This window comes from Gouania willdenowi, chromosome 9 (genome assembly GCF_900634775.1).
Source record: "Gouania willdenowi chromosome 9, fGouWil2.1, whole genome shotgun sequence".
In the NCBI taxonomy this organism is placed as follows: Eukaryota; Metazoa; Chordata; class Actinopteri; order Blenniiformes; family Gobiesocidae; genus Gouania; species Gouania willdenowi.
Window position 1 is genome coordinate 39,993,866 of NC_041052.1, and position 72,089 is coordinate 40,065,954.

Here is a 72,089-nt window from a genome sequence, read left to right on the forward strand (position 1 = left end):
CTTACTATAGTCTTATCTCGTTAAGAGAAATCCAACTTTTTTCATTTTTATGTCTTACTATAGCCTTATCTTTAAAAAAAATCCAACATTTTTCATTTTTATGCCTTACTATAGTCTTCTCTCATAAAAAAAATCAACAATAATCAATTTTTTGCCTTTTTATAGCCTTATCTTTAAAAAAAAATCCAACATTTTTTCATTTTTATGCCTTACTATAGTCTTATCTCGTGAAAAAAATTCCAATATTTTTCCATTTTTATGCCTTACTATAGTCTTATCTCAGAAAAAAATTCCAACTTTTTGTATTTTTATGCCTTACTGTAGTCTTATCTCATAAAAACAATCAACAATAATCAACTTTTATGATTACTATAGTCTTATCTCATTAAAAGAAATCCAACAATTTTTTATTTTTATGCCTGACTATAGCCTTATCTTTAAATAAATCCAACATTTTTCATTTTTGTGTCTTACTATAGCTCTATCTCATTCAAAAATTCAACATTTTTCTCATTTTTATGCCTTACTATAGCTTTATCTCATTAAAAATTCAACATTTTTCTCATTTTTATGCCTTACTATAGTCTTATCTCGTTAAAAAAATGCAACATTTTTTTTATTTTTATGCCTTACTATAGTCTTATCTCGTTAAAAAAATTAAAAAAAATTTTCTCTTTAATGCCTTACTATAGTCTTATTTCGTGAAAAATTCCAACATTTTTTCATTTTTATGCCTAATATAGTCTTATCTTGTTAAAAAAATCCAACATTTTTTCATTTTTGTGTCTTACTATAGCTCTATCTCATTAAAAAATTCAACATTTTTCTCATTTTTATGCCTTACTTTAGCTTTATCTCATTAAAAATTCAACAATTTTTTATTTTTATGCCTTACTATAGCCTTATCTCGTTAAAAAAATTTATTTTTTTTTCTCTTTAATGCCTTACTATAGTTTTATCTCATTAAAAATTCAACATTTTTCTCAATTTTATGCCCTACTATAGTCTTATCTTGTTAAAAAAAATCCAACATTTTTTCATTTTTGTGTCTTACTATAGCTCTTTCTCATTAAAAAAAATTCAACATTTTTCTCATTTTTATGCCTTACTATAGTTTTATCTCATTAAAAATTCAACATTTTTTCATTTTTAAGCCTTACTATAGCCTTATCTCGTTGAAAAAATTTAATTTTTTCATTTTTATGCCTTACTATAGTCTTCTCTCAAAAAAAAATCAACAATAATCAATTTTTATGATTACTATAGTCTTATCTCGTTAAAAGAAATCCAACATTTTTTCATTTTTATGCCTTGCTATAGTCCTGTCTTGTAAAAAAATCCAACATTATTCCATTTTTATGCCTTACTATAGTCTTATCTCAGAAAAATTTTCCAACTTTTTTTCATTTTTATGCCTTACTATAGCCTTATCTTTAAAAAAAAATCCAACATTTTTTTAATTTTTATGCCTTACTATTGTCTTTTCTCAGAAAAAATTCCAACTTTTTTCTATTTTTATGCCTTACTATAGTTTTATCTCATTAAAAATTCAACATTTTTGTCATCTTTATGCCTTACTATAGTCTTATCTTGTTAAAAAAAATCCAACATTTTTTCATTTTTATGCCTTACTATAGTCTTATCTCGTTATGAGAAATCCAACGTTTTAGCATTTTTATGCCTTACTATAGTCATATCTTGTAAAAAAAAATCCAACATTATTCCATTTTTATGCCTTACTATAGTCTTGTCTTAACTCAGAAAAAATGTCCAACTTTTTTTCATTTTTATCTCTTACTATAGTCTTATTTCGTAAAAAAAATACAAACATTTTTCCATTTTTATGCCTTACTATAGTCTTATCTCAGAAAAAATTTCCAACTCTTTTCTATTTTTATACCTTACTGTAGTCTTATTTCATTAAAACAAAATCATATTTTTTCCATTTTTATGCCTTACTATAGTCTTATCTTGTTAAAAAAATCCAAAATTTTTTCATTTTTATGCCTTACTATAGTCTTATCTCGTTAAGAGAAATCCAACGTTTTAGCATTTTTATGCCTTACTATAGTCATATCTTGTAAAAAAATCCAACATTATTCCATTTTTATGCCTTACTATAGTCTTGTCTTAACTCAGAAAAATGTCCAACTTTTTTTCATTTTTATCTCTTACTATAGTCTTATTTCGTAAAAAAATACAAACATTTTTCCATTTTTATGCCTTACTATAGTCTTATCTCAGAAAAAATTTCCAACTCTTTTCTATTTTTATACCTTACTGTAGTCTTATTTCATTAAAACAAAATCATATTTTTTCCATTTTAATGCCTTACCATAGCCTTATCTTGAAAGAAAAAAATCCAAAATTTTTCATTTTAATGCTTTACTTTAGTCATCTCTCATAAAAAACAATCAACAATAATCAATTTTTCTGATTACTATAGTCTTATCTCATTAAAAGAAATCCAACAATTTTTCATTTTTATGTCTTACTATAGCTTTATTTTTTTTTAAAAATCCAACATTTTTCATTTTAATGCCTTACTATAGTCTTATCTTAAAAATATCCAACATTTTTCCATTTTTATGCCTTACTATAGTCTCACTAAACCACTGTAACACCATGAATTCTCAGTGGTCTCCATCCTAGTTCTAACCAGGTCCAGCCCTGCTTAGCTTCTGAGTTCTGATGAGATCAGCCAATCACAGGGAGGTATGGACACATATAGATTAACCTCAGAAATGTGGGTGTTTTTCATTATTTTTAATTACCTTAATGCATTTTCACCCCAGTTTAAGTGTTCATCATATTTTAGTTTTTAGGGTCTTATGATAGCCTTATCTCAGAAAAACAAAAATCCCATTTGCCCCCCCCCCCCCCCCCCCCTCCATTTTGATGCCTTACTATTGTCTTATCTCATTAAAAAAAAAATCCCAATTTTTTCCATTTGTATGCCTTACTACAGTCTTATCTCGTTAAAAGAAATCCAACATTTTTTCATTTTTGTGTCTTATCCCATTAAAAAATTCTAAATTTTTCTCATTTTTATGCCTTACTATAGTCTTATCTCATTAAAAAATTCAATTTTTTTTCCATTTTTATGCCTTACTATAGTCTTATCTCATTTAAAAAAATCAACAATAATCCATTTTCATGCCTACTATAGTCTTATCTCGTTAAAAGAAATACAACATTTTTTCATTTTTGTGTCTTACTATAGCCTTATCTCATTAAAAAAATTCAACATTTTTCTCATTTTTATGCCTTACTATAGTTTATCTCATAAAAATTCAACATTTTTCTCATTTGTATGCCTTACTATAGTCTTATCTCGTTAAGAGAAATCCAACATTTTTTCATTTTTATGTCTTACTATAGCCTTATCTCATTAAAAAATTCAACATTTTTCTCATTTTTATGCCTTACTATAGCCTTATCTCGTTAAAAAAATGTCATTTTTTTTCATTTTTAAGCCTTACTATAGTCTTATCTCGTTAAGAGAAATCCAACTTTTTTCATTTTTTTGCCTTTTTATAGCCTTATCTTTAAAAAAAATCCAACATTTTTTCATTTTTATGCCTTACTATAGTCTTATCTCGTGAAAAAAATTCCAATATTTTTCCATTTTTATGCCTTACTATAGTCTTATCTCAGAAAAAAATTCCAACTTTTTTGTATTTTTATGCCTTACTGTAGTCTTATCTCATAAAAACAATCAACAATAATCAACTTTTATGATTACTATAGTCTTATCTCATTAAAAGAAATCCAACAATTTTTTATTTTTATGCCTGACTATAGCCTTATCTTTAAAATAAATCCAACATTTTTCATTTTTGTGTCTTACTATAGCTCTATCTCATTCAAAAATTCAACATTTTTCTCATTTTTATGCCTTACTATAGCTTTATCTCATTAAAAATTCAACATTTTTCTCATTTTTATGCCTTACTATAGTCTTATCTCGTTAAAAAAATGCAACATTTTTTTTATTTTTATGCCTTACTATAGTCTTATCTCGTTAAAAAAATTAAAAAAAATTTTCTCTTTAATGCCTTACTATAGTCTTATTTCGTGAAAAATTCCAACATTTTTATGCCTAATATAGTCTTATCTTGTTAAAAAAATCCAACATTTTTTCATTTTTGTGTCTTACTATAGCTCTATCTCATTAAAAAATTCAACATTTTTCTCATTTTTATGCCTTACTTTAGCTTTATCTCATTAAAAATTCAACAATTTTTTATTTTTATGCCTTACTATAGCCTTATCTCGTTAAAAAAAATTTATTTTTTTTTCTCTTTAATGCCTTACTATAGTTTTATCTCATTAAAAATTCAACATTTTTCTCAATTTTATGCCCTACTATAGTCTTATCTTGTTAAAAAAAATCCAACATTTTTCATTTTTGTGTCTTACTATAGATCTTTCTCATTAAAAAAATTCAACATTTTTCTCATTTTTATGCCTTACTATAGTTTTATCTCATTAAAATTCAACATTTTTTTCATTTTAAGCCTTACTATAGCCTTATCTCGTTGAAAAAATTTAATTTTTTTCATTTTTATGCCTTACTATAGTCTTCTCTCATAAAAAAAATCAACAATAATCAATTTTTATGATTACTATAGTCTTATCTCGTTAAAAGAAATCCAACATTTTTTCATTTTTATGCCTTGCTATAGTCCTATCTTGTAAAAAAATCCAACATTTTTTTAATTTTTATGCCTTACTATTGTCTTTTCTCAGAAAAAATTCCAACTTTTTTCTATTTTTATGCCTTACTATAGTTTTATCTCATTAAAAATTCAACATTTTTCTCATCTTTATGCCTAACTATAGTCTTATCTTTTAAAAAAATCCAACATTTTTCATTTTTATGCCTTACTATAGTCTTATCTCGTTATGAGAAATCCAACGTTTTAGCATTTTTATGCCTTACTATAGTCATATCTTGTAAAAAAAAATCCAACATTATTCCATTTTTATGCCTTACTATAGTCTTGTCTTAACTCAGAAAAAATGTCCAACTTTTTTCATTTTATCTCTTACTAGTCTTATTTCGTAAAAAATACAAACATTTTTCCATTTTTATGCCTTACTATAGTCTTATCTCAGAAAAAATTTCCAACATTTTCTATTTTTATACCTTACTGTAGTCTTATTTCATTAAAACAAAATCATATTTTTTCCATTTTTATGCCTTACTATAGTCTTATCTTGTTAAAAAAATCCAAAATTTTTTCATTTTTATGCCTTACTATAGTCTTATCTCGTTAAGAGAAATCCAACGTTTTAGCATTTTTATGCCTTACTATAGTCATATCTTGTAAAAAAAAATCCAACATTATTCCATTTTTATGCCTTACTATAGTCTTGTCTTAACTCAGAAAAAATGTCCAACTTTTTTTCATTTTTATCTCTTACTATAGTCTTATTTCGTAAAAAAATACAAACATTTTTCCATTTTTATGCCTTACTATAGTCTTATCTCAGAAAAAATTTCCAACTCTTTTCTATTTTTATACCTTACTGTAGTCTTATTTCATTAAAACAAAATCATATTTTTTCCATTTTAATGCCTTACCATAGCCTTATCTTGAAAGAAAAAAATCCAAAATTTTTCATTTTAATGCTTTACTTTAGTCATCTCTCATAAAAAACAATCAACAATAATCAATTTTTCTGATTACTATAGTCTTATCTCATTAAAAGAAATCCAACAATTTTTCATTTTTATGTCTTACTATAGCTTTATTTTTTTTAAAAATCCAACATTTTTCATTTTAATGCCTTACTATAGTCTTATCTTAAAAATATCCAACATTTTTCCATTTTTATGCCTTACTATAGTCTCACTAAACCACTGTAACACCATGAATTCTCAGTGGTCTCCATCCTAGTTCTAACCAGGTCCAGCCCTGCTTAGCTTCTGAGTTCTGATGAGATCAGCCAATCACAGGGAGGTATGGACACATATAGATTAACCTCAGAAATGTGGTGTTTTTCATTATTTTTAATTACCTTAATGCATTTTCACCCCAGTTTAAGAGTTCATCATATTTTAGTTTTTAGGGTCTTATGATAGCCTTATCTCAGAAAAACAAAAATCCCATTTGCCCCCCCCCCCCCTCCATTTTGATGCCTTACTATTTCTTATCTCATTAAAAAAAAAATCCCAATTTTTTCCATTTGTATGCCTTACTACAGTCTTATCTCGTTAAAAGAAATCCAACATTTTTTCATTTTTGTGTCTTATCCCATTAAAAAAATTCTAATTTTTTCTCATTTTTATGCCTTACTATAGTCTTATCTCATTAAAAAATTCAATTTTTTTCCATTTTTATGCCTTACTATAGTCTTATCTCATTTAAAAAAATCAACAATAATCCATTTTCATGCCTACTATAGTCTTATCTCGTTAAAAGAAATACAACATTTTTTCATTTTTGTGTCTTACTAAAGCCTTATCTCATTAAAAAAATTCAACATTTTTCTCATTTTTATGCCTTACTATAGTTTTATCTCATAAAAAAATTCAACATTTTTCTCATTTTTATGCCTTACTATAGTCTTATCTCGTTAAGAGAAATCCAACATTTTTCATTTTTATGTCTTACTATAGCCTTATCTTTAAAAAACAAATTCAACATTTTTCTCATTTTTATGCCTTACTATAGTTTAATCTTATTAAAATTCAACATTTTCTCATTTTTATGCCTTACTATAGTCTTATCTCGTTAAGAGAAATCCAACGTTTTAGCATTTTATGTCTTACTATAGCTTTATTTTTAAAAAAATCCAACATTTTCATTTATTAATGCCTTACTATAGTCTTATCTTGTAAAAAAAAATTCCAACATTTTTCCATTTTTATGCCTTACTATAGTCTTATCTTAAAAATATCCAACATTTTCCATTTTTAATATGCCTTACTATAGTCTCACTAAACCACTGTAACACCATGAATTCTCAGTGGTCTCCATCCTAGTTCTAACCAGGCGTCCAGCCCTGCTTAGCTTCTGAGTTCTGATGAGATCAGCCAATCACAGGCAGGTATGACACATATAGATTAACCTCAGAAATGTGGGTGTTTTTTCATTATTTGAATTACCTTAATGCTTTTCACCCCAGTTTAAGTGTTAATCAGAATTTAGGTTTTAGGGGCTCATGATAGCCTTAATCTCAGAAAAAACAAAAATCCCATTTCCCCCTCCATTTTTATGCCTTACTATAGTCTTATCTCATTAAAAAAAATCCACATTTTTCCATTTTTATGCCTACTATAGTTTTGTCTCGTTAAAAAAAAATCCAAAATTTTTCCAGTTTTATGCCTTAGTTAGGTCTAATCTTTAAAAAAAAATCCACATTTTTCCATTTTTATGCTTTACTATAGTTTTATCTCATTAAAAATTCAACATTTTTCTCATTTTTATTCCTTATTATAGTCTTATCTCGTTAAAAAAAATCAACATTTTTTCCATTTTTATGCCTTACTATAGTCTTATCTTTAAAAATCCAACATTTTTCCATTTTTATGCCTTATTATAGCCTTATCTAGTTAAAAAATGTATTTTTTTTTTCATTTTTATGCCTTACTATAGTCTTATCTCATTAAAAAATCTAAATTTTTCCATTTTTATGCCTTATTAATCTTCTCTCTTAAAAAGTTCAAACATATTTCCATTTTTATGCTTACTATTGTCTTATCTCATTAAAAAAATCCACATTTTTTCATTTTATGCCTTACTATAGTCTTATCTCGTTAAAAAAATCAAATATTTTTTTCATTTTTATGCCTTACTATAGTCTTATATCATTAAAAATTCAACATTTTTCCATTTGTATGCTTTACTTTAGTCTATCTGGTATTTTTTTAAGATAAGTCTATAATAAGGCATAAAAATTTAAAAAAAAAGGTATATATTTTTTTACTTTTAAATGTAGCAAAGTAAAAGTAAAAGTGCTGACAAACAAAAAAAAAAAAATTTAAAAAAAACTACCGTAGTGCAAATCATCAAAAAACAACAAAAAATGTAAGGACCCATGACTCAGCAAAACCCCTGTCAGATGAAACGGCATCAGGCTTCAAAATAAAAGTCGTCAGACTTAACGGCCTCAGTCCATAAAACACGATGTGGCGTTTTATTTTGAAGGAACATTTATCATAGTTAAATAAAACATGATATATTTTAACCTTTAAAAATAACTAAAAAATAACAGCTTTCAACTTTTCTCACATATCTGAAACAGCACACATTGATGACGTCATGTTTTTTTATGGTTTCTTCAAAATACAACATCATGTCGTGTTTTACGTCCTGAGGCTGCTCAGTCTGACGGACTTTTATTTTGAAACCTGATGCCATTTCATTCTGACGGGGGTTTTGCTGATTGTTTGACCAATGACAGAGGTTTTCCTGATACCTCACTCTGAGACCTGAGGATGTCCTAGAATCTACGTAATTAGGACTTGTTTCCTCTCAAACAGGATGTACAGTAGTTTTAAAAACAAAAGACAAAGAAATACAGACATTACGAGTCTCACTTCAACATTTATTTGGACATAGAAACTATTATTTTTTCCACATATATTCTTAAAAGAGTTTCACATGTAAAACACAGTTTTTCAAAATTTACGTACGCCAACGAACCTTGAGAATACAGATTGACCTTTACTTTTCAGTGCCTACAAACACTGACACAATAAACCACTTTCTGTTTCCTTTTGCCACGTAGCGTCAGCTCCTGTACGTAGAGTTCCACGTGTTACGTAACACCGTCGGGTGGAGGGAGAGAGGGTTCTGAACGTGAGGCGTCGTGCTGCAGTAATAGATTACTGTGAAAAGGATCCTTTCCATTGCAACATTAGACGGCTTTCCTCTACGAGTAGCGTAGCTTTCACAGAAAGCATTAACATAGGATTTCACTCACTGGTCAGTGGCCTGTTTATGGACTTCTATAAGTCAAGCTTAGTGCATTCTCCAAGACAGAAACCAATCTAGGTGTGATGGGGAGTCCTTACACTAATCTGAAAAGGTCTCAATCCCCTGTAACACAGCAGGGAAACAAAAGTCCACCGTAGTTTGGGAGAACTTGTTTGCAGAGTTCAGGGCATATGGGATTTTACATCATTTAATCTCCTCGTCAGCTTTCTCTTTCTCCTTTTTTCTCCCCGAGAACAAGACTTTGAAACAATGTGGACCAGAGCCAGTGTGTTTACACACTCACACACACACACCTAGAAGTTCTCTCTCTCTCTCTCTCTCTCACAGCTTGATATCCTGTGACTCTGACATTTTGGCAAGTGTTTTTTTAACCCTGAGGGCTGTGAGGCGGGAGGCAGGACTGTGGGCCCAGCATTCTGTCATCAGCTTCCCCATTTGTCTCAAACACTGGAGGAAGGGAAAAAAAGTGTTTCCAGAATCAGTCCAAAGTAGCGTACAGGTTTCTATCCAGTGAGTTAAAGATGGAGACACTAACGTACCTCATCGCTGGTCCAGCGGTTCGGAAAGGACGGCCGTAGTTTCTTGATGCAGACGAACCTCTCTCATGTCTTCATACGAAGGATCCGATGGAACCAACTCATGATAAGGAAGCTGGTACTCCTCAAGGATCCCTACATGGACACAACGTAAAGAGAAAACAGCTGCTTTTACATCCATTTATAAAGACTGGCTGTTAGAAGCTTTTTTCCTTCTTTTCTAGATTGAGTGAATATCTGACAGTAATGAAATAAAACATGTGCAGTAGGTGGCGATATGCACCTATTCATGGTTGCAACACACCAATAACCAAGGAGAAGAAGAAGAAGAAGAAGAAGAAGAAAAGAAGAAGAAGAAGAAGAAGAAGAAGAAGAATAAGAATAAGAAGAAGAAGACACTTGTAAATATAATTTAAATCTGTGAAAATGACAAAGTGCACTTTTAATTTGAAACGCCTTCATTGAAAAATACAATGTAACAGATTGAATTTGATCAGATTATTGATCAGATTATTGCAGTGTGACATTTTTCTGTCTGAACCACAGGTAAAATCTCTCTTTTCTCTCATATTAACGACAGATTAACGTTCGTTTGTGTGGAAAGTCTGATTTTATTAACTCATGTCATCAATGTTTCACTTATTTACTCTTGTAGTGGATCAACCTGTGGCTTTACGTTGTACACAGTGTTAACATAGTTGGTCATCTGACCAACGTGGACAGAGGTCTAACATCTGTCAGAGTTTCATTCACCGAACAGCAGCTGACATGCACACCTCGGGTGCACACAGCTGATCAGCTCCGTGACGCTACTCCCACCGCCTTCCAGGACATATAATTAAATGTAACACATTTTCTCCCGTTTAGGAATGTTAAATGTGAACATATTGGAAATGCTGATGGTCCATCCTTTGGCATGATTGTGTGACTCCTCCACACAGTGGGACAGTGTCAGTTTGAATAGAGTCTCTTATGCAATTATTATGAGTCCATGTGGCTAAAATTGTAACTAAGTCCAAACTTCTAGTGCAATATAATGTTTCACCTTATGGGGGCGCTGCACTTATTCCAGGGTTAGAAGAGCGTAAGAGGAAAAGAACTTAAGCAGATGGGAGAATACGTGTGAAGCCAGATTTGAATGGGAACGCCCACATTTCAGGGTCGCTCCACCCAGAGTGCGTAACTGGGATGAAGGCATGCAGTGACTGACATAAGTACAGGGGGAGAATAGCAGGTTTTTTGACATACGCGCATGGGAAAATAGAGCCCTAAATGTGTTAAAGCAGAACTAAGTCACTTTTTCACCTTAATAAATCCTGTTTATGGGGTGATTGGGGGTCTTTCATTCCCCCTACTGTCTCTGGACAGAAAACCGCACTTGCAACTTTTCCTGCCTTCGACCCAGTGACAAGACGTAGTGCTTTACAACAGCCCAATACAAACTAATGCTACATTATGCACACGGTTGTCTACACATTCACTTTTCTTAAACTTATGTCATGGCAGAGCCAGCAAAAAAAAAAACACAGAGAAGATCTTTGTCTGAGGAACGAAGCAACTCCATGTAGTGACAGCTCAGCAGCAACACATACACTGTCGTCACGGCAACAGGCACGCACACACACAACCCAGTGCTCCATCCGGCAGCACACACACAAATATCATCTATCCATCCATCCATCCATCCATCCATCTATTTTCAGAGCCGCTCTGTCAGCACACAAACAAACAAACACACACACGTATTACTCCCACATCATTCATTTATTTTACTTGTCTCTTTTCCTCATACTGGTCACATGGTCACATGGGACTGTATGTGTGAAAGCACCCTTAGTGTCACTGTTGGAGTAGGATTTTTCAGTGATCAGTTGCTACTCATGTAGCTGTGGGGTGGTGCAGGCAACGGGGGGGACATAACCAAAGGGACCTTTAGGGGGAGCGCGAAGCACCATTTACTTAGTTCTGCTTTAACACAGAGCTGGGCAGGAAGCTTAAATATAAGCTGACTTAATGGACACATTTAAAACCCACCAATTCCATTAAATTTTATAAAAAATAAAATGTTTTATTTGAAGTTTTTAAAAGCAGATTAGTCCTAAGCTCTTTTGCACTGCAGTGCATACATAAAGCACTAAAGTGGAGATAGTGTGTTTAGTGTTTACCTCCTCCTGACACACAGCGTCGAGCGATCTCCCATAGAATGAGCCCGAAGCTGTACATGTCTGCCATGATGTACGACTGGAAATGACTCCGGTTCAGAGTCTCATCCAGAACCTCTGGAGGCATGTAGCGCTTTGTACCTACTCGAGTGTTCGGAGGGATATCCACCTCATTAGTGTCACTGGTGGAAAGAATCAAAGCAAAAATCTACTTTAATGAAACTGAGGAAAAAGAAAAATAGAATTTCCCGGAGGAAAGCAGCGACTTTGGCCTCACCTGATGAATTTGACGGCGAGTCCTAGATCGGCTATGCAGCAGGTTCCGTTTCTCTTCACCAGGATGTTTTTACTCTTCAGGTCTCTGTGAGCGATGGCTGGTTTTCCCTGAGTGCCAAAGATCTCAGTGTGGAGGTGACAGAGTCCAGACACAGAGGAGTAGGCTAGTCGTAGCATGGCCTTGTTGTCCAGAGTGGTAGATTTGAGGTAGTCGTACAGTGATCCGTTTTCATGGTAGTCGGTGATTAAATAGAGCTGTGTCCATGAGCCGGTGCCTTTGATGTCTGCTGCTATGAAACCTGTGGGAATAAAAGCTCTTTAAACAACCTATGACTGCACTGCAAACCACTGATAATATTTTTTATTTTACTATCCACACGTGTCAAACTCGAAGTCACTTGGTAGCAATTGGTAAATTGGTATTCATTGAATTTTCAACTAAATTACAAAAAATGTATAATGTAGTTTGCTAAATGTTTCTGTGTTTTTGGGCTAAATTTGGCCCACGGACCTTGAGTTTGAGACATCATCCAATTCAGCCATTGTAAGAGAAAGAATGACAGAGTTAAATGTAACCATTGTGTAAATTACAAAATAATTCCGTTGTAGATATCTCAGCCCCTAAAAATACACATATAATAAAATGTACAAATTTCAAATGCCTATATTAGATGATGGTAGTATTTTTTTTTATCTCAAATTGTTGAAATATCTCTCAGTTTTAATCCCAGCAAGTTCTATTTGTTTTCTTTTAAAATAATATGTTGGTTTCATGTATTTTTGTATTTATTTTTAACACTTTACTTTGATCTCCTGACATGTTTCGACTGACAACTGTCAGTCTTCTTCAGAGGCATCTGAAAAAAACAATTGTCCGAATAAATAGAACCATAACTCTCGATTCTTCACAACAAATTGCAATTTTTATCAAAATATTTAACAGAACATCCCCTTATATATGTATATAAAAGCTAGAAATCTCTGTAAAAACCAACAGTTTTTTTTATTGTCGCTACAGCACATTAAATAAAATAATAAGATGTCACTTGACCATTGCATTACTAATTTATTCTTTAATAAAAACATTATATTTGAAAGTGCAGAGCTGTGCTAATGAGTGTGAAACATAACATGCAGTATTGATTGTGAATGGGAGTCTACCACCAAGTTTACAGCATCTGATCCTTTGCCCTCCTACTTAATTATAATGCATGGAGTGTTGCTTAATTACTCAGTGTTGGCTCTGCTGTCTGCCGTTGTCTACTTTATAATTTGTCGAGTCTGCGCTCTTTGCCTCCCTCTGATTGGCTGTGGCAGGTTGAATTAAGACTTCACATCAAATGTGTAATGCTACATTTTTAGTGAGTTTAATGTATTGACTAAATTAGATGCATGTCATTTGTCCTGGCTGTTCCATTAATGCAATGCAATAAAAAACATAAACATAAGTACATAACACAAGGAAAAATATACAAACAGGTGTGAATATATACATAAATACTGAATGTATAGTGGAATACATTAATTTTACATTTATAAAGATATATATCACTTAATTATGTTTCCTTTTATAGTGTAGATAGGTGTATATTATAAGAATATTAATGTATATAAATAAAGTACAGTACTTATCAGGGACCACAATAATGTGATTTTCTGATCCGAGAGTTATTATTTAGAATAATGACTGATCTGATTATTAATACAGGAAAAAACAAAGTGTTTTGTCTTTGTAGTCCTTTTGTGTGGGTTTTCTTTCTTTTTTTTAGTTTTTAGACATTTTGTGTTTTTTTTTAACTTATTTTGTGTATTTACTTATCAATAATAGTGAATTTGTGTTGCCTTTTTGTGTGTTTTTGTTATATTTTTATGTGTTACTGTTGTCTTTTGTGTATTTCTCTGAAATTTTGTGCAATTTCATCAGCATTTTGTGTGTCTTTGAATTCATTTTGTATACGTTGTTGTTGTATTTGTAGTCATTTTGTGTATACGTGGTTGTTTAGTGTATCTTTATTATCATTTTGTGTACTTTTGTAGACATTTTGTGCATTTTGCTGTCGTTTTTTGTGTTTCTGGAGTTTCATGTGTTATGTTGGGCTTCATACAACTTCATGAATTACAATTTTGTTTTGCAGCCCTCAATCTAATTCACCAGTTGCAATATGTATGATGTACAGGCTTCACGTGCAGGATTTAATAACCATTTATTATCTCTTTGCTTTGTTTAATCTTTAATTTCTTAATTATTATTATTATTGTATTTGGTCATTTTCAATTGCCAAGGTCAAAGACAAAAAATTTCCATATCTCTGCAAATATCTTTCATACAAGTTTGATGCTTACATTTATGAAAACCTCAAGTGGAATATTTTTTTCATTGGACCAAAGCTGTACGACCTACCAGTAAAAAGATCACAAAAAAATATTTTTTCCCTACAACTTGGACACTGGTACCATTGAACAACATTACCTTTCAATGTGTGACCTTGACCTTCACTCAAGGTCATACTTAAGGTCAAGAACTCCTCAGAAAAGTGAAGAAAGTGAGAGCCAAAACAAAAAATACATTTTTCCCTATAACTTGGCCACAACTTGAGATACAGTGCTCAGACTGGTACCATTGAACAACATTTCCTTTCAATGTGTGACCTTGACCTTCACTCAAGGTCATATTTAGGGTCAAGGTCAGTCTTCTGTTTTTCCTACATTATTACTTTCATGTTAATTAGTAAAAAGAACAAACTTGTCAACAAATCCAGATGCAGGTTGTTATTTTTTGCCAATTCTTTCCATTTTCAATTGCCAAATACATATTTGCCTTGCAACAACAGGTCTTGCCTAGTGATATATGCAGTATATATATATATATATATATATATATATATATGCATTCATTGTGGTAAATACACTGTTGTTTGTGTCCATGTTGGAAATAAAAAATAAATCAAATCAAAGCTAATGTAAATATAAGCTAAAAATCATTTATTTTGTAGCATTTCAATGACTTGTGTTGATAGTTAATCTGTTTAAAATCCTTTTGTGCCAATATTTTGGTCAACAGAAACATTGCACAGATGGAGAATTAAAGAAAACTTACCAAGTATGTTCTCGTGTCTCATCAGGACAGTCTGGTAAATTTCCGTCTCTCGAAACCAACTCGCTTCTTCCGTGGTGAAGAAAACTTTAACGGCCACTTTCTCTCCCCTCCATCGACCCATCCACACTTCTCCGTATCTGCCTTTCCCGATCTGCTTCACCATCTCTGAATCTGCTTGGCTATGGTTCTCTGAACCTGTGGAACATTAAAGAAGAATTCTGCTCGTCCACATATTCCACATATGCTGAGTCATCTGCTTTCATGAAACTCCATAAACAAAAACTCAAAACAACAACCGCTACATTTCCTTTAAGGCGGTGCTTCTCAAAGCTTCCCTCAGCAAAAAGTACTTTATTCAAGTGTCCTACAAGTATACTTGTTTCATACTAAAACTGAGGCAGTATACTTGAAGTGTACTTTTTATATACTATATTTGATAAACTTAAGAAAAGTATAGTGAAGTATACTTAGCTTAAATAATAGTCAAAGACTAAGTACATAATACTTAGACTTACACTAATACTTTAATACTAAAGCTTATATTTGTAAATGAGTATACTGTACTTTTTTACTTCTTTCTGCCACAAAGTATTAATATTTAGAACATATTGATCCAAGTACAGAATAAGGTGAAGTGATTGACTTGTGCTTACATTTACTTTAGCAGAATAAAAATGTTTTTCACTACGGACATTTGCTTTGAGGTATTACCTCTTTTAAAAACGTACATGTTTAAGACAATATAGTGCTGGAGTTTAAAAGTTTACAGTAAATAGTTTGTGTGCTCATCTGCATTAACTTTATGTATCTTAAATACATACTCAAAAACGGAGAAACATTTGACTTGACTTTATTGATCAAGTTTATTGCAGTCTAGTGTACGTACAGTATGAGTTAACTTTAATAATACTTTAAGATGTATATTTCTAGTGTATAGATAGTATGCAAAGCAAACATCTAAGTATGCTTAAAGTATTACAACAAATAAACTAGTAAAAATAAAATCTTAGTTCATAAAAGTGTACTGTACCTAGAATACTAGTATATACAGTATGTGTAAAAAATATGACAATAAATAAAGCCCTGATTCTTCTTCTTGTTGAATACTTGAAAGTGTACTTTTATAAACTTAAAATGTTCCAATTTAGTCCAAAGAAGTATTAAATAAGTATACTTTCTAGTATGCTACAAGTACATGGTCCATAGTATACTAGTACTTATACTCAAGCATACCTAATAAAATGATGTACTACTTTTTGCTAAGGTATGTGGCACATACCCACATGGAGGTATGACAGGTAGGACGTGCCAAACAGGAGGAAATATTCAGTTTCCTTGCCAATAATGATCAATAACGCTAAACAAAACACCTACACACAAAGACAGTAATAATGAGAAACCTAAACATGGAGCATAAATTAAAAGAGCTTTATTTCCTGTATGTTTGACTGCTGCACTTCTACATTTTGGCTTTGCAGGTGATTAGTTTGATTTAGTTTTTAATTTTCTGATTTATTATGAAATATGACGTTACTTGTTCCCTGTTAGCTCAATGGATTAAAAAAAGTTATTAATCAGGACTATTTGGGGGGTGGGGGCTTGAAAGTGGACAATACTGTACCCATAAAAAGTTAGAGAAGCACTGGTTTAATATGTGAAGTGTAGTTGCTGTGGCGGTATCTCACCAGTAGAGGGAGCCCTGAGCCTGATCCAGAACTCTGGGATTGTTCTATCAGGTCTTTCAGAGACTCTCCAGGAGGAATGTAAGTCTCATCCTGTTCCAGACCAATAGTGTAGCGTGGACGAGACTCCTGTCTCTTATACCTACAAAAAGAAAAACATTTATCACCGTGGTCACCAACACGGTGCCCGCGGGCCCCAGGTAGCCCACATGGACCATGAGAGGGGCCCTCAGGAGCTCTAGTCACCAATGAGCTCCATCTACAATCTGATTTACTTTCCATGATTCAAACTCACAAATATGAATACATGCAACAGATGCAATTAGTACTTAGTAAAGTTAACTAGTGCTGATTAAGTTTTAGTATTAAAATAACCATCTTTAAATGTTTATTTAAACATTGTGACAAATGTTTTTTAATGTTGCACATTTGGTGCATGGTTAGAGCTATGTTAAATATATATATAATATGATATATAAGATATATTTAAAAAAAAACAAAGTGGAGTTTCTATAAAATATAATGAAAATGAAACAATTGCATAAATTAGGAGAGAAAAAAAAATGTTTAATGTTGAAACCTCCACATTTCCGAACTTTATAATGTTAAGGTTTCATTTATTCACACAGCACTTTTTCAGGATATTTACTTTGATTTCCTGTCAACTGCCAGTCCTCTTCAGAGGTGTCTGCTGATGGCTTGGATGTGAATGAATGAAACCTTAACATTTTATTCAAAAAGAACTTGTTGGAATTATTACGTGCATGGAAGTCAAGGTAATATCAAAGCGATCGGCAGATGCCTCTGAAGATAACTGGCAGTTGACAGTCGAAATATGTCAGGAGATCAAAGTAAATTGCCTGAAAAAAGGTGTCTGATAAAACTATAATCATATTTATTATAAAAATAATGATTTCCTACCTTTTTAAATGACTGCTAGCATTCCTTATTAACTTACCTCTAATTAAAATGAAACCGTGAACATTTAGTATTTAAGAAGCTCTTTTCTAACTGGTAGGCCTTCACATTATTCACTACCTACACCGTTTGCTTGGTGATGACCTCTGATTTAGCACATGTTATTACAAAGCTTGATGTCATTAAATATGTCTGCACTAAAACAATAACTGCCATGGAACACAGAATTGTTAGTTGTTAAAAAGAATAATAAATAATCAATAAACCTAATGAAATATATCACTTTCTTTGTGGATTACCTGAAGTAACAGAACACAATGATGCCGACCAGGATAATGCTGCACACAGTGACTGAAATCAACAGAGCCATGTGGTGGATCTTCCCATCAACGTAAACTGGAGAAAAAACACAGAAAACAAACAAATAGAGGAAGATTAGAAATGTCAAGACTGGGTTATTTTACACAATAAATCAAAATGAAATGAGTTCTACAGATAACAGTTTCTTGTTTAAGAAATAGTTTTTACACCCTCTAGGAATCCTGAATGAGTAAATAATCAGTAGTTAAAGCTGCTAAACACCATCATTTTTTAAAAATCATATAAAGATATAATGTAGACCTTCTAGATTAGAAGTATGCAACTCTGCGTTAATACGATTTTAAAAGTGCTCAGAAACACGTTTGTAATTCTTCTCCAGTCTGCATTTACTTCCCCCACCCGAGCGTCATGTTTAAGGGGGGGGTAAATAGCTCCTTAATAGCTACAAAGAGGTTGACGCAGTTGACGTAGCACTCTTCTTCTCTACCGCCGAGAAGCCGCAGTGGTCACAGACTTTAGCACACCTGTTGGCTTCGGTGAAGGAAGCTGAAGCCCAAACAAAGTCTAAACGCTGGGCTCTGAGGAAGCCTCGGGGTTTAAATGGACTTGATTTTATATAGCGCTTTATCACCACACTGAAGCAGTCTCAAAGCGCTTTACACATCAGCTCATTCACCCAATCACTCTCACATTCACACACCAGTGGGACAGGACTGCCATGCAAGGCGCTAGTCGACCACTGGGAACAACTTAGGGTTCAGTGTCTTGCCCAAGGACACCTCGACACATAGTCAGGTACTGGGATCGAACCCCCAACCTCTTGATCAGAAGACGACCCACTACCACCTGAGCCACGGTCGCACGGTCGTTTAACAGTTACCGTAGACTCACGGTAGGTGAAGCAGCAGTGTTCATAGGTTTACTTAGTTTCTTTAGCATGTCCCGTGTTCCAGGGGCTGGTGGTGTTGTGCCAAAGTCTGTGACCCAAAAAAATCTAAAGAAGAGGAGTGCAAAACCTCTTCATAGCTATTAAGGAGCTGATTACTCCCCCTTAAACATGACGCTCTGGTGGGGGAAGTAAATGCAAACTGGAGAAGAATTACAAACGTGTTTAAGGGGGAGTACATGTCCGCTGAGAAGCCGCGGGGATTGGAACTGTCACCACCTGCAGTCACAGATTTTTTCAGGTCACAGATTTTGGCACAACACCGGCACTCGGCTCGGCTGTGGCTCTTGGTGACGTCATCGACTAGTCAACGTCGACTCGACTAGTATGCACATAAAGTTGACCTTTAAAATTATGAAGTCGTTCAACACCTACTACATATGTGTAAGACATAGAACTATAACATAGTTTTGTGTTTTAACTAAATTATAATTGACAGTTTTTGTATAATTTCCATGCCAAGTACAATTACAAAGTCAATTATCTGAACTCAATTACAATTAAATTAGGACTACAACTGCAACAGGTTTTTTTATATGTTGTCATAATTGTAATGAATTACCAATGTACGCAATTACAATTCTAGTTGAGCCCAACCCTTGTAGGTGTTTTGATTGTAAGTCACTTTAGGTCCCTATGTGCAGTGAATCGTGTATAAATGATATTTCTCTCATGATGTTTTTCATTTTCTTTTTGACACACTGTGTTTTCCTCAAGGCTCCAGTCAGAACAGAAAGATCAGACGTGGATAAATTCCCGTCCTGATCCCTGGTGATAGAGTTTCAGATTGATGACACTGAACTCTGAGGCTGAGAGGTTTGTGATCTCACTGCTAATCTTGGCTTTACTGTCTTTCAAAAACATCACAGGAGAATTATGCACTCACAAACACAGCATGGGGTCTCAATACACTCTTGGCATGCAATCGTCTTTACTTTGCAAACCTATGAACGCTCTGACAACAAGACAAAGATAAATCCATCTTCTAATTCCAAGAAATTGGAAGTAAAATGAAGCCCAACATAATACACAAAAACACACAAAACAACAGCAAAATACACAAAATGTCAACAAAAATACACAAAGCAACAAGACAAAAAAAGACTCATAATGCACACAAACACAACACACATACAGTATACAAAATGACTGCACCAAAAAGACACAAAATGCTAACAATTACACAAAATGACAGAAAAAAATACCAAAAACTACAAAAACACTGACTATTTAAAAAAAATGCAAACATTACTCACAAGAAATAACAAAAACACATATAATGACTCATAAAACACACCAAATGGGAGCAGAAACTCCCAAAATGACAGATAAATACACTCAATGACTCTGAAAACACACGGAATGAAACACGGAAAAACATACACAAAAAGACAACAAACAATAACAAAAATTAATTTTTCAAATTAAAAACCACACATTATCTCAAATAACTGTATTCGAAAAGTTCGCTTCCTCAAATAAACGAACAAATATTATGCTGGTGCATCTCGTCGCTTTGTACACAAATGTTGCTTCTCGTAACACAATATAACAAAACCAATTCTAGAAAGAGTTCCCCAGACACTTATCAAAATAGGGTCACGTCCCCAAAAAAGGTTATGAACCACTGCAATAAAGCGCCGTGTGAAGTGCTGCATAAGTGGAAAGTCCAACTTACGAGGTGGTTTGAGTGGTGGTAGGGTTGGATGTAGATTTTTATTACAATAATCTTCATCTGTGCAACACTCCAGTGATCTCCTCTGTCGAGAGTTCCCCGTGTCCTTAAAAAACAAAACAAACATTGAACACCAGCGTCTAAATTGGAAAAAAAACACATTTATAACAAAAACAGAACTTTTACTTATGCTGCGTTGTTAAATAAACACAATATTAAAGATGACGTATTCACTGACGCAACAGAATACAGTGTATGGTTAGTGTTTTTTTTAACTTTATTTTTGAGCCAAGTTACATCTTTTCATTGAAAAAAATCCCAAGACACAAACAAAAATTTAAAAAAAAGTAAGAAACTTTGTAGCCTATATTTACAATATACAGTCTTTTTTTTTTTTTTTTTAATCAAAAAGTCTTGAATACGAAACAAATAAACACAAAAAAGTACGTGTGATATTTCATATTTCTTCTTTCTAATAAAAAGTGCAATTAAAAATCTGCAGTTATTCTATTCAAAATGTTTCAATAGGAATCAAATAAATAACAACAAAATCTATTTATATTTTTCATGTTTATTTTTTCAAATAAAAGTGCTATTACCAGTTTACAGCAATTGTGTCTTGAATACAAATAAAACAAACAAAAAGCATTTGATCAACTTTTGCGTACTTGACATACGCCGTGGGAAGAATAAAAATAAGTTTAAAAAACAAAACATTAAATATGTTTAGAACTACAATTTCACTTTATTCTATTAAATATTGTTTTGTCTCATATAATGTATTGTTTTATATTAGATAATTTTTATTATATTATATAATTTTGTAAATATTATAATATTATTAATTAATACTACTACTACTACTACTACTACTACTACTAATAATAATATAATAATAATAATATATTATTATTATATTATTGTTAAACGTTAAGAGTTTCAGATTAATCCAAAGACTGTTATTGAGGGATTTGATGTTCAAGAAAAAAACAAATCTAGTTTATTAACATGAACGATGAGAACTCGTGTACCTTTCTTTTTATTTTTGTTTTATTAAAATAATTTCCCACGGCACAGTGGTTGTAAAACCCTGGTCTAGGGATTGATCCAGTGGGAAAACTGGTGAATATTATCGATGAACTCAGAGGTCTTTGTAGCAAAATAAGAAATAAAAAAACAGGAAAATAAAAAACAAAATTGCACAATGTAATGATGTATAAAGAATGAATCCTAAATGTAGGGATGTTTTAACAGGCAAAAACAAACGTGACGAATGGTTGACTCACCCTACACTGAAACTGTGATCCAACGAGACCCAAACATCCTGCAGTCTGAACTGGAACCCCTCCCTCCTCCTCCACCATGGTGAAGCAGTAGCCATCCGTCCTTGTACAGCAGCATAGGATTCAATTTAAAACCCACAATACCATGACAGCACCTGTATATAAAGACTTCTTCTATCATCTATAATTAATAAGTTTACTAATAGTCAAATTTGGAGTACAACTGTACATGTACTAAATGTAGGTCTACTAGTACACAAGTACTACTACTACTGAAACAAAAGGTATCACTCGTTGTACTAGTAAGCTTTATATGCTAATAAGGGGGCGGGGAAAAGCTAATTCAAAAAATCTTACAACCAATCAAGAAGCTGGATTGATTTATAATTACTCCTACTTCAGTTGCATTTGGTTTACTAGTACTACTAGTGAATCTTTTGGCTTTACCATGTGTGTGTTAGTAGACTAGAAACAGTCTACTCGTACTACTAGTGAGAGTTTAAGTGTACTTTTTTTTTGCCAACTTTATAGTTCTTAAAGGTTTTAGGTTGTTGAATGTTTTCTGTTGCACTTTTTGATCATGTAAAGTTGCCTTGTGTATGAAATGTGCAATACAAATACATTTGCCTTGCCCTGTCTTACTAGTAGCGCTAGTAAAAAACAATTTTTTGGCGCACTAGTGCGTGAGTAGACCATACTAGAAAACTAGTAGACAATAGCTGCGTTTCTATTACCCTTGGAAATGCGCAAAATTTTAATAGCACAATGAAAACTGATAATGGAAACAACTGTATTTTGAAAAACACTCAAATATTGCTAAAAACGTTTTTACGCTTTCAAAAGGAAGTTTTTCAGACTTTTTGATATTAAAAATGTGTCGCAAAAGCATCATGGAAACACTTTTTACACAATTACATGTCACATGACGTGACGTATCTGTTCACATGAACACTTCTCTCTGAGAAAACATGGCGCGGTACGTGTGGACAGAAGAGACATTTCTTAGCGTTATACTCTAGAATGATTAGTGCCACATTAGACGTGAAACAACAAAGGAATGTTCTAAGGAGGTTCTGAGCATCCATCTTCCTGCAGAGAAGTTTTACCAGGCAACAAAACAACGTTCAATGGAAACACATTCAAAGCTCAGTTATACTTTGTCTACATTTGAGAAATATTGCTTTTGTTTAGTTGCAAAAATCTGTAATGGAAACAGTAACATACAGTATCTTAAGTATACTAATACTACACAGTAAACACAAATGTCCAAAGCAAAAAAATAGATTAAGTAGTTCATATTCAAAATTAAAGAAAGAAAAGAAAAGATTCACTAGTAGTACAAGTAGACTAAATGCAAATGAAGTAGGAGGGATTATAACCAAATCCAGCATCCTGATTGGTTTGGAGCAAGCCTGAATTAGCTTTTCCCCGCCCCCTGATTGTATCACTTCCACTGCTTCTCCCACTACCGTACCTGCATGTGTTATTGGTGGAGTCCTCTGGGCAGTAGAGGTAACAGTGACACCACAGGAACCTTTGGGTAGAGGAGTCTGGATCTGTACTGCCTGATGTGTCCTTCCCACTCTCCATACTCTCTTTACTGGACGATCTTAAGAGCATACTGTCTAATATGTTACCTGTAAAGAACAAACACAAACAAGCTTAAACTTAATTCGTCCAACTCAAGGTTAGTATTTTATGAAAAACTCACACAGAAACATATTGAATATTTGCATTTCCTGAAGAAAATGTAAGTGAGGATGCAGGTGTTGGCCCACCCGTGTCATCCTGCATTAGCTTAGCATTAGCATTGGCTGGCATTAGCATAGCATTAGCATTAATCTCACACTAGCATTAGCCTAGCGTTAGCATTAACCTAGCATTAAGATTAGCCTAGCATTAGTAATAACCTAGCAATAGCATTAGCTTAGCATTAAGATTAGCCTAGCAATAGCATTAGCCGAGCAATAGCATTAGCCAAGTATGAGCACTAACCTAGCATTAACTGAACATTAGCAATAAGGTTGAAAAAGTTGAAAAAAGTTACCCCCTAATTTTTTGACAAAATCAAAAAAAAACTCAAATTAACCAAAATTTGGCACGAACTGTGATGATTTTAATATATTATGTATACTGACAATGTTCTGCAACAATTTCGCGCAACATTGCTTACAAAGTCAAAAATATTTTTGACTATTATTTGTCACTTTTTATCATCTGACGGCCAAAATAGATTTTTAATCAACCCAAATTGTTTTATTGAAGATGTTCTCATCATTGTCAACAATTTGACAACAAACATGGCATAAAAAAATGTTTATTTGATAATTACGTGTTTTCGATTGATCGCAAAAATCCATTTTGTCGGAAAATTAGGGGGTAATGTCAGTTAAGGGACTATATTTACGCAATAATAGATTCTTGTTGACAAAAGTTTTATTTTATGAACCTGGGGGAATGGACTGGGATGATTTTAAGACTTTACACAATGTTTTTAAGTACATTTATTTGACAGTCATGTGTTTTCGATTAATCGCAAAAATTCTTCCTCAGGGTATAACACGAACATGCGCTCAAAAGCACCACTGCCACCAATGCCGGAGACCACAACAAGAATTTTCTTATGTATCATATATATTTACAGTATAATACAGCTGTGCTTTGTTCTACCATGGGAAGGGGTATCCAATTTATTTCTGGTGCTGGCCACAGACCTAATAGCGTTTAGAAGTTAAATATAATATAACACAATGCATTGGGAAAAGTTCTAGTTTCCAGACATGAGTATCTGAAATCATTCCCCTCACAGCGGCGTCTTTGATTTTTGAAAAGCAACACAGCCTGTGAGCAGGAAAGCCAAACTGTTGTTCTCCACGGTCATCATATTTCAAAAAGACACCTGTTTGTCACTTGTAGAAGAAGAAAAAAAAAGCAAGATTAGGACAGTGTCTTCCCTCAAAGCTTTAAGGTTTTCCTTCATTCCAGCGTGATTATAGAGACCAGATGCACAACAGCTGCAGAACGACATGGTTTAATTCAAGCATGAGAGTTTTCTTTGGAATAAACGACAAACAGACACTGGACCTGTACCCTGACGTCTTAGCTTTAACATTTAGTCCCTGCACACAAACTGTACGTATAGTAGATGTTTCTCAATGTTTAATATTAAATAATGATGTTTAGACATGTGGTCTAAACTAGGGAACGAAAATAAATATTTATTGAACAGTTTGAGCCCATTTTTGCTTATTTTTACCCTTTTTCTGCAACTACACCAAACTTGCCATATTTGAACCTATTTTCGTCACTTTTTCTTACCATATTTTTGCTTCTTCTAATGCATTTTTGCTACATGATGGTACGTTCAATCCAAAGGCGTTTTGGGCATCGAAATCGTGCCTCACGCGCGTAATTGGCCGCTTGTCACCAGTGCCGAGGATGCTCGGGATGCGTGTCGAGGGGCGGGGCTTCTCTGTTGGCGGTGGTGTTCATACAAAGGATGATATTGTGGTGATCAGTTACGTTCATAATTCACCCAGTGACTGTGAAGTGGTGGGAACATTATTGTGTTGAAAAGGCGGTGTTTCCGGTCGGATGTATTTTGGTGTGACTCAGTGTGTGCACTGTGATGTCAGAGGGTTATAGAGACGTGTGGTTGAATGGAGAATAAAGTTTGGAGTTCTTTGCTGAACACGACGCCTCCAACTCCCGTTCATCGGCTCTACATTATCCAGAAAGTGGCTTGGCTTTATTTACGCCTCGGCGCCGTTTCTGATTCACCAGAGCTGCGCTCGGACGAGAGTCGCTTTCAGCGCTACTTCCGTCTCTCCCGTGCCCAGTTTGATGACCTGCTGACCGGCATCAGCGCTCGCGCCAACTCCAGGCGCTCTATTCCAGCAGAAGAGCCTGTCCATCTGTCTCTGTATAATGTTTTTTTTTCCTCTCTTTATTCTGAATACGTCACGTTTGGGGAACGCTCCTGATTGGTCGACGCGCCGCGATATGCCCCAAAAGTTCAACAACCCCAACTCCAGCGTCGGCCATGTTGGAGGCGCCGGACTCAAAAGTATCCACCACGAAAAAAGCTTCAAAACACGCCACACTAGAAGCGCGTCCACCATATATTGTGAATGTACACCTGCCGCTTTTGACGCCTTTGGTGTGAACGTGCCATTACTCACATTTCATCCACTTGTCCATGGAATTTCAATGCTTTTTCAGCAAAGTTTTTACACTTTCCAGACATTTTCAGCACTTTTCCACCTAATGTAACACATGTTGACCCATTTTTTTCACCACATTTTTGCCAATTTAACCACATTCCAGTTTAAATAAATTTAAATAATTGTTCCTACTTTTAAGCCAATATTGGCACTTTGCAGCCATTTTACCACTTTTTCGGTTTGTTTTTGTCCACTCTCATTTGCAACTTTTAATCAATTTCTGTGGTTTTTAAAATCCCATTTCACCACCTTTTCCACCTTTTTTGGTCACTTTTAACACATTTTATTTCTGATTAAAACAAGGATAACTATGTACAATGGTGTAATAATAATAAAAAACTTATTTTTCTTTCCATATTTTTGCTCCTTTTAATGCATTTTTACTACCTCTGCACATTTCTTTCACTTTAAAGAAATTTTTAGCACTTAAAAACCCTTTCCACCACTTTCCCATCAAATGTCACATATGTTGACCCTTTATTGTCACTTTTAACCTCTTTTCACCATATTTTATGATTATTTTTGCCAATTTAACCACATTCACATTTTGTCATGCCCATTTTTTGCCAGTTTAAACTAAGTGTTCCAATATTGACACTTTGAACCCTTTTTGCCAATTTTAACCAATTTTATTTCTGATTAAAACAAGGATTTATATACTATATATACTTTGGAGCAAATAATAATAATAAACTTATATATTGGATATTATTCAGATGAATAAATGTGGTTATCACAGATTCATAAAACAATGGACCATCATTTTGCTGACTTTATGGATGGACCACAAAAATCTCCCCCCTTTATTCCCCCTTATAGATGGTCCTGTCTCCACATGACTGTTCTTCAATGTTCATGTCTGTGTTCAACCACCAGTGGGGGTCCCCACTCTCTCTGACCTTTATTTGGGGCGTCGCGGGCTGAAAAAGGTTGAGAACCACTGTTCTAAACAACCTGTTTCTTCATTAGTTCATCTCCATTTATTTTAGACAGTTTCTATCTATATTGCCCTTCATAAAACATATGGTGCAATGGTTTTATTACTGGTGTCTAACAAACAAATGATAAGTCTATGTCCCACAGTAGATGTGAGCTTTATAGCCCATATTTGTACTTGACTAATAAAAACAATATGCTGGACACATTTTGAAAGGTATTATCAGATGATAATTTATCGTAGAGACAGTTTTCAAATGAAAACACATCCACTATCCAGGGGACATGAGGAGGACTTTACTTCTCTAGGCTGAAAGACAAACCAGGCCTCGGCTGAAAAAAGTTGTGAGGATACAAAGTTCTCCATGGCGTTGTCTTTACGTTGTCTTTGTTGCTGAAACATGGCAGATTTTGACAGCTGTCAATGAGAGTGAGAGAGACGGATACGCTCCATAACAGGTGATTGTCTGTGCTTCTTTAATGCTGATTGGTTGTTTGTGTTCACGTGATATTATTGGCCCATTTAGTTAGCAAAAGGCACTTTAAAAAAATTAATTTTGTGACATTTTTGTCTCTGTCTTAGTGGCGGAACAACAGCCGGTGTTTGCTCCGGGACCTGATGATTTACAAATGAAACACTGGATAGGTCGCTGATCAATAGCAGCATCTCTACACAATACTGTATGGCATAGTTATGGTCATCAGTGAAGGATTATATCTGACATAAGTACAGGTGTAGGTAAAAAAAAAACTTTCATGAAGCTCAAATAGAAGTCAGAGGAAATGCACTTCTTTTGTTCAAAGAAAGTCTAAGAAATGTGACGTCAAAACAATTCCTAGCATTTCATTTTAAAAGTGTGTTTAAAATGCATTAGGATATTAACAAAGCAAATTAATTAGTTCCAGGGCTTTAAATTAACACCTATCAAATGCAGGTAAAAATGAACTTTGGCGGGTAACATTGTAGCGTCACTAGCTTTTTTTGGCTGGTGGAGAATGAAACACTGCTGAGTCTGCTTGAAACGCCAGGCTGCGGAAAGTCATTGTTGCCAGATTGGGCTGTTTTCCACCAAGAAAAGTGAGGGTTTTTGTTTGTGTTTTAGACTTTAAAACATAATGTGTATCTGGCAACACTGCTGGTTGTACTAATCCTACATTTCCCATGAACAACTATGTTGTGACGTGTCATGCAACTATTGGCTACGTGCTTACTTTAGCGTGGTTTGGTATCAGAGAAGACAACAGAACGATGCAAAATAAACAATAGGATCTGAAATGAAGTTGTAAAATTAGCTGGGAAAAAACAAACAACATGGAGATATTTATAAGGTGTTGAAAAAACCTGAACTGTAAAAATGAAGGATGCTGCTGACACAGGGAAAAATGAAGATGATAGAGGAACTGAAAAGAAAGAAGAAATTGAGGAATTTTATTACTAAATGGATGTCGAGTCATGAGTGGCTGGTATTTGACCATTTGTTCATCTTTAAAATGTACATTATATTTTAAAAATGTAATGTATATATATATATATACTATATCAACATACTTAGGATATACAGTAGTTAGTTAGGAATGTGTAACATTAGGTCTAGTGGGTTTGATTGTGAAATAGCTCCAGTCCTAATTTAAAAAAGTGTATCTCAAAACAAGGACAAATCATAATTATAATAATGTGTTCGAGTACAATAATAGCTAATAGTAATGCACACAAGCAGGTAAATAGAAGCAACAATATTGACTTTCCGTCTTCGTTCACTACATCTGAATAATTGTAATTGTTTTTTAAATCACTCCTTTGTGTTTCAATCAAATATTTAAAGGTAACTTCACAGTGTGTTCATGATTCTTATTTTTACTGCCTGTGACACAAAAGTCAATAGTCGATGACAAAGAAAAGGCTTTTTATTACAAGTTGACATTAACAGTCACAGCTCGTCACTGTCACAGATACTATAGCTAAATAAACTGGGACATTTTCCCGATAAATTACTTTGTAATAAATAGAGACAGTTACGAGTTTCATTTGTCAAGGGAAACATTGCAATTAAAACTTGAAAAAAAAACTTTTAAACAGTCTCACAAATTCCTCCCTAACTGTCCCTCTCGTACACACGGATAATGTGTTAACAATACGGCGGGAGAGGGACGGTGGGGTTTAAAGGGGTCACATTAACAATTGACCGACTTGAAAGAAAGGGAGCGCGGACGAGTAGGAGGGGGAGAAGAATAGGAGATTAACAAATGAGAAGTGACAGAGCTGCAGGGAACTGGTGGTTAGTTTAGCAGCAGCACACAGAGGGGACGGAGCAGGGGCCACTGGCCTTTTCCACCCTTTCTCTCACTCTGTCCACCCCCCCACCACCGTCCTTATCTCCATCCAACTCCCTAATGCTCACTCACTTGCTCTTTCATTTGTTTTCTAACCCGTCTCATTCTCTTTTAGTTTATTTAGAAATGTAACCATTTTTTCCCTTTAAAATCAGCACAAAAATGAAACGCTAATTGACACAAATCTGAACACAAATTCTGATCCTTTCTTTTGTTTCTCTTTCTTTTAACTACACCAAACCTTATTTTAACATATTTTCATCACTTTTTCATGCCACATTTTTGCTCCTTTTAATGCATTTTTGCTACATGACTTCCATTTCAAATTTTACTGCCGTTTCTGCACATTTTTCTACTTCCAAGAAATATGATATGAACCCTATCCACCACTTTTCCACCAAATTTCACATATGTTGACCCATTATTGTCACTTTTAACCACTTTTCACTATTATTCATGCTTATTTTTACCCTTTTTCTGCAACTACACCAAACTTGCCATATTTTAACATATTTTCATCACTTTTCTTGCCATATTTTTGATCCTTTTAATGTATTTTTGCAACATTTCTGACACTTCTCAATCAAATTTCATTGCCTTTTCTGCACATTTTTTCCACTTTCAAGACATGTTCAGCACTGTCCCTAGAGCTGAGCTGACAGCAGCAAAAGAGCAGAGCGGAGCTCACAGAGGAATTTATTTACTAAACTTCTTCTGAGAAATGACACGATACTTCAACATCAAACTATCATTTACCATCTGACTCTGGCTCTGAGGTAATCATCTACTGTTTTTTTATTTGCTGGCTCAACTGGAAAGCTAAGTAGCAAGCTAGCTAGCTACAAGTAGCAAGCTAACTAGCAGAAGAATGGCTCTTTCCACAACAGAATACAGCAGTCTTCTCCAAAAGATTACTGAACTGGAGACTACAGTGCGAGGAATAAAAGTAAACATTGAGGTTAATGGACACTGTGGATATGATAATGATACGACTGTGTCGCTGTTCAAAACAGCGGAGTGGATAAAGCTAACTCGCTACCAGCCCGTGCTAACAAAGCTATCAGGCCTAGGGAGGATCCTGTTCCCGTTGATAAGCCAACAGGTGCGAGTCCTCCCTGGAATAAACTGGGAGCTAAGCCTAAGAAAAAGTCATATCCACTTCAAAGGCTAACGGGCCGAGCAAAGCGCCCTGATATCAATAATGAGACGGACTGGCCTGCACTGGCTTCTCAGACTGCAGCCTCACATCACTCCCTTGTCTGCCCAGGCACAAAGTGGACATCTGCTAAAGGCAGGAGTATCACCAAGTCACAAACCCAGTTTCATGTAGAACTGGGTAATCGATTCGCTCCACTACTGAATGACCTAGGATCTGCTCTAATGAGGTCAACACACAACCTTCTGGAACTGCGAAGACTGAAAGTTCTTCAGGAAAACAAAAGCGACATGGTAGGCCAAAGCAACAACCTCACACACTGATAGTGGGAGACGTTTCTGTTAAAGATGCTCAGAAGATGTTTAGCAGCAACGTGAAAGTGATCTGCTTACCTAATGACACAGTATGTGTCACACACTGTGTGTTTAAAGAAAAGGTACATAAATGACAACACAAGTGCACAGTTTATGGAAGCCATAGCAATGACACCATGATGATCTTTTGGATGAGTTTAATACAAAAGTCTGTAATGTCATAGATGTGGTGGCTCCAATCAAAACTAAGACAAAACCAAACACACAGAAAACACCTTGGAGGAGGACTGAGATAATGCAGAAATTGAAATCTGACTGTAGAAGAGCTGAGCGTAAAAAGCAAGGCAGCAATACTTTTCTGAAATTATTGCCAAAAATGTCAACAACTCTCGCACGTTGTTTTCTGTAATTGAAAAGCTCACAACCCCCCCAGATCAGATAGCCCCTGAATTACTGTCAGCTAGAAAATGCAATGAATTTGCTGTATATTTCAATGAAAAAATACAATCAATAAGGTGAAACATCAGAACAAACCAGCAAAATAACAAAAAGCTTGAACAGCTTCAACCACTGAGGGATGAGTCAACTACAGTACAATGTTAGAGTTTATTACAGTGAACCCAAAAACTATAGAGGAGACTGTTCAGCAGCTGAATCCATCAACGTGTTGCCTTGACACAATACCCTCAAACTTCTTTAAAACTGTTGTAAAATCAATTGTCACTGATTTGTGTCAGATAATTAACTGCTCATTCCAATCAGGCACCGTACCAAAATCCCTGAAAGTAGCTGCTGTGAAACCTCTGTTAAAAAGAGAACACTGGATGCCTCTATACTGGCTAACTATAGACCAATCAGCAACCTTCCATTCATGGCCAAGATCATTGAGAAGGTGGTCTTCAACCAACCGAGTCAATTCTTAACATTCAACAAAATATTTGATACATTTCAGTCAGGTTTTGGTTCTCATCACAGCACTGAAACTGCTCTGATCAAAGTGATCAATGACATAAGGTTGAACACTGATTCAGGAAAAGTATCTGTTCTCATTCTGTTGGATCTAAGTGCTGCATTTGACACTGTAGATCATACAATTTTGTTGCACAGATTGCAAACATGGGTTGGACTAAATGGAAAAGTAATGCAATGGTTTAAGTCATACTTGGAGGAGCGAAGCTATTTTGTAAGCATTGGAAACTTTGAATCTGACAGATTACCAATGTCCTGTGGGGTTCCTCAGGGATCTGTTCTTGGACCTCTTCTGTTTAGCCTTTATATGCTTCCTTTAGGACAAATTTTACAGAACTATAAGGTTGATTATCAGAGCTATGCAGATGACACACAACTATATTCTATCACTGAACCCAGATGACCATGGTCCCATTGAGGTGTTATGTGACTGTTTAGAAAAAGTAAAGTACTGAACCAGAACAAAGAGGTCAGAACACATTAGTCCAGTTTTAAAGTCTTTACACTGGCTCCCAGTCAGCCTCAGAATAGACTTTAAAGTTCTGCTGCTGGTTATAAATCTGTGAATGGGTTTGGTCCAGAATACATCAGTGACATGTTAGTCAGGTATGAACCCAGCAGGTCTCTCAGATCTATGGACACAGGTCAGATAGTGGAGCCCAGAGTTCACAGTAAACATGGTGATGCTGCTTTTAGTTGTTATGCTGCAAAGAAGTGGAACAAACTGCAGCAGAGCTGAAGTCAGCGTCACATGTGAACATTTTTAAATCAAAGTTAAAGGAACTTTTTTTCTCTACTGCATATGATTGAGAGAGAGATTTATGGTCATGTTGATGATGTCATGTGTTTGTTGATGATTTTAAATAATTTTACTGATGATTTTAATTGATTTTACTAATGATTTTAATTGATTTTACTGATGATTTTAATTGATTTTACTGATGATTTTAATTGATTTTACTGATGATTTTAAATGTTCTTATTGATTTTAAACAATTGAATGTTTTATCATGTAAAGCACATTGAGTTGCCTTGTGTATGAAATGCGCTATACAAATAAATTTGCCTTGCCTTGCCTTATAAACCCTTTCTACCTCTTTTACACCTAATGTCACATATGTTGACCCATTATTGTCACTTTAAACCTCTTTTTTTACCAAATTTCATGCTTATTTTTGCTAATTTAACCACATTCACGATGTGCCATGCACATTATTTTCCAGTTTAAACTAATTGTTCCTACTTTCAAGCCAATATTGACACTTTGCAGCTATTTTACCACTTTTTCTGTCCATTTTTGCCCACTCTAATTTGCAACTTTTAACCAATTTCTGTGGTTTTTACACTCTTTACTCCCCCCCACTGTCCTTATCTCCATCCAACTCCATAATGCTCACTCACTTGGTCTTTCATTTGTTTGCCAACCTATCGCTGCTTCTTTTACATCTCATTCCCTTTTAGTTTTTATCCTTCCACACAAATGAAACGCTAGCTGACACAGATCTGAACAAAAACGCTTATCCCTTCTTTTGTTTCTCTTTCTTTCAACCCCTTGATTATTTACTCGTCATTTCCACTCTTCATATGCGCTCTGCTCTGGAGAAGCTGATTGGATAGTAATGTGAAGTGCTAAACACATCTACTCTGCACCTGTTATCCTCGCTCAATGCTTTGCATGTGTCCAGGTCTGGTTAAAGTTCCTCACACTAGCTGTGTTTCCATTACCCTTGGAAAAACCTGCCAATGGAAACACCTCAATTATATATATATATATATAGCAATGGAAATACTTTTTTCTGCAATTACCATATTTTTCAGATTAATGAACACACTGCATTCCAATAATTTTGCAATTTTCCTACAAAAATCCAAGTAAATGTCGCTCCGTCACATAGGCCGCACCCTATTGGCTGATGAGGGTGCCCCTCAAATGACTCGGCCAATCAGAACCAGGCCAATAGGTAGGAGGGCTGCTGTATTCTGATCAGTTTTAACTGATGAGTTTTCATCTCCACATGAAGTCTCATCCTCACTGCTCCACATCTGCATATCAGTCCATTTACAGCTATTTATGGTCACATTTTACTGGATCCAGACTAATATACAGCTCCATCTGCTCCCCGTACATTATCGCCTCAGCAGCGATCACGTTATGTCGTTTATTACTAACTACTATTAAAACTGGCGGAGATATCTTACATTTTAAACCTTAGTGTACTTTTCTCAGTATTTGCTTTTTATTTAAACAATCAGCGATTTTATTTCAGACAAATAGAAAATAAACAAAGATGTACAGATGTCACTCTCTCCCACACAGTTTCCCTCCACTGTGATGCCGTCCTGCGGACCATGATGTCTCCGTCCTGTTATTGAAGCTGTGAGAGTTTGACCTTTTCCTACATTATCTGAAGCTGGTTCACCGTGATGTTCAGTCATTCCACTGTAGGCCTGACTGTCAGTATTATCCTGCCTCCTACACCTGTTTTTACTGACTGACTGAAAAATCCACACACAGCGCATCGTTGCATTGGACGCACCCTCAACTTTAAAGGAAAAGAATAGCGTCCTATACGCCGCAAAATACGGCACACGTCACAAGATGTGACGTACCTGTTACATGAACAGTACGTGTGGGCATTATACTTAAATATTAGTGCCACATTAGATAATAATAAAGAAATGCAGAATGTTCTGAGGTTTTGATCTTCCAACTTCCAGCAGCGATGAGATTTCACGAGAGTTTACGAGGCTCCAAAACAACCTTCAATGGAAACACGTTCAAAGCAGAATTATACTGTCAAAGTTTTAGAAAAAAGGCTTTTAATTTGAAAAAAAAACTGTAATAAAATCACAGCTAATGACAGTCACAGGCATCAATTCACAAACTAAGGCACTATTGTCTCCATTATGGGAGCAACATGGGAGGTTCAGTGTGTTTTCTTCAAAGACACTAAGTTACAGTATGGGATAGAACCACTGACGTTCTGATCTGCAATGAGCCACATATCAGAAAACCTCATAATCAAGTCATTTTCCTTGCTAGTAGTGGCTCATTTGGATTAAACAGAAGATCAATCGCTATTAATGATAATCACATGGTTCAAGTTTTCCGCAAAATGTCTGATTTCTCACAAAATAAATCGGGATGCCTTGAAGTGCTTAAAATTCCTTGTAAATGTCAGTCATGAGATTTATTATGCTCTTTTCTCTGTGAATTATCATCTGGAACTAATCAAGTATCACACTTTTTAGTCAGATTGTGTTGTATTTGCTTTCTACTGAACTTTATAACTTGTTTTTTCAGAATAAATCTGCAGTTCTTGGGAAGTTCCTGAGTTTCTCCAAGGGCGTCTTCTCTCTATGACCCTGGTTCACTTTAACTCTGAAAAAGCAAATCCTTTAGCCTGGTGTGAACATGGACGTGGACTCTGGTGTTAATCAGAGAATCAGACTGTGTTTGAAATGTCCCACTCTGTACTATACATAAACTCAATGAGTATATACTATCTAGTATATACTATAGTATGATTAGGATGATGAGCGTTCCCACTGAAGTAGACTTACAAGTTTCCCAAGATGCATTTGGAACCTACAGCGTTAAAAACCTTGTTCACACTGAGGCTAAATATCTCTGTTGATTCTCCACTTTTACTTTGAAAGTTCTGAAAACATTTGAAGTGAGAAAGTGACCAAGTAGAATATCAACATGTGCTCATTTGATCCATAAAACTCATGTAGACACATTTCATTCACACTTTTCAGAGACTCTCCATTGTGCTTCCTGTTAACTTCAAAACAAGAGCCTTATTTACAAAAGACTTAAAAAAAGTACTTAATGGAAGATAAGAAGAGATGCTTTTATTTTGAAAAAGGGGATGTTTGATTATTAGCTTGAAGCTGGTCCCAGGACCCATTTTACATTCCGCTCGCAATGCATCATGGGACGGTTGAGTATGACTAGTGTGCCCACTGTGCATATTTTACATACTACCTAATGTTTTTACCTTTATTTAACTAGGACAGTCTCATTGAGATTAATAATCTCTTTTTCAAGAGTGTCCTGGAAGCAATTAGGTTTAAGGGACTTGATCTAGGGGGTTGAACCAGCATCCCTCTGGTTAGAAGCCCACTTCTGTAACCACTAGGCCTAATGTGAATACGTAGTATGAGTAGTACGCAGTGCTAAAATCACCCTTTAGACGTAGCGTGAGGGCGTGGCTTTCCACTCTCATCCTCACTCGTGCTGTCTACATTTAATTTTGTGTGTACAATAAAATTTCCAGTGATTGCAACTCAATAAAAGATTTAATTAAACACCTAAAAGCAAAAAAGCGGCTGGATTTTTTTTTTTTAGTTTTTTATGAAATGCTGGATCCAATCAAAGAGGGTCCGGCCCAAATTAAGCTCTGGTAGGACGTTAGCATGAATAGTACGTTAGGATGAGTAGTACGTTAGGATGAGTAGTATGTTAGTATGAGTAGTACGTTAGTATGAGTAGTATGTTAGTATGAGTAGTATGTTAGTATGAGTAGTAGGTTAGTATGAGTAGTACTTTTGTACGAGTAGTACATTAGTATGAGTAGTACTTTAATATGAGTAGTACGTTAGTATGAGTAGTATATTAGTATGAGTAGTATGTTAGTATGAGTAGTAGGTTAGTATGAGTAGTACCTTAGGATGAGTAGTACGTTAGTATGAGTAGTAGGTTAGTATGAGTAGTACGTTAGTATGAATAGTAGGTTAGTATGAGTAGTACGTTAGTATGAGTAGTAGGTTAGTATGAGTAGTACCTTAGGATGAGTAGTACGTTAGTATGAATAGTAGGTTAGTATGAGTAGTACGTTAGTATGAATAGTAGGTTAGTATGAGTAGTACGTTACTATGAGTAGTATGTTAGTATGAGTAGTATGTTAGTATGAGTAGTAGGTTAGTATGAGTAGTATGTTAGTATGAATAGTAGGTTAGTATGAGTAATACGTTACTATGAGTAGTATCTTAGTATGAGTAGTATGTTAGTATGAGTAGTAGGTTAGTATGAGTAGTATGTTAGTATGAATAGTAGGTTAGTATGAGTAATACGTTACTATGAGTAGTATGTTAGTATGAGTAGTATGTTAGTATGAGTAGTAGGTTAGTATGAGTAGTACGTTAGTATGAGTAGAACGTTAGGATGAGTAGAACGTTTGGATAAGTAGTATGTTAGTATGAGTAGTACGTTAGTATGAGTAGTACGTTAGGATGAGTAGTACGTTAGGATGAGAAGTACGTTAGTATGAGTAGTACGTTAGTATGAGTAGAACGTTAGGATGAGTAGAACGTTAGGATGAGTAGTATGTTAGTATGAGTTGTACGTTAGTATGAGTAGTACGTTAGGATGAATAGTAGGTTAGTATGAATAGTAGGTTAGTATGAGTAGTACGTTAGGATGAGTAGTACGTTAGTATGAGTAGTACGTTAGTATGAGTAGTACGTTGGTATGAGTAGTATGTTAGTATGAGTAGTACGTTGGTATGAGTAGTATGTTAGTATGAGTAGTACACTAGTATGACATTTACAATATTCATGCTACAGATATTCTAACTATTTTAAACTGTTCAGTTTCTACTTCTCTGAAATGTTCTGAACTAAGTGCTGTTATTTATTTTAATACAAAAAAATCCTAAAAATCACAAATATATCTTTGTTAAATTAAAGTATGTGCTTTGTGAACAATGCAATCATAATATATTATTCATATTTAGCATATTATTCATATTCATATTATACATATTTAGCATATTATTCATATTCATATTATACATATTTAGCATATTATTCATATTCATATTATTCATATTTAGCACTCAGTAACAGAATTAATTAACACTATTTAGTTGTTTAAGCTCATTTATTGATTTCATTGATTCAGTCATAAACCAAAATACATTTAAATAGTAAAAACTTTGCTTCTAGTGTCAAATATTGCTATGAGATTAATTTAGATTCGTTGAGATTAATTACATGTTTTTAATCCTCTACTATTTATACAATGTTTTGATGACATAAAGGTAATTTTTTTGTTTTGTTTTTTGATGCTTTAGTGGAGAAATCTGAGCGGCTGATTTTCTCAGCACCTCAGTGACATTATAATTGTTTCAAGCTCTTTGACTAAAAAGGTCTTTGAGATACTAGTGAGAGCTTTCAGACCTCAGACCTCCCCCCAGACTTGATGGCAGGATATGGGGGCCACTGTCAACATGCAATTAACAACCATGGACCCCCCCAAAAAAAGAAAAAAAGCTCTTTTGAACAGATGTTGCTTTGTACCAAGTGAAAAGAAGAAGACAGATATTTCCATGGACAGAGGTGACTGAAGTGAGGCGAGGGATATTGTGCGTGGAGGAGGAGATTGGGAGTAAAGATAGACAGTCCATACCAAAAACAAAAAGAGCATATTCATTAGTCCAAGACCAAGCAGAAAAGGCCTTTCACCGAGTCCATGTAAACAGTATCTGCTACACCCCCCTCCACTTAGGACCCAGTCATTTGACAACATAGCTCCCCCCCCCCTCTCCTCATTCCTTCTCTCTAAGTAGTACTGGTAGTCCATCTTCCCAGTGTTTGACATTACTGCCTGAATGGTAAAAGAAACATGGATGGTAAAGTTGTTTCCTGCTCTTTCTTGCCCTCGCCGGTACTTTCTGTTCCCGGTCTTATCTCCGTGTTCTTCTTCTTCTTCTGGCCGTGACGAGCCACACATCGTACATGTGCAGGAATGTGTTGATGAACCTTCCATAGAGATGTGGAGGCTGGAGCCTGAGAATCCAAGGTCATCACTCGCTTTGTTTTGGCTTTAAAATATCACAACTTTAAACTTGTTTAGACGTGTACGCATGTTTAGTTTCTGCGTTTAAAGATGTGGATGTAATAATAATAATAATAATAATGATAATTCACATTTTTTCCCTACAGTTGAACTATTTTCATGAAACACTCCTCTTTTCTCTCCAAAAAGCACATACCCATAACAAATAAAGCTTTTACATGACTAGGGTTGGGGCCAATTATAATTATAGTCATGTAATTGATAATTAGTTACAAGTATGGTGGAATTATAATTGTAATTGTAATTGAATTCAGATAATTGACTTTGTAATTGTAATTGCCATGAAAACTATAAAAATTGTCAATTACAATTTAACGTAAAACTAGGGAACCATATTACCAAGTTTCATATCAAGCTTTCCCACATTTTACCAATAAAAAAGAATAAAATCTAGGGCTATACTGACACAAAAAAGACTCAAAAAATATTAAAACCTGTATTTTCATTGATTATGAAGCCTAACTCGGTAACCAATAGATAGGAAATCAATTAGATAACAGATATTTGTTTTTAGTGTATTTTACAGCTGATTTGGGACCTGTTATTATTGGAGATGCTAACAGAAAGCTAACACAAAAGCAAGATTAACTTTTATTTGGTTATTTATTTTAGGCTCAGTAATTGTGATTAATTGTAATTGAAATTTAGTAAATGAGAACGTAATTGTAATTGACTTTTTAAGGAAAAAAAATAATGGTAATTTCATTGTAATACTGCTCACTGTAATTAAAATTGAATTGTAATTGAAAACACAAATGTAACTGAAAAATGTAATTGATCCCAACCAGATTGTAGTAAGACTCTTCATGGTTACAGATGATGTGAAATTTCGTAAATATATGATACTGAGTGACAATAAATCATGTTTTAAATACAGAAATCTGTAGTTCACCCAAAAAAAAAAACCTAGAGATTTAGATCAAATATAAAGCCAATTCCCATTAGGGAAGGCTATAAAAACAGAAATAATTGAACTAATGTATGGACATTAACTGCAGCAAATTTGGTGATAATAATAAACATTAGGCCAAATATACACGTTTTGTACAATAAAGTTCAGGCGGAAGCCCACTTTGCCACAACTGTGCCAAAGTTTTTAGTCAAATGGATTCTAATCATTATTAGTCTTATTTTTGACAACTTGAATGAACCATTCATATTAGTTTGACCATACAGTAAGTCCAGATTTACCTCTTTTAACGTCTTGTCCGGTGTCATGTACTGAGTATGCATTGTACTGAAATTGTAAATGCGCATGCGCACTATAGGAAAATGAATTTTTGCTTAAAAAAAAAAAATAAAAATTTACTTTTGTTTATTTTTGTTTTCAAAGTGAACGGACACATGTTTTATTTGTTTATTAGATTAGGTTAAGGTTAGGGTTACAATCTCAGTATGAAGGTAAACTCATCAAAATATCCGGGTTTCCAGGGACCCTGAAAGCATCTACAGTAGGGGAACATGTTCATTTAAATGACCGTAACTCAGCTAATATTTTCTGTATCTGACCACCAGTTTCTGAAAGCTAATAAGTTGCTCTTTACAGTCAGTACTCCACGTAATGGAATCATTAAAGATGCAGCTTTGTTTTGACAAAATCATCACACACGAGGAAAAGAGAAGAGAGTAAAAGATGGATCAAAAGAGACCAAATACTGGTGGATTTCATTAAAAAATATCAGCATGAAGATGATAAAACCTCCATGGAGGTTCAGAGAGGGGTTTGAAAGTAGTATAGTGTATATTTATTTAATGTTTTGTATACCTTGAGTTATTTTTCCCTTTTTTTTTCGAGGAGGAGATGTTTCTCATTGTTTCATTGATTGAGAGATTTTAAGAAGGTTTATATGTGATTTTATTTCAAGGACAGATTGTAATAATTCTTAATAAATGGAATTGACTTTTTAAATCTTTGTTATAAAGAGAGAAATGCATTTTTAAACCTTATGGACAATTATTTACCGACTATATTGTATTTTGTCGTTCCAAGGTAGATTCATGAAAATGTTGAGTACTTTGAGTTAGGGCTGCACAAATAATCAAATTTTGGTTACCATGATTAAATTATTTCTGATCGTCGGCAATATTTACATTTAAAATACGTGCTCTGCACTGTAATAATGTATTTATTTGGTTCGTCTTTTTTTTTTTAGCATAATTCTTATTTAAAGCTTCATTTTGCACTGTAAATTGTACTGTTTGTTTAAAAGCAATGTAATAAAAACACATTTTTTTTTCCTAACATGACAAATAATTGAGATTACACTATTGGTAAAGATAATCGTGATTCATATTTTGACCATAATCGTGCAGCCCTACTTTGAGTATGACGAAGTCGGCCCAAGTCAAAATGTGGTCACCCTAATTAATACAATTACAAAATGTTTAACATTGTTCACTATCAGAGGAATTGTAAATCTCCAAATATTGACTCATGTCATCAGTGAAGTTTTTTTAAGGCTAAAAGTAGTTGTTAATATCCTGACAAGTTTGCTATTTAAACAGTCCTAAACGTAAGAAATGTGACCCATGTGACATTTTGTGTATTAATAATGAGTAGATTTCATGGTTTGCTTTAAGCAGATGTAGATAAAAAGCAGGAATGCTCCATTTCCCCACTACAAAAACACCATCCACTGCTCTCAAAGCATTTCTTCTCATGTGCCAGTGATGAATGATGCAGTAATGAATCAGTGCCACTCTTTGGTCGTACAGCTGTCATCTGCCAGCTTTATTCACCAGTGTGTGGGGTGTGTGGGGTCCCCTTTCAATAAGGATGAGTGACAGCTACACAAGGAACCCGGAACTCACTGCCACTTCCCAACAGTCGTCAACGTTCCCTTTGGAATACGTTGAACTGATGACAGATCCTTAAGGGAGGTGTCACGCAACGCTGCAAATGGAGTACAATTCATTTCTGTTTGTATAGTGAGCATTTAGGGTCAGCGTACATGGGGAATTATAAGAAACTAAAAGGTCTCAAAAGTAGCGTTGGTGAAGAAAATGTGTCAGTGCAACCAAACGAAATGACTCATCTGAAGTGGGAGTAGGTGGTTTTCTGTCTCTATAGATGTAGATGTTTGTAGATAGAATGACAAATAAGACAATGAGCAACATTATAGGGAGAGTGAGTGGATGTTAAAAGATTACCACCACAAAGAGAATTTGCAGGAAAAAGGAAGACAGGGAAGAAAGTTAGTTAATTTTATTCAATTTAACTGTACAACTTATTTTAGTTCAGGGGCCAAATATGGAGCAGCTTGATTTGAACAGATTAAATTCAGGAAAATGGTGTAATTTCAACAATATTGTGTCCTAGTTTACACACCAATGTATACATAAAATAGTGCTGTCAATAGATTAAAAAATGGAGAGATTAATTAATTATGCGCTGTGATTATTTAATGTAATTAATCTATTTTTAATCATACCTAAAAATTGCTGATAAACGCCCTCAACTTGAGGTATTTTCATTTAAATTACGTTATTGTGACAGATTGAAATATGTCTTTATAAAGTCATGTATTGTTTAACAGACTTGAACCATTTCCTCTTAGTTTAGACCATCAGGGGAATATTGATTTGTACTTTAGTCAATCTACAAATAATAGAAAATACAAATGAAATAAAGCATCAGGTCCATATGTAGTGCTATAAAGTTAGCAAATCATAAACAGTAAGAACACTTTTATGATCAATACAATTATTGAACACTGAACTTGTTGCTTTTTCTCTCCTTCAGATTATATATATATATAAAACATTGTTCATCACAAAATAAAGTGCTAAAATAACATCTAGTAATCACTTCTAGTAGTAGTAGTAGCCCCGCCCACATCCTCCACCACAGAGAGTGGTCGACTGTCCACTACAATCATTTATCCACTCACTTTGTTCATTTGTCACTCATGGATTAATTCATTTCGGTTCTAAACCCTGTCTGAGTGTGGATTGTATGAGCTACTCTGTCTGCTCAGTCAGGAAGGACCGCTGCCCGTGCTAGCTGCTACATAGTTAGCATTAAGGTAGAAAAGCTCAGACCTCCGCTGATCCACAAACTCCTTCTTGCACATAACCCGGAAGTGAAGCGTTACACATTCTGAGATATCGTTAGCTCTGCCACATTTAGGAGTCTCTAAACCCTCTGAAATGTCCGTGAGGAGGTTCTGTGCCCAACAAAATTGGAAGCAGCGATCTTGTCATGCCGAACTGCTGTTAGCATAGCCGTTAGCATCGGATGAGAGTACACTTCCGGGTCACGTACTTTGGCAAATCGGTAATGGAGAAAACAAATAAAGGTGTTGGTTTTTCGTTTTCTGTACCGAAGCAAAAGAGCTTGAATTTGAAAAACAAGGCATTTTCCATTTTTTCATTTTAGTTTTGGAAACAAATATCAAATAATGAGTGTTTTTCTTTTCGTTTTTCATGTTTTTGTTACATAATGAAAAACAAATGAACGAATGATACACGGATTCCCCTCAGTTACACACTAGTTTTATTGTTTGACAACTGTTGTTGCCTCGGAGAAAAAAAAGGCCTAATACTAACCAAAAGTGTTATTTTTAAGGAAACAAGTATTTGCATCTTGAGTCAAGCTATAACTTCTCTATCACAAGTTCCTTTTCTCCGTTTCATGACCATCTGGGTGCTCGTACTAATCACGGAACCGCCCACATCAACAGACCACATGTCCATATCTGAGTCTGTGCTGGTGTGTGTTTCATTATTCAGCTGCAAATGTTTGGAATCTAAAATAACATTTTGTATTTTACTACACGCAAACAACTTACATTTTACTCTCTTTTAAAACACAAAGAAACAGTCAGGGTTGACGTCAATTATAATTGTAATCACGTAATTGGCAACTAATTACAAAATGACATAATTATAACTGTAATTGTAATTTTTTTTTTTTTTTAACTTTTGTAACCATAATTGAATTGTGATTGAGATCAGGTAATTGACTTTGTAATTGTAATTGGCATGGAAATGATATAAAAACTAATTTATAATTGAATTAAACACTAATCTAGGGAACCATGTTACAGTTCTATGTCTTACATAGTTCATAATAACAATAATGATACGTAGTTAACAATTAATATATTATGTTTCATATCAACTGTTCACACTACCTGTCAGTTCTCTTCAGGATCATTTTAACTTTTCAAAAAAATTCTAATAATTTATATTTAAATATTACCAATACACCAATATTTTTCATTGATTAGGACGCCTAACAATGAAACAAAGAGATAAAAAATAAACTAATTCAATAATAAATAACATCTTTTTGCGTATTTTACAGTTGATTTAAAACATGGGTTAAAACTGACCCGTTATCTTAAGATTTTATGGGTTTTTTTTATTGAAGGCTCAGTAATAGTGATGATTTGTAATTGAACTTTAGTAATTGAGAAAGGAATTGTAATTGACTTCAAGGGGACAATAAATAATTGTAATTTTGATTGTAATTGGGGGGAAAAAAGCCAGTCACCGTAACTGTAATTAAGTTGCAATTGAACATGGATAATTGAAGACGTAATTGTAATTGAAAAATGTAATTGACTCCTCCAGGGGTGAGCTATACAGTAGGTCCAGCATACAATCCACTGGTTGCACTATTCTGAATCCTCTCTAAGTTATAACCTAATGCTGTGTATATATATATATACATACATACATACATACTGTATATAAAATGTAAAAAAATTACAAAATCCTAATTCATAAGGCCAGACGTTCAATGCCACTGTCCTGTTGTCTGTGATGACAGTAAATCCTAATCATGTGCTGTAGATGATAAATTAGGGCAGCAGACCCTGGTGGTCTCCTACAAATACCTTAGAGCATCTGCTCTTTCAATCTGCTGGACAAATGTTTATGTCACATAAGAATGCTTTACATAAATAGCGTACGCAGCGCAAACAATCCTTCACACATAATCAATATAATCGTGAAGCCTGCGTTAAACATTCCAAACTGAACAGGACTGTGATTTGTTGCTGTTGCATGGAAAAAAAAACAGAAGTCAATAAAACCTATTTCTCCTGCTGAGGGTTGGGGGGCATCAGAGTATTTCTGAGCTTTCATAGAGTAGAAATACAAATACTAAAGCAGTCAAATTTACCCTCCGTTTTAAAACCAAATCAAAATAACAAATAAACAGTGTAGTTATTTTGTTTACATTTATTAACTAAGAAAATAACATTCAATGCCGTGCATTCAATTGAAGTATCAGGATTTCTTTTTACCTCTGCTGATTATTAACGAAAGCCCTTTTATTAACGACCACTTGTGAATTTCATCAATGAACAGATAATATTGTGTGTTTGTGTGTGTCGATTAATTTATCTCTCCATCTGCAACAAAATATGTCAAAAGCAGTCATTCTTTATTTAGATCCCACCCATACCCCCCACCCTAATATCCCAGGGGTCTTTGTTGTCTCATGACACCATCACAACAATGGCTCTAGTATTAGATCTGGTTGTCAGATCAATTTCAGTCGAAAGAGTCTTTTGGTAACCCCCACTTCCTCTTTATGGAGATGGTTTTACCAGAATAAAAGCCCAACACCAAGCTTCTATAAAAATAAATAATAAATAAAGAAACACATCTATAGTATTAACGTTTGACCAAAAAGCCAAAGATGGCGTCAAGTTTAGGATTTTTTTTCTTTTTTTAGTTAAAGCTTTTAAATGTCCACCATTCTCCATTGTTGCGTCAGCTTTAATTAAATATTATTCACAAACTATAGCAGATATGACTTTAGCATCGGACACGTTTTACGTTCTGCATCACGTGTTTAATGTAAAAATATATACTGGTTAAATGAGGTTTAAAGTTAGACCAACATGCACATTTAGAAATAATAAATAACATTAAGAATAATAAATTGAAAAAAAAAAAACAAGGTCTACGTCTATTTAAACCTAAAAGTATTTACTTATTTATTTATATTCTTAAATCATATTAAACAACTTACTCTCGTGATATCAAGATGCAAATTATTAGAAGTGGCCGTGGGGTGAACAAACAGTGAGTGTTGGAACAAATCGCCCCGAGAAGGTTTGTTTTGATCTCAACTAGGAACACTTTAATATTGACATTAGTGTGGGATGTGTTTTTACTTCGTTCTTACCGTGATTTCCTGTGTTTGCCTCACAAAACGCCGCCAAAGCGATTACTAGGGGTGTGCATTGCCATGAATCTGACCATATGATACAATTTCAGTCACGGTGCGATATATACCAATACTGAACAATACAATATGCAGCACAATATTAATAATGACACATTTCACCTTTACAAGTACAAAACGATATGAAATTATTTTTTTTAAACTTGCAAGAACAAGTAAATGGTAGCTAACTGTAATTCAAACCAATATTAAAAACAAGTGGTATGTTTATCAAACTGTCAAATTACATTTTTCAAAAGAGTTTAAGTTTTGCTTCTACAACAGATTCTGATTTTGTTAAAATCTTCTATAAAAGTGTCCAGTATGTTCAAGCTCAAATGCATTGAGGAGTGAGGTGGTTTCACAAGGTCTGATGGTGCGTTCACTGACACCTAGTGACTGGGCGTTTACGTGCTATGCATATGTTAGCGCAATTAAATGTTTTTTTTTGGGTTTTTTTCTGTTAAAAAACCTGATTAAAAAAATTGATTTGTACAATTTTTGGAGTGATACAATAATAGCGCGTTGAAATATCGCAATATACAGTATTTTGCCAAATCCATTTTTCTTACACGACTACCCAACATATTTCTGGTGTTTTCACTGAAAGTTGTGGCAAAACAATGCAACGCGTGTTTACAGTGGAGATCAAAACAAACTTTTGATTAGCAATTTCAAACTTTTAACCAGATGATTTTCAAATTATTGATCTCTGACGCCTACACTATGGCTTTATCTGATAAGAATACATGTATACCAGCAGTTATAAATATGATAGGTGACGCTGTCCAAGCTGCAATGTTTCACGACTTTTGTCAGCACAGGCTCATAATTGCAATATATATAAAAAAAGGGGTTTTGATCCCCTACGCTGTGATGTTGGCTTCTACGCCAGGTTGAAACACAGCATAGGGGGCTTTTCTGTTGTTTTCTCCTTCTTTAATCAGTACTTCTGTAATAATTGCATGGGTTGTTTCTTGGTAACCGTAATCACTGTCCAATACAAACAGTGTAGCTTCAACCAGACGTAGCGTGTAGTGACACTTATATTATCTTTGCTCTTGGTGCAAGGAACAGCTCACAGAATGGAGAACAATGTAATTAACACCCGTTTGTGCGTCTCTGTTTATATTAAGACACCCACCCCCCGGGCAATGGTCAAGAGGATGAAATCCACACCCGTGTATATGTGACTTGCACGACGCTCATCAAGCTAAAGCACGTTAGTTTTTTTTTTGAATAAAATGTTATTTCTTGTCTATACAGTGTGTGTGAGTATTTATTAGTGGAGGATCAATACCAAGCATGAGTAACTCTAGAACTACATTCATCATGACCCTTCACCAACTCAACAGATAACTTTTGGCTTTAAAGTAAGACATTAACAAAGATCAAAATAACTTCAGCTTTACTTTGCAAAATGTTGCCACGTTATACATTTCATGCCCCCAAACCCCCCTACGACACTCACGGCTGGTGCACGGCGTCCATTTGTGTCAAAGTAGAGATGATGGTGTTGACATTAAAACTACCATGTGTTTATTTCCCAAAGTTATGGTCTGTAGTGTCTCAGTCATCTCCACTGGTTTAATACAGACACCTTCCATCCATTTACAGTATGAATGTACATTATGTGTATAGTGTGTGTGTAGATACAGTCTGGAATGAGGACGTGTGAGTGTCTGTGAATGCTGTTGCATACAGTAGGTGTATAGTCTGTTTACAGTTGAGTGCGTCCCTCTGTCTCCTCTTTGTGATTATAGCTTCACATTAAACAAGTCGCATATCACCAACCAGTGGCTCCAGGACTCCTCCCAACAATCCCAGTGGCCAAACATCAGACTGAACAGCATTATGTTCATTCACTGAGGATTTAACAAACATTTATTTAGAATCAAAGTTGCAGACATTGGGCTCTATTGTTACTGAGCAGTGCACATCTTTTTCCCAGTTACGCACTGTGGGTGGAGCGGCCCTGGAATGTAGGCGTTCCCATTCAAATCTGGCTTTATGCGCATTCTGCCATCTGCTTAACTTATTTTCCTCTTATGCTCTTCTGAACCTGGAATAAGTGCAGCGCCCCGATAAGGTGAAACATCATATTGCACTAGAAATATGGACATAGTTACAATTTAAGCCACATGGACTCATAATCTTGCAAAATCTATCCAAACTGGGGTGGGAGGAGTGACACAAGCACGCCAAAGCATTAACCATCAGCATTCCTATATATGTTCACATTTACCAGTTCTAAACGCGGACAAAATGTGTTACATTTAATTCTATTTTATCCGTCGCGGAGCTGATCAGCTGTGTGTGCCGCGGTGCGCGCCTCAGGTGCTGCTTGTTACAATGACGTCAGACTGATGTCCAACGTAAAGCCACAGTTTGATCCACTACAGAATAAATAACAAGTGAAACATTTATGACAGATGATGATGACTAATGCATGCTGATCATTTATGAATGCAGGAATGTAAGAAGTTAATGAAATCAGATTTTTCCACACAAATATTAATCTGTCGTTAGTATGAGGGGAAAAACACAGATTTTAACTGTGGTTCAAACAGAGAAATGTTTCCGATCCTCAAACCGTAATAATATGATCAAATCAAACTGCTACATTGTTTATCAACGCAGGCATTTCAAATTAAGTGTGCTTTATCATTTTCACGGATTTACAAGCGTTGGGAAAACTCCATGTTCTGTGATTTCAAAAAATGACATCATGGCCAAGTCCTCCTCCATGGCTTCAGACCGCCTTCATTCACAGACTGCGCCCTTTTGGTCGATTTACGTGTGGTGGGCGTGTCAGGAGCCTGGACCAGAGAATACGCACAGAAGAGAGACGCGTTACTGCAGACGCGTAAAAAAGTCCAGACCGCAGAATAGAGCCCATTGTACAGAGAGAATTTGAACCAAACTCCACTTGATGATTACTTGAAGGAAAGAGGACGATTGTAGCAACATTTGAAGCTATAAATTGTGTCTGTAGCTGCAGAATTAAAGTTTTAACAGCAGTTTTCCTCAAAGTTCATGTGCAGCAGCTGTCGTACTCTAGCAGATCTAAGATCTAGATCTCTAATAAGGATTGCTAAAAGCAGCCTAATTTGAATAAAACCTTCACATATTATAAAAGAAAGAGAGTTAGCATTTTACAAATGAGATATTATCATTGTCACTAAGGAGCAGAACATTTTGATCTTTGAATAGCGTAAAACTACTTGCATGCAGCATGACAAACAGGGTCACTTTAAAATGTATACAATTTTTTGTCAGAATTTAATCTGTACGAATTAGATAGATTTGTAGATTAGAAAGTGCACAAAGTGCTAAAATTGTGTCTCTGAGTTAAATATTGACAGATACAGTATATAGCAGTTTACAGTAAAAGCATAAAAGTGTTAGTATTTTATAAATTACATAGCAGCATTGCCACTAAGCAGCCGAACATATTGATATTGATATTTGAATGGTGTAGATTGGTTAAAATATGGTCAGAAGAATAAGAAAGAATTGAGAACTTAAAAGTGGGAATGCTTTGCATTCACACAATTACAAAAAAAATCTATAATAACTTTGTGCTGTCCTGTGGTTTCTGTTTTATTTAGTTGCTGCACAGACTATGACCGACAGACCATGATGGGAACTATCCAGCCTGTTGCTCTGCACACGAGACAAACACGTTTAAAAACAGACATGAAACAGTGAGCGGCTACTCTTCCTCGTTCCTATTCACACTTCACCATCAACAGCATAGTTCCAGAGACTGTGGGGGGTTGTGGAGTCACTGCTAGTGCATGGAAAACTCTAAGCCCCTGTTTAGCCCCAGCACACTGCTACGTTTCACCTGTTCTCTGTCCATCACCTCACTGCAGTAAACACTGTCACAGGAAACACTTTGACTCTCTGTTGTGAACAGAATAGCAGCAATAAGTAAGGGTAGAGTTTGAAATGAACGATTTATGCCTTTATTTATGCTGTTATCAGGACACATAATGACTTTTTTTGATTCTTTGTGTTGGAAATAAAATCTCTTACACCCTCGCTGTCTCTCCTTTGAAGAGAAATGCACAATTCTTCTCCTCCAGCTGTGTTTTAAGATGTCAGCGCCAGACCGGTAATCTGGCTGGGATACAAGTATCCATTACAGGATGTAATATCCCTCAGTGCTAAAGTCTCCACGCAGTCCCTCAAAGATCCAATAGCCAACCTGATATAATATTGTAGCCATGCCTAGGGCAGGGTAATATATAGTGATTCAAGATATATCAAGTTTTCTATTTTGGCGATATAGAAAATGACAATATTGTCTATGTTTTTTTTACTTGTTTTTATTTATGCAATCACACAATGCAAATCATATCATACAAGTATTTAATATTATTCATAGAGTGCAGTCAAACAGTGTCCTTCTTTACAATTTTGCTGATATATATATATATATATCATAGCCTTTTTGTATTAAAATACTCATTTTAGGAGTCGCTGCTTTTGGTACTTCTCAGAACAGCATGAAAATCACAGTTTGATGATGACTGCGTGAGTCCTAAACCAGACCTTCCTCTAAACAAGCCACACTACAGAACTCACTCACACGTGCTGTCCCTTAGAGGAGAAAAAGCCAAAAGTGGCACATATTGTGCAGCTATTTGTTAATAAACGAGCCTGTGTGGCCTTTTACATCAGCAAATTTAACTCATAATTGTTTTTCAGGTCTGACTTTATTTTAATTAAAATGATTGAAATGTGTGTTTTGATCCATATCACCCAGCTCTACCTGTCATACCAATGTTGTTTATCATGAATAAATGACTTCAAACTCAATGAATGTTAATTTACTATCCTGTTGAAAAAGCCTTATAGATACTATTGAAATCTTACTTTTATTTTTCAAATCATTGCATACTTATTGGCTGAAAAACTACACTAAAGTGTTTCTACAATACTTTTTATGTTCTCCATGTGCACCTTACTGAAAGTACTGGTTTCCTGCGTCGCCACCGTCAGGTCAAACGTTCAGTTTTAGAGTTAGTGTATCTTGAAAATCTTTCATCCAAATTTTTTCTAATTTGGGGTGAAAATGTATGACTCACATAATGAACCATATTGATTGAAACGCCCCTTTATATCATGAACATATTTATTTACTTGTTTTTATATCCTTTTTTAATACATATATGGGGTTATTCACTATGAAGTCCTCTACGTCACTTTTACTATGAAAGAGCTGTTCCAAAATGAGAATACTGATACAAGTTTTACACAGTTAAAACATCTTGGGGTCAAATTGACCCCAGATGAACGCTAATGTCTGCAATATGCATTCAGCACATTGACAAAATATTATCATGATGATTTCCATGCTTAATCAATTGTAACCATCAAATTAGGAAAAGTCATGAAATATGAAGCAAAAAAATAAAAAAATAAAGTCAACTATTATTTTTTGAATGACAATCACTGAATGGGGTCAAATTGACCCCAAAGATAATAGGAGGGTTAAAAAAAACCTGTATTAAAGAATCAGATTTAAAGAAACTGGATAAATAGATATTTTAAAAACAAAAGTAAAACTTCATAATAAATAAAAGTTAAATGCTAACAAAAAGGCACATTTTCAAAATGAAAATATCTGTAATAAATGACTTGGGGTTGAAAAAAAATCTGATATTTTTACTCTGATGAAACTTAAAAATCCTGCAGACTCTCATTAGAAAACACTGGTGACAAAAGTAAAACAACTGGCAGAGCTTTGACTGTGAAAAGTGATACAGTGGTGCTTATTTCCACCAAGGACAATGAAACATAAGCTAACACGCACGCTCGCTCTTCACTTCACACAAGTCAAACTTAAGTCATAAGCCAAGCCTATACTTAAACCGTTTAATGTGCAATTGCGATTGATAAAGTTTATATATAAATTAGAAAGTTTATTTGCGACAACTTTCTCAAGCGCAGCAGCATTTATGTGTTTACAGCCTGTAGAAAAGTCTGCGCTGACTCAAAAACCTTGTTTAGTTACGTTTAGTCACTATAAAATCTAGATTATGTAATCGCACAAAGATAAACCATGTTGGCCTTGAGAAAGTGGAAAAAAACTGATTTAGTTGCAAGAGCAAGTAGAAAAAAGAGAAACTCAGGTTTTAAACCAGAGGTGGCAAAAGTACTAGTCTTCTATATACAGTATGATACCATACTTAAAAGAATAAAAAATGACTCTGGTAAAAGAAAAGTTTTGAAGTTACTTGAGTGAAAGTAAAAAAGTATATGCTACTAGATATTGTTATAGGTAAAAAAGTAAAAAGTAAAACAAATGTCCCTTCAACAATAAGACAAATCCCATATCTTGTTTACATGAACCAGAATACTGGTTCATGTAAACCAGTTAAATCTGTTACCTTTGAACACATGGAGAATTTAGCACTCAAACATGAAAAAATAAATCTAAATGTAAATGTTAAATAAAAATGTTAAATATAAATCTAAATGTTAAATGCAATTATAAATGATAAATGTAAATATTAAATTGAAATGCAAAAGTTAAATCTAAATGCTAAATCTAAATCTAAATGTTAAATGTAAATACAAATGTTAAATATAAATCTAAATGTTAAATGTAATTATAAATGATAAATGTTAAATCTAAATGCAAAAGTTAAATCTAAATGTGAAATCTAATTCTTAACATTTAGATGACATTTAGATTTAAACATTTACATTTAGATTTAAAGATTTACATTTAAATTTATTTTTCATGCCTACACATTTTTAACAATGATATAGAACATGTTGTTTTACATGAATTTCTGTCTCAAATGAAAGAAAAATGAGCTAAATGTTCAAAATATATCGGCTATGAAAGTTTTTACATTTGGCGCCCCATATCTACGTAACAGAAAAAAGCTCAAACTACCAATTTTTTTTAATTTAGCCTGAAGCGAATCATGTTCTCCTGGTTTCTGGAATGGAAATGTGGCCTTTTTGGTCTGAAAATGTTGTGGTGAAAAGCGTGTTTAGTTTGAGTGACAAGGTCTTAAAAGTAACAAGTTCATTTTTAAAATGTACAGATATTAAAAAAAAATTAAAAAAATACTCAAGTAAAGTAGAGAAACCAGAAAACACTGCCATTGTCAGATAGATACAGTACATAGAGTCTCTAGCAGCTGCATCTTGCTGTGTTGACTTTATTTTAATCAACAAATAGTTACTCTTTGAGTCACTTGTCGTCCTATTGCCAAGTCAATCAATCATTGTGCAGTCACCCATTGATTAAGTCGGTTTGTGGTGTATAATAAATTATCCTGGTGTCAACATGTGAAAGATCGGTTGCTAACAGGCCTCAGGTGAAATGTGTCTGACAGGTTGGATCTGCTCTGCATTCAACAGAAATGCATCTTCATGAGCTTCAAATTAAAAGGTTGATATTCTTGGTTTTACAACCTACACATTTTTTCTGACAGTGTCAGGAATTAGTGAAACTAAAGCTTTGATTTATAAAAGAAACACAAGCAGCTCAGTAGAAAGCAAAAACAGATGATTATTTTTATTGTGTTTGTTTTACAAATACAGAGTAGTAATGAGTATTAGTGCACAGAATATCACTAAGCACCAGCTGAGATATTATTATACTGTATTTTATTTTAACTAGATTTATATTTGACAAAGTGAAAGTGTAGAATACTTGTGTGTGGGGTTTTAATTTGAAAAATAGTAATTATTCAAGCGCTGTATATCTATTTATGTGATATTATGTATTGTTTTTTTTAAATTGTGCAACAGATAATTGAAATTAAAGAAAGACACTAAAATTTAGAAAATATATTTATATTAATAATTTATCATTTTTTTATGTTAAGAATTTTTTTTAATTTAAAAATGTATTTTTTTTTTCAGTTTTTATATTTATTAAAATAATTTCTGGTGACCCTACATGGGGTCATGAGCAAAATATATCAATTTAAATAATAATAGAAAAAAATATACATATAAAATATATATTATTTAAATTAAAAAGAAACTTTCTAAAAATTATATATATAATTTTTAGAAAGTTTATTTTTAATTTAAATAATTATTATTATTTTTACATTTAAAAAATAATAAATAAAAAAATAAATACAATTTTAAATGTAAAAATATAATTCTAATCAGTTTCTTAATTTAATTTTATTATTACTAGATATTTTAGGCGACACCACATGGGGTCATGACCAAAATAGATAATTACAATAGCAATAAATATTATTTAAAATGAAAAAAATTAAAAATCTTAGAATATATATTTTTATTTATTTATACATTTCAATCTATTTATATGGTAGTGGTTTGAGTTTAAGTTTATTAAAATATAAAGATGTAATAAAATTTTAATCATTTTTTTGTTTGTTTGTTTTTGTTTTTTTTAATTATTACTAGACATTTCAGGCGACCCCACATGGGGTCATGACCACAACCCTGGTTTAGGGCAAAATTATATCCAGTATGTTTGGGTGATGGGATTTATACAAAATGAATTCAGTGTAATCCTTGTAATAAGATAAAAATGTAATAGATTACTAATAAAACCCAGAAGTGCCTTGACTAGAGTTCAAAACAACGTAGTTCTTGGTCCAGGTCCATATTTGTGTCTACATTAACGTACTGCAGGGTTTTATCGCTAACAGCTGTTCTACGGCTGTTTGATCAAAGTGTTCTCAGCGCTACCATGAATCTGAAACATTCAGACACTTTGTAAGTTTGCGTCTACGAGTGCTCGCGTGCAGAGCGCAAACGCTTAGACGTTCCAAACATAAACCAAGTGTCATTCATACCAAGTGTCGGATAGAAGGAGAAAACACCATGTGTGAATAAAGAGTGTAAATGAAAGCTCAATAGGAAAACACACTCACCCTGTGACAATGACAGGAAAGATGGAGGAGAAAGAAGGAGATGACACACAGCCAAAGGTCACAGGATGGCCTCAGTACTCATACATGACAATGTCGCCTATAATGAAATATTTATCACATAGTACAAATCACATCATACAAGTATTTAATATTATTCAGTCATAATGCATCCTTTTTTTACACTTTTCCCATATATATTGTATAGCTTATTCCTATTAAAATACTGGTTTTTGGAGTCGTTTCTTCTCTGAACAGCATGAAAAGCACAGTTAGATGATCACTGAATGTGTCCTAAACCAGACAAGCCACACTACAGAGCTCACTCACACGTGCTGTCCCTCAAAGGAAAAACCAAAACCAAAAAAGGAACATATTGTGCAGCTGTTTGTTAATAAATGAGCCTGTGTATCATTTTGCATCACCAAAAGTAACCCAGAATTGTTTTTTTTTTTTCAAAAATATTGAGATTTATATCATATGTCGTCATTTTGAGAAAAAATATCAAGATGAGTTTTGGTCCATATCGCCCAGCACTACTGACATTATTTACACCAATGCAGCAGATCCAACAAAAGGTCAAACAATAAATGACGCTAATCATAACAGACTGTTAAATGGGACACATTCTGTTTCCAACACATCATAAATCACCCTGTGGACACCAAACATGGTCACAGACAAAGTGGAGGCAGAAGCCAAACAGGTTGATGTGTTTCTACGTCTGTTCCACAACAATATTAAATATAATACACAGAACAGTTAAAGGAGCTTAACTGAGAGACTTTAAACCAGTGAGGTTCAAAACTAGTGAACTAAAGTGTTCACCAATATACAGTATACATCACTGAGAAATAATAAAGTCAATATAACCATCTAAAGCACAGCTTTTCAACCTTGGGGTCGGGACCCCATGTGGGGTCACCTGGATTTTAAATGGGGTCGCCTGAATTGTCTAGTAATTGATGAAAAAAAAACCACACAATCTTAACTTTATTCTATTGATAAATACAAATCTAGTTAATAATAATAATAATAATAATAATAATAATAATAATAATAATAATAATAATAATAATAATAGTCAGGAAACACTGATCTAAAGACTGGTAGTGTTGGGATTCCTATTTGGGATTTTTTCCCCCCTTAATCACTAATAAAAATAACCTTATGTTAGGTTAGTCTAGTGTTTTTCAACCTTAGGGTCGAGGCCCTATGTAGGGTCGCCTGGAATGTATAGTTATTAGTAAAAAAAAAAAAAAAAAAGAAAAAAAGAAAAGAAAGACCAACTTTAAAGATGAAGCTCAAACTTCCCCTTTGGTTGCATAAAGAAAAAATAAAACCAGAGCAACATTAGAATATAAACTACACAGAGCAACATTAGAGTATAAACTATAAAGAGCAACATTAGAGTATAAACTACACAGAGCAACATTAGAGTATAAACTATAAAGAGCAACATTAGAGTATAAACTACACAGAGCAACATTAGAATATAAACTACACAGAGCAACATTAGAATATAAACTACACAGAGCAACATTAGAGTATAAACTATAAAGAGCAACATTAGAATATAAACTACACAGAGCAACATTAGAATATAAACTATAAAGAGCAACATTAGAGTATAAACTACACAGAGCAACATTAGAATATAAACTACACAGAGCAACATTAGAATATAAACTACACAGAGCAACATTAGAGTATAAACTATAAAGAGCAACATTAGAGTATAAACTACACAGAGCAACATTAGAATATAAACTACACAGAGCAACATTAGAGTATAAACTACACAGAGCAACATTAGAATATAAACTACACAGAGCAGTGAATACTCACCTTGTGTTTGTGCGTGAAGTGAAAACAGTCCCAGTAACAACAGAGGATTCCTGCTCCAGAGGTAGAGACAGAGACCGTACGTCAGCCTTTCTCCTCCCTGCACTGGCATGGTGGAGTCTGCTGCTCTGCTCTACTCCTCAGTGCTCTCTCCTCAGGACTAGATCCACCTCTCACACACACACACTCTGCCTCTGGGAGTCTGAGTGTGTCTGAGTGTGTGTGTGTGTGTGTGTGAGAGAGAGAGAGAGAGAGAGAGAGAGGGGGAGGAGTGTAAGACATGCAAGCAAGTGTGTCTATGTGTGTGTGGGTCCACAGCAACGTGAGAAAGTCTACACAACAAAAAACATACCAGCAGTGGCAGCAGCAGTTGGTGTTGATCGTCCCTCCAACAGTAGCAGCACCACTGAGAGAGAGAGAGAGAGAGAGAGAGAGAGAGAGTTAACTTCACTTGCATAGTGGGGAGGGTACACACGCACACACACACACACGCACGCACACACACACACACGCACACACACACGGGGTAAAGATGGGGAAGGGAAACGGGGGCAGGGAGCAGACTGGGGCAAGATGGAGAGTTCTCTGAGGATGTTAGAAACACTGAAGCATTCTGGGAGATTTCAAACTACTTCCACCTCATATTGTGCATTGACTGAGCTAAAGTAGCACCTTGAATTATTTGAATAATAATATATCATCATACTGTTATGACAATACCGATGTACTACGAAGCTGGATTTACTCTTATCATTGCTAACACTACGACGTTGGCAAACTTCTTAAGGCACAAACATACTCAGCGTGAACTGTGCACTCTCCTCAGAGCTTACACACCCTGCCGCGCCACTGCATAGTAGTTTCCAATAAAATCCTAAATTTCCCACAATCCTTAGTGCTTCTCTGTAGTCCTTGTACTCCTGGGACGTGTTTTAAAGTTGTCAGTGCTTTCGTAGAATTGATGGACCGTACTGTCCATGTGTGCCCAGACAGTTCCTGGTCCACACACGTCAATGCATTTTCTTCTTCTTCTAATTTGTACGTTACATTTCCCGAAACAAGACTCCAACGTGTGGCGTATGAACGTACAGTGCGAGAACATGGATCGTGAGCTGCGAACATTCGGACTCGCACAGTTTGAGCTCGCCCTTACCGAGCTAAATCACCATGGTAACCTAGGCTAAATCACCATGGTAACTTAGGCTGAATTCACCTAACCTTGTCTGGACCAGGTAATGAAATGGATCAGATCTGAGCGAGTACTAAAGCCCCGCCTCCTGACCAATCAGTTCTCCTGTAAAATGAGCTGCCCATTGTTAGAAGATCCTGGTTGGTGCAGATCTGACAGCTGAGTTTAGGAAAGAAAGACGGAGCAGTTTGATCTCAAGTGGGCCACAGATTTTATGTGGGAAAATTAGTAATTTCAACATTTTTTCGCCGTAGTTTCCACTTCTACGTACACAAAAAAAATGCAAGAAACCAACCATAACCAAGCAATAAGTGATAGATATCAGTCCCAACAGGATCTTCCTTTTAGATTTCTTAGATTTTGTAATCAATTTCTATTTAATTAAGGAAAATATGTCAAAATTTGAGGAAAATTAAAGGATTTTGTAAGAATTTTGAGTTTTTTCAACTGTTTAACATTAAAAATCCAAGATCATAATCCAAGATGGCCGCCTAAAAGCAAACGTTGGACTCGAGCTGAGGCTAATTATTTATATTATTTAAAAAAAAACAAGTTTTCCATGTACACCTCAATTCAGAATTACTATTTCCATGTAAACATGAATCAGAACACATTCATTATGATATATTTAATTCTGAATAATTAATACCAAATAAAAAAAAAAAACATCACGTAACCGTGGCCATTGTGCATTGACTCAGCCAACGGTTAAGGTAGCACCTTGAATTGTTTAAATAATAATATATCAACATACTGTTAAAACATTACCAGTATGACAGGACTGCTTATATCTAGGTCAGCATTATTGGAGGGTCACAGGTCAGTGGTTTCCGACCACTCTCTTCGGTAATTCAAGGGTTAACATCATAAGATTAACAAGCGTGTGCTAAAACAGAGAAGATTTAAACTGTTTGTTTTCATACAGAAGAGCACTGAAAAGTACTTGAAATGTCCTCTTCATAAGAGATTGGAGTCAAATAGGAGGGCCTCTCTTTAACTGAGAGCTGGTGCTGATAAAACATAACTTTATTATTATAATTGTGTCTTGTGATCACATCGGTTATATGTGGTGCTTTATAAATAAAGCAGAATTTAATTGATTAAACAGTGTGACATACCGCAAACAAATCAACTGACATTTGGGTTTGTCATGGGCTAATATTTAACGACTACATTTAGAATTCTTAGTTTCATTCTATGGACATAAAAGGAACGTTTGAGTTTTTTTTAACAAGATGAAAGTCACCATAATAAACACTCCCCCAATAAAACCATAGACTGTTGAAAATCTATTTTAACCACTTCTCCGTACAGTGCTGTGTTGTTCAGGTAGTTGGCTCAGAGGCTGTGTCAACCACCTGAACCAAAGGAGCTGTTAGCGATTGCGTCACCCGAGCCTCCAGCTTGTGCACTAATAAAAAACGGGTGAGACGTTCTAATAGACCGTTTCCTTTCCAGGGCAATCCTTTTGCCTGCGAGGCATTCACTGTTGACAAAAGTGTGTTTGTGTGAACTTGCCGCTAACGCTTTGCCTTGAACTGGAAACAATACTAGGACAAGAAGAACAGCCCAATATGTGCTGGAACTTTGAAATGTAGAATTTTACGGGTGGTGCACAAAAAAAAAAAAAAAGCAGTTGTTTCAAAATGCTAAAGTGCCTTTTTAAACTTGGTTTTGTTTTAAACACCTTCTTCTCTTCTTCACTTCTTTATCAAAGGCTGCGTTTGAAATAGCAAACTACAAACTCCATGAGTATATACTATCTATTATACACTGTATGATTAGGATGACATTTTGGACATTCCATATTTTCTGCCATTTACTACTGACTAAACTTCCTGTTAACTCCAAAACAAAAGTCTTATTTACAAAGGTGCCTGAAGAAACTAATGGAAGACAAGAAGATATGCTTTTATTTTGAAACTGGGTTGCTTGATTTTTAGGTTGAAGCTAGTCCCAGGACCACTTTACGTTCCACTCGCAATGCATTATGGGGCGGTTGAGTAATATTAGTGTGCCCACTGTGCATACGTAAAAAAAATAATACTTGTTTTAGTGAGCGTAGCGCTCTTTAGTGTGTGTGTGAATAGATTTAACCTGTGTAATTGTGATGTAAAGCCCTTCCGTTGTTGTTTTAGGAGTAATTTTTTTTTTTTTTTTTTAACTCTACCAAATGTTTTTGTTCTTATCCAGTATTAAAACATTTATCTGCATGTGGATGTGTTTTGAAACTTCATAATTACTTGCAAAGAATAACATTCATCACACACACACACACATATATATATATATATATATATATATATATATATATAATATATTTTTTTAATGAAATATTTTGGTTTAAATGTGTATAAATGGGGCTTTTGTTCTCTCAAACATGATGTATCCACCTCTATACAGCTCACAAATGGCAACTTCAATACATTCCATCTTGAATATAACTTGAGTTAAACTCACAGCTTTCACCCCCTCTTCTCGTAAGTGTTTCTCCCCTTGTCCTCTCACTCTCCCCTCCTCCATTGAACAAGAATGTCATTTCAAGCATGTCTAACCACAGGAAGCCTTTTAAAAACTGTGACAGCATTTGCCCCCAATCCCTAATAGCTGTGAAGCTGAGTATGCGTGTGCCTTTCTGAGGGTTTCCAAGTTTCTTTGTGTTTGCGTGTCTGTGTCCATTGAGTGACAAAATCTGTTTGTTCTCAAGGAAATAACGTCATTAGTATTTTAATAATGTAAAAATAATAATAAAATTGAACTCTATTGTTTCCTGTTTGATAAACATGCAGCAAGTGAAGAGCAGAGAGAGAGAGAGAGACTTCTTTGCTGATGTCATCGTCATGCTGGGCCAATGATGAATGGCTAAGACCATCACAAGCACAACACAAGGATGAGCAGCTCAACTAAAGGAGAAAAGAAAAGGCTTAGAAAGCTTTGCTGACAAGGAAAATAAAAGAAGGGACCAGTGCAGAAAAACAACTGCCCACACTGGTTTTGAAGGACAGTTTTTGAAGGACTGTGTTACAACTGGGATAACAAATGGTTTTCAGCGACCTTTAAAAAGCAAAAGAAAACACGTGAGGAGGAAGAAAGGAAAACAAAAGTAAAAACTCGAATATGAAAAAAACAAAGTCACATTTTAAGTCAGACATAAGCAACTGGCGGCGCAGGGGCCACATGCAGTCCTCGGTCTAATTTTTTGCAGCCCCCAAAGTAAACGTCCAAAATGACAGAAAAATATACAAAACAAAAGCAATAATACATTAAAAAAAATACAAAAATGCAGGAAAATACAGTAAAAGACAAGAAAAGCACAGAAAATACACACAAAACTACAACAAAATTGAACAAAACGACAAAGGTAATACACAAAATTACACAGAAAATATATAAAATTACAGAAAACGACAACATAAGTACATAAAGAAAAACACAAAAATGACTTTGCAAACCCACAGTATTCACAGACAAGCAAAACGAAAACAGAAATACACAAAAGAATTACCCTAAAAAGTACTCCAAATAACATATTTTACAGGAATGATACACAAAAGGACAAAATGCCTCATAACGAGCAAGACAACAACAAACAGAATGACAGAAAAACACACAAAATTACTATAAAAGCTCTTTGTATTTTTCTGTATTAATGCTCAAATTGGTCATTATTCTAAATGCTGACATGAATGTTGATCATGTGACCCTCCAATCAAACAAACACATTTTTGTGGCCCCCACTGTGATAGAAGTTGCCTACCTCTGATTTAGGTCATGATTTAGGTTAGACCCATGAGTTTAGCTCATGGAACTGTATCAGAAGTTGTTCTCTGAACGCAAACCGAGCCAAACCAAAGTGATAAAATTATGACCTGCCCTCCACCCATTCGGACTGAGTCTGGGACTAAACCGGTGTGAAAGCACCCTTAGTTTATACATTCAGGGTGTATTCACTCCTGCGAATCCTTGAACGTTTTACCCGCTCTAGCACTTTTTTGCCCAAAACGTCCACTTGGGTTTGCCAGGTGTGAACACGCAAGTGAATTATAGAGCGTTTGTTTTGCTCAGATTCGGAGATGCATAACTGCTGCGTATCTGCTGCGTCATGGCAATGGAGATGATACGTTTCCTTTCAAGTCAATGTACAATGTCAGTGGTGTCAATAGATGCCGGTGCAATGATGCATATATTCAGCAAAAATAAGGTCGTGCGGGACAGGAAGTAGAGTAATCCGAATTTAAGGTTGATCGTATTTCCACACAAGGCCAAATGATTGTTTAGTTTTATATGACAGGCCTAAACACACGATGTGGTTTGTAAAAGCACTGCATTTTGATCAAGCTTTAATCGTCTCCCAAGGCTTTGTAATGAAAGAAGAAATAAAAGCCATGTGTTAAATTGCATGTTCCTGAATATTTGTTGTTTTTATGCTGCGTTCACACCGGACACATTATGAAATGTTTGTGCGACATGTGTACATAAAAAGTCAATCGGATAGACACACTAAGAGGCAAATTCTTCTCCTGGGCGGCGCAACAACAGCGTTAGCCGCGGCATGGGTACCTCTGATTCTCCGTGACATTCGTCATTCGCCTGAGTTTAAAATATTGACCTCCAGCGAATGTTTCGTGTGACGCGCAGGCGCGAAAGCCAATCAAGACTCCCCGTTGACAATGACGTCAGGCTGTCAACACAGACACTTGACTTTTCACCCATTTCAGCATGAAGGAGAAAATAAAGGTGGTGGTGTGTGACCACCAGCTCTATGAAACCGCGACCAAACCAGGAAGATTTTGTTGCAGCTCCTGAAGAAAACAGTGAAACTCACTGAGCTGGATGCATCACTGGTTAACCTGGTGAACGCCGGCGTCAGGCGTTTTGGCGGCTCTTCAGTTTCCACAGAAGGTAAAGAGCATCACTTTTACTAATGTCCTCCATAGTTGATGGTGAAAAGAAAAGGGCGTCTGGTTGGCGGCGCCTTTATATTCACTTCAGACACAAAGATGAAGCAAATATGGGGAAAATGTTTTTCGATCCTGTGGAGCACCGTCCGGTGTGAACGCAGCATTAGTGTTACAATTAAAGTTGTGCTAAAACTGGTTGGATTAGGACATGATGAAATCCACTGTAAATACATTATACATATATATTTTGTTTTGTTACCAACTGAAACAGGAAGCAACTGCTGCTCTATTATATAAACAAATGATTTTGGCAGAATCTGTTCCAGCTCTCATACTTACATTTGTTAATCAAATAGTCCACCTCTGCTTTGTTTTTTTCCTCACTTCCACAATGTTTAAAGACCTTTGGCTCCACGCGTCCCTTTATTTTATTGTGAAGTGACTAGTTGACTAGAGGATTTAGTGTGTTTTAGAGAAACACCTCCGTGGCACAGCAGCACATCTGCTAATCCGCAGCCATTCACCTCAGCATGGCTATAAACTAACAAGCAGTTTAACATAATCTGCTCTAAGGCTGTCCATTCACTCCTTCTCATTGATGCATTTACATAGAAATCCCCTCAGCCTGAACGCTTTGTGGAAAGAAAGATTAGTCTGGATGGAAGTGGAGTTGTAGAGTTACAGCAATAGAGCTGAGAGAGATGTATGTAGTAAGAAAACTTGTTATTTCTGCCTTGTTAAATGAGTGTTTTGGGAATTTGCAGAATAACCAAAAACAATATTGAAAATATGAAACACTAGTTGATCATTACAGTGACATTCTCTCCGAGGTGTTAAAGTCTTACAGGAACAAGAAAACCTTTAATGGAACAACTACGATCAAAAGACTGTTGTACTTGGTGCCATGTTTGAAATTTAATTACGGTCAGAACACGAGATGGAAAAGTAGAAGTAAAATAGGGTACAACAAGTATTAAACAGAACTTGTTTTAATTCAATACACAATCAATCTTTCCAGTGAGGTAACTTGGCGAGAAAGGATGAGACGTAGGCTGCGTCCGAATAGTCCCTCCTATCTCCTTTCCTATCCACTTTTCCTTCACCCCCGGAAGTGTTTAAAGGGCCCATGTTAAGCTAAATCAACTTTTCTGTACTTTAAACATCATAAAGTGCTATTAGGGCTTCATACACACGCCCACAGTGGGTTTTTTCATTGATTCCCTCAATTGTTAGTTAGAGGGTGATTTGCTCCTTTCTTACTGCAGGGCGAGTTCCCACTTTGATGACGAATTTGACACGGCACTGAGCTGGAGAAGCCACACCTCCAGGAAGCTCTCTGCCATGACTGACATGTAAACAAACATGCGCAGAGTGGGTGGGAGGAGGGTGGGCCGTCCTCTGGCCATACGTCATCGTACGGGGAGGAGGAAGTCAGTGTCCCGTCTATAGACACGCCCACTCATGAATATGCATAAGTGGGACGAAATCAGCCCGTTTGTGTAGAGTTGCTCAGAAAGTGACTTTTCAGAAGCTAAAACTCTGGAAAACAGACGAGTTTGGGAAAATAAACCTCAAATACTATGTTTTTGTGGTTCTTAGAACAAATGGTGAAAAATAGCATGACATGGGACCTTTAAGCGGTGGATATGATAAAGAACATCCAAGTTCTCTTTAAGCTTAGGAAAAGAAGCTCAATGATTCCTTTATAACCTCCTTTAGCCTAGGAAACACTGATGCATCCTTTACCAAAGGAGACGAGGTAATGCTGACCCACAATTCATTGCGGCAACAACATTTAAAGCAAAACGCACACCCAAGCGCTTACGGAAACTCCCGATGACCGACAAGTAACGGCGATCATGCAAGTTAACAATGCAATTATCAGTGGAAATTGTTAAAAATGAGCTTTTAGTCCATTTTAGGAAATGTGTAGTTTTTTCACCACGGCAGACGTCACTAACTTTTGCGGTTGTCAGATTATTACGTCATCCAGTGGAAGTGCATTTGATTGGCAAAACAAACGTGATGGCCTTTTCCTAACTCCTCTCCTAACACCTTTCCTTAACCCTGTGATGTCATCCACGAGGCTTTATGGAAAAATGGATAGGAAAAGAGATAGGAGGGACTACTGTGAAAGATCGTCAGGTGTGCCGTGAAAAATTATTCAATTTCACCTAATTGGTCTAAAATAAACATTTTTGAAAACTAACATGACTTCAAGAACTTACAAAAATACAAAAAAAAATACAGTAAATTAGATAAACAACCACAAGACTTAAAGCGACTTAAAAACAACATAAAATAACCACAAAAACACGCAAAATAACACAACATGACTCTAGGAACTTACAAAAATAAATTAAAAGTTTCATAAAATAACTACCAAAAAACATAAACCGACCTCAGAAATACATAAAATAACAACAAAGACACACAAAATTAACAAAGTGACAAAAAATACACTAAAACAACAAAAAAAAAATACACAAAATTACCCTACGAAAAATTATACAAAATAAAATGACAAAAAATATGCAGAACAAAAAAAATACAAAATTGAACAAAATGAGATAAAAATACTCCAGATAACTCACACAGAACAAAATCATAACTTAATTTACTAATAATAATAATTGGCCCAAAAAAGGTTGAAAAACACTGATTGACAATTAAGAAGATGGAAAAAGTTTAATAGGAATGACCTTTTACCTTTAAATAAAATCCATCCAAAACTGCTACAAGAGCATCAACGCCAACACGTTTGGTCATCCAGACTATAGGACGGAATCAACTATCAACTAATATGATAGTGTGTGTGTGTGTGTGTGTGTGTGTCTTGAGTCGTTCAAACATAATGAAAGCCTAATAATAGACTGTAAATGGTTTTTACAGCTTGTTATTGTCATTGTGAAACCACTCACTGTATCACTTTATAACAACCATAAAAGCCCTAAGGATAAACTACAGATACAGTGGTGGAAAAAAAGTATTCAGTCAGCCACCAATTGTGCAAGTACTCCCACTTAAAAAGATGAAAGGCCTGTAATTTTCATCACAGGTTTTTTATTATTATTATTATTATTATTATTATTATTATTATAATAAATCCCTCGGTAAAATAATTGGCCATCTACAAACAAGCCAGATTTGTGTCTCTCACAGACCTGTAACTTCTTCTTTAAGAGGCTCCTCTGTCCCCCACTCGTTACCTGTATTAATGAAACCTGTTTAAACTGGTTATCAGTATAAAATACACCTGTCAAACAGTCACACTCCAAACTCCACTGACCAAAGAGCTGTCAAAGGACACCAGAAACTAAATTGTAGACCTGCATTGTAGACCCAGGTTTAAGCAAAAGTGCAACAGCAACTTCAATTTCCTGATTAAGAAATCAGATAACTACATATTCATATTACATATAATTACATTTACAATTTACAATTTAAAAAAATAATAAACTCTTCCCTCAGCATCTCAGCATAGTGCGAATAAAACATTAGACATACCTGTGGCGCACATATAACCTACTCAAAGGGTAAACACATGTAAACAAAGAGGGGGCGGGCTCACACGCGAAAAAGTCCGAAAAAACTGTGGTGATAAAAAACAAGTTAAAAAATTTAAAATAAATAAAAAATGTAAAAAACTTGAATTTGCAAAATTAAAATCGTTTTTATCTACAAATTTGATTATTAAATTTAATGGATTTTTTGCCCAGTCCTATGTCAAACTCATTTTAGTTCAGGGACCAAATATGGGCAAGTTTGACCTTAAGTGGGCCACAGATTGTTCAACATTAATGTGCCCTAGTTTATACTTCCACATTTTTTATGATATATAAATTAGTATCATTCCCTGCAGGATCTTCACAAAAATGTCTGAATTTGTTGGTCATTTACAAAATGTTTTGTTTTTTTTGTATATTTTTTTTTGTATAATTCTCGAGCGGGCCGAATTTGATGCTCTAAAGGGCCAGACTTGGCCCACAAACCTTGAGTTTGACACCTACATGTGGTGTAGATTGTGTGGATTTTTATTAAAAATATATCCTGATGATAATGAGCAAATATTAGCCGTGTGGTCCTAGTTTTACTTTAAAATGAAAAGTTGGTCTTATTTGTTTTATTTTTTGGTTTTGTCTGTTTTTTTTTTATTCTTTTTTCAGTTTAAAACTTAAAAATTCAATCTAAGAACTGAGATTTATCACCCCACTCCTAATTTTAAGGTATAATATCTTGCAAAATGTGTTTTTGTTGTTGTTGTTCTTCTTCTTTTCAGACAGATGTGCACATATTTTGTTTATTGTTAATACATTACACACATTTTACAGGTAACTTTTGAATGGACTTAACACATAACACATAACATTGATCCGGTTTAGTTAGAATTTCTATTTAGATGGTTGTAAAACTGTATACAGTACTGTAGTCCATAGAGGGTACAAATTAAACTAAGTTTATAGTTTTATATAATACATTTGTTAGTTTATTATCATACAAATAGACTCAAAACATGCACGTTTTCTTAGAAAACTCAATTGTAAACTTAAAATATCTTCAATTTCCTAAATATATTTATCAATAAGTTCTAAACAAATACGAATAAAAAGTTCAATTTTTAGCAAAATCATTTTGCAGCAATTACAGTATTTTTGATGTCTGGTTTCTGCAACAGTCTGTGGTGGTCTCTAATGGTGTTTTTTTTTTATTTGCAGACTTTTTGTGTGCAACCATAATCAATAAGTTTGAATAAATCTAGTTCTGCAATGTCACACATTCATGGAGCAACAAAACCTGATTTAATGACACCAGGTTGTAGTAATACTAATCACCATGTTTAAACTAACGGAGTGTTTGGGAGCTAACGCTAATAAAAGCTCTACACGTGTTTCTGGGACGTAGGACAACTGCTACTGTGGCCAAGAATAGTGTCGCCCAATAAACCTTTGAGTCTCTAATGTTCACTGTTGTTACCTCTGCCTTTCACTGTGTCACACACACACAATAGCTCGTTCACACTATTTAGAAGTCCTTAAAACACTGCTATGTGAGGTTTATTGGGAAGATTTAGTAACACAATAAATCTGGAGTTTGTTTCTTTTTTAAAGTGGTTGGTTGAGAAGAGAAGAGAAGAGAAGAGGAGAGGAGAGGAGAGGAGAGACGAGAGAAGAGAAGAGAAGAGACGAGAGGAGACAAGGAAAGAAGAGAATAAGAAGTGAAGAGGAGAAAAGAAAACAAGAGAAGAGAAAAATAAAGAAGAGAAAGAGAGAGAAAAGAGGAGAAGAGAATAAGAACAGAAGAGAAGAGATAATAGGACAAGAGACAAAACAAGGAGAGAAGAAAAAAGAAGAGAATAAGAAAATAAGAGAATGAGAGAAGAGAAAAGGAAAAAAGAGAAGAGAAGAGACAAGACGAGACGAGACGAGAGGAGACAAGAAAAGAAGAGAAGAAGAACAGAAGAGAAGAGAAGAGAAGAGGAAGAGAAAGGGAGCAAAAAGAGGAGAGGAGAGACAAGACGGGGCGAGAAGAAAAAAAGAGAAGATGAGAAGGTCTGAGCCTTATTATAGTGAATGTTTGAGGCCAAAGTGAATACGTGGTGTGGAGACCCCCCCAGGGCACTGAGCTGACCCACACACTGGCTGTGACCCTAACACCTGCATGTCCACATGAACACACAAAGACCAAAGCACACATTCAAATATGGACTCACAAACCAGCTTATTTACGCACCATTTCCCATGACACCAGTTCCTCCTGACCTGCCAAAAGGCCAATGCTCCAGCAAATAGCGCTTTGTAATTGTTCATTGCCGTAGACTTTACTAAACAGTTACAGGTGCACACGGCCAGTGTTGCACTGAACACTTTAAAACCAAGGCATGAAGGGTCAGATATGAGAGATGAACAAGTACAAAGACAAAAACACAAATAAAATGGTCCTAAATATAGAGAAACAGAAGAAATTATTAGAAATGTTGATTCACTAAAACAAAATGGGAAAAGTACCAAAAAAAGGATTTTGACACGATTCAATAAAAAAAAGCAAACATTGCTTTAATTTTTGGATTGTGGCCCCATTTTGACATTTATTTTGTAGAATTAGTTTTTGATTATGTTTGTTATAGTGTGTTACTGTACTTGACGAATAAAACTTTGTCTGACTCTGACTCTGATTCTTACACATAGTGACAGTAAGATGCACATCCATAGTAAGTACGGTTGTTTCATATTGTGTGTGATGTGTTAATTTGAAAAAGAAGAATAATCGGAGGGTCACTGGTTCTAATCCAACCTGGCCCATCACTGTGGGATGTTGAGCAAGTCTCTGAACACTAACTGCTCGTGTTGTACGTTGCCTTGGATAAAAGCATCTGCTGAATGAATTATAATTGTTCTTGATTATTATCCTTATGAATATCAACTCACTCTGCAAAGCATTCTATTGCAGCTGGATTTGGATCTTTTTGTGTGAACCCCAAAACAGCCATTGTTTTAGTGCAAAAACATTTCTATGCATCCAACTACGACACTCCACATCCCATAATGCAATGCACAAGTTTTCCAACAATGTCACTAAGGGTGTGTTCACACCGCTATTTACTTGGAGAGTCCTCCTTGTTTGGTCAGTGTGTGAACACGCAAACAAAGTCTAGAGCGGATCAAACCGGAGAATTCAAGAGCGATTGTTTCTGTCAGTCTCGGAGAGTTTCCAATCGAAGTCTAGAGCGATTAGGTGCGTTAAAAAACAGGAAGTACAGGGCATGATGTTGAGCGCACGGCAATGTGGATGTTCACAAAGAACCAGCGACGGCGTTAAACAGAGCTTTAAACAAACACGGCAACTTGTTGCTCCTTCATCCTTCACTCGTCAACACTCGCTTTGACCCAAAGATCAGAGACTCTTCTTCAGGTTTCTGTTTCTCTGCCGAGATGAGTCTCTACTCCAGTAACTAGTTACAGTAACTGGTTAGCTCATGGAACTGCACCAGAGGCTGTTTGGAGCAGATCAGAACTTGTTCTCTGAACGCAAACTGAGCCAAACCAAGGTGATAAAATGATCAGCTGTCCTCCACCCATTCAGACAAAGTCTGGAGTGAATACAGTCTAAAGGCACGACTTCAGCGACTATAGTTGTTTAAATCGCAGTAAGTCGTGCTTTTTGCTCACTTTGTTGCTTCATCGCTCTAGTGACGTGACGATCCAACCTAAAACGGTGTTTACAGTCAAGAAAAAAAAACATAACTTTCGAGCAGCAATTTCAAACTTTGCATCTTTTTTCTCTGCAAATGATTTTCAATTTTTATCATCTTTGAGGTCTACACTATGTCTTTCAAACAATGCCCCTCCCACCCAGCTCATTTATGAAATATTGCTAAATAATTTGGATGGCTGATACAACATTAGCTTTGATGAAACCAGCCGAGCTTATAAACTAATATGTTACGTACCTTTTAGTGCTGAGCGTTTAGTGAACTAATGCAATCAGACAACTAACACAATTACTGTAATAACTTGGACAAATTTATCAGTAACACAGGAACTCTGTGTCCTGCAGCATAGCTGTGCATCTGTGTACGGCTGATAAATGTTAACCAAGTCGGACAGAAAGAGGGACAACGTGACACGCAGAGCCAGGACAGAGTTTGGCATTGGGGTGGGGGGAGGTAACGGTAGCACAGCCTGTGTCAGAAGGGTGGTGGGGGGGGTAAAGAGAACCTTCTCAGGGTGAGTAGCACAGTGGGATAAGAGCGTGGGGAGTTCACGGCCCTGCCAGGCCCTTTTCGCACTGCATAAACAAAGAGATTACAGTCAGAAGGGCCTCTGTGCCCCTAATAAGCACGGGTGGCACGCACACACACACACACACACACACACACACACACACAGAGATATACATGTGCACTGAAACAAGAACATCCTCCTCATGCAATTGTATTACACACACACACACACACACACACACACGCACGCACGCACGCACACGCACGCACGCGCGCACACACACACACACACACACACACACACACACACACAGAACAAGCATCACAACAGAGTGGCGCCACCTGTCTCCTCTTCACCGTTTAATGAGCTCCAGGCTCTGACGATGCTACAACAGGCCGACAATTAGCAGAACCAACGAGAACGTCATGAAATGAGGGATAAAAACAGACCAGAGGGCTGCTGAAAGAGATAAGAGGAATAATACAAGCTGAAAGAAGAAAGCGATGAAGCCTATATGAAGCATTATTATTTTTTATTTTTTAGGGAGGGCTGGTGATGTTCACAATTATGCAATAAAAGAAATTAATTTGTTTAATTGTAATAAAAAAATAAAAAAAAAACATGCATCACTGTCCCATACAGATTGCACTACATACATAGTGTTGTCGCCTTGTCTGTGTTGTGAGCAGACAAGGCGAAAAAAACAAACAAAAAAATAGGTTGCGTACATTACAGAAAATCTATATGACGAGGAAAGAAAGCGATGCTGTTTTTTTCTTTTCTCTACTGATTCACTCTGGGTCACAATCACTGTATTATATTCACAATGCAGAAAATAAAAAAAACACATTTTTAAACCTAGCAAATAAACATTACATTGAGAAGGTGATATTTAAATATATCATTAAAATTAAAATTATGTAATTATTACTTTATTTTTGCAAAACTACAGAAGTGTATTGCAAAAAAATAAATAAATAAATAAATCAGTTTTTCTGAATAATACAATTTTTTGGTTTGTTTTTTGGACTACTTTTTTTCATTATTTTTGGAGTATTTTTCTTTTTCAGTTTTTTATGCAAATTTATTTCTGTTTTTCGAAAAAAAAAAAATTTGTTTTCGTTTTTGAATAATTTTTTTTCTGTTTTTCGTGCTAATTTCCCCCGGTTTTCTGACTTTTTTTCTGAGCTTAGAGGTCATTTCAAACAACAACAACATTTATTTAGTTATTTATTGAGAGCAAACATGGTTGGCTTGTTTAATTTGATGACAATGTACTTTCAGCTTAGTTTAAGACACTGGGAGATAAGAAAAACAGAGATGTGAATGCAATACGCTTCAGTACAAAACTACAAATAATACAAATTTGAATAAAATATAAATTAATAGGATTCTAGAATGAAATCAAGCATATTCATGTTCTGCAGCAGCTTTTAATCTAAAGGGACGCCTACATAAATAAATGATAAATCCATTTTAAAAATCATTTAAAAAAAGCCATTTATTGTTTATGATGATTGCCATACATGTTGCTAATTACTCGTGGTTTTCTTTATGTGGCTCTGATTGTGTGTGTGTGTGTGTGTGTGTGTGTGTGTGTGTGTGTGGGGGGTCAGCATCTCCTGTTTGTGTTTACATGTCATTCTATCAGGATCCCACTGACTCTGTCTCTTTCCTTCTGTTATTTGGTCAGTCTACGTTTCCTGTTTCACGTGCCTAAA

At 35.0% G+C, this 72,089-nt stretch overlaps 1 protein-coding gene across 1 annotated transcript; it reads right to left on the reverse strand.

Annotated features, from left to right (window-relative positions):
* Positions 1–8,538: 8,538 nt before the first annotated feature.
* On the reverse strand, positions 8,539–56,782 carry bmpr1ba (bone morphogenetic protein receptor, type IBa). Its single transcript, XM_028456502.1, is given in 13 exon segments — positions 8,539–9,398; positions 9,491–9,544; positions 9,546–9,622; positions 11,653–11,831; positions 11,927–12,224; positions 15,023–15,185; positions 15,188–15,217; positions 16,708–16,846; positions 17,922–18,018; positions 20,568–20,670; positions 21,851–21,950; positions 23,322–23,484; positions 56,561–56,782. Coding segments are annotated over 13 exon segments (1,638 nt in total). The 5' UTR covers positions 56,670–56,782; the 3' UTR covers positions 8,539–9,272.
* Positions 56,783–72,089: the final 15,307 nt, after the last annotated feature.